Source organism: Cucurbita pepo, chromosome 1 (assembly GCF_057944985.1).
Source record: "Cucurbita pepo subsp. pepo isolate OVF chromosome 1, ASM5794498v1, whole genome shotgun sequence".
Classification (NCBI taxonomy): domain Eukaryota; kingdom Viridiplantae; phylum Streptophyta; class Magnoliopsida; order Cucurbitales; family Cucurbitaceae; genus Cucurbita; species Cucurbita pepo.
This window is the reverse complement of record NC_141798.1, coordinates 13,978,039-14,036,652: the sequence shown is the minus strand read 5'-3', so window position 1 is coordinate 14,036,652 and position 58,614 is coordinate 13,978,039. Positions and strand designations below refer to the sequence as shown.

Genomic DNA, 58,614 nt, shown 5'->3' with positions numbered 1-58,614 from the left:
TACGGCGGCTCGGCTCCGTCAAAACCCGCGGCTCGGCTCCGTCAAAACCCGCAGCTCGGCTCCGTTAAATCCCGCAGCTCAGCTTGGCGGCTTAATTGGTCGGCTCGGCAGCTCGGCTTGGTGAATCGGTATAACTATAATATATCGATTCCAAGGTTTTTGGTCCTTCCAAAGCCGTTTCTGCCCTTAGTTTTACCATCCGAGGTCAGTATGGCTCCTAAACGTTAAAGACAGATTAGGTCGAGGGTTTATTTTGATAAATAGCATGAGGTTTAGCTAGGGTACCTTATGAAAGGTTCTAAATTTTTATGTGGTTATCATAGGACATATTTAACCGCTGGGATTAGCTCGTTGTGAGTGACTTCAATCAAGACCATCGAGGTAAGTGACCTTACTATTGGAGTTAGCTTTCTACGTGTTGTATGATGGTGCGTGCCCTGTGGCCCCTGCATGCACCATATTTTATGTGATATGATTATGTGATGTATAGATTGTGTATGTTATGTGACGTATGAACTTGTGTTGACTGTTGACTGTTTATGTTATGTCATGAATGAGATGTTAGTATTATATGCCATGAATATGTTGTTTGATGCCATAGATACACGTAGAATTATCGAGTCATGTTATGAGATGTTTATGCAACTGGAATGTTATGTAATATGCCATGTAATATAAGTCATGTGAGATGTCATGTGATGTAAGAAACGTAAATGCAATGTTAGCACTGCTTATGTAATGCCATGTTAAATATGTTAAGGGACCTCATGCATATATGTATGTCACGTGCATCGGGATTCTTCCCCTTTATGATACGAAAGAATGAAATACGATATTTATGTTCGCCATGATATCATGCGGGCCCTTTTCTGTTCTGTGGTGTCCGGCTACGTGTAACACGTTGTGCCCGACCAAGTCAGGCCCAGGGGTACGTATAAGAGCCCGCCTGGTGGGTTCATGTACACGTACATGGGCCATGTGTGAAGGAGTACCACACATCCAACCCTACCCGGAATAGAAAAGCGCCCAAGGCTATGAAAAGTTTAAGAAAAGTTAGGTCCCGCTCATATGTTGCATGTGTTTGCATTCCTAACCCCAACAGTGGGGTGACTTACTGAGTATTTCATAAAATACTCAAGCCACGTGCTACCTACATTTTTCAGATAAAGACAAGGCGCCAATGTACGGTTGACGGCGGAGCTGAGGCCACCATGGAAGTTGGAGACGGGATATTTTTAGGAGTTTACTTTTATTAGACTGTTTTAAGTTATAGGATTGAGTATAGTTTTATTTGGATTTATTTTGAATTGAGTATTGAAGGTTTATTTTCGGAGTTTAGGTTTCATTTTGGATTCATGAATTTTTATGAAAGACTATTTCAAGGTTATTTATGATGAGCTTCCGCTTAATGAGATAAGTATGCATGGGTGACGTCACTAATTAGGTTAAAGAAAATTAGGGGCGTTACAAAGACATCCTTATACAAATGACAGTGCACGAAGACCATAGAGCCGGGAAAAGAAGGGCATCACATCAAAACTCAATTTTCTTCACAAGGGAAGAAACAATGGCATGCGAAGTTGGTGGGAAATTCAGGAGTTTCAACACATTGAGATGTTGAATTCGGGTAAACCTCTAGGCACTTTTGGTGACATCCAGTGGTGTCGCATGCATATTCGAACATCTTCACATCACATTGTTTTGCGTGGGTTGCTAGAGGCACCATCCAACCAGCTGCACAAAATTTCAAAGTTATACACCGTCTAACACCCATCCAAGCTTACAACACAAAACTTAAAGGCATCTAAACAACCATATGTACCTGAGAGAACCAGAACAAGAACAAAGAGGGAGCAAGAGAAGTTCGCCATCTCCTAAACTATCAGTGTTATAATATACTAAATTTATGTGTTTGAATGTAGACTTGGTTTGCTCATTTGCCATTGTAGAGCTGGTATTTATATACACATTTTGTTTGACATATATGGTGACTCAATAACTTTTATATCTTCATTGGAAAGTAGGTCAATTACGGTAGCTTCAAATCCCAATGTAATGTAACTAATCTTTTCATGGCATGACCTTAACTACCTCGACCAGAGTAGTATGTATGGTTATATAAATAGCAACTATTAAAGATTGTGACATCCTAGTAACGGAGCAAATGAATGAATGAAGACTATGTCGGATCAAAATAATCTTGATGATAGGATGGTAATGAAAAGCTTAAAAAATTAAATATTACTGTCCATTCCAATGGTAAGTGTGTTTTGCTTGTAACAATTCTATGTTGGGTGATCTCTTCGAATTTTTCTTAGAATGCATGTATGTTAGGATAAAACATGTTAGAATGGCCGGTGTTGGTCTATGGGAATAATCTTCACTCTTACAACCAAGGAATAAGTACTACAACAATTGCTTCATTTATAGCATTTGGTTATAGCATTTTTAAAAAAGAGCTATTAAAAATGTAAGAAAAAAAACGTGCATCACTACTTTTACTTTTCGATTTGCACACCACCGACTCACACTCTCACTCCCACTCCTCTATTTTCTTTTTGTTATTCTCAACAAGCCCCTGGATTGTATCTATCTCAAATCTCCACTATTCTTTCTCATTTCAGTTTCATCTTATCTTATTGACCTAGTATCTTTTCTTATTGTTATAGCCTTCTACAATAGATTTGTGGGTGTTGGTCCGGAAGTGCAAAAGTACCGAAAGCACCAAAAGCCAACCATTATTGAAAGCCATGAGAAATTCAGTAGGCTCCTTCCCTTTTCATGGCTACTAGTCTTTTGTAGCTGATATTAAAGTTTTGTCAGAAACTCATTTGGTCGAATCTTGCACCAGGTTTCCTTCATTCATCACTTCGTTTCTTTTAGAAATTTTCTTCTTTACGATCTCTCTTAGGGTTTCGTTGGATGTTGCTCAATTAGGTTTATTATAACGACCCTAATATTTTACCTATTTAATCTAAGGTCATTACTCTACCTTTAAATGCAGAATAGACATTAAATGGGCTCTATTCATAAATGCGACTTACTCTCGCCTTTTATTACCTCGTGATAGAGAAAACGATTACAAGGAAAAAGAAAAGAACATTATTGAAATAAAGGAAAAGTAACAAAACCAAAATGAATGTTTTATTCTACCCTATGGTTTATTATGCAAATATATTTCAACCTATACTAACCTATACTAATGATGCAACCGAATTCAGACTAGACTACGAAATGGAATAACAAACAACTACCCTATGCATGTGCCACGGTCCCGAGGTGTACAATGCCGCCGTCGTTGTCACATGGGTGCCTTGCCCTTATCTGCAAAAGTAAAGTAGCACGAGGCTTGAGTATTTCTAGAATACTCAGTAAGTGACCCCCTATTGGGGTTATGCGACAATCACATGCAATGCAATGATGGGACCTATCATTTCGTTTCGTCTCTTTTTTCCTACGGTGCAATCCTAACGGGTAATCGTGGACGTTTACCATATACTCTAAACACAGCCCATACGTGCGAGTATGGGCTCACCAGCTAGTTCGCACACTACTGGGCCACTATCCTTATCCGGTGGACATACTCTGGGAGCCCCTTATGCCGGGACCCGTTAAAACTAGAACCGTCACGGCAGCGCTATGCAAAGCATAACGATCGTTGTCCTGCCATTGGATGTACGCGTCCGTACTCTCTTGATGGAATAGGGTATCCCCCCAAATGCATGAACACACAATATGTATGAGGTCCCCACTAGTCCTACAGTTATCATTAATGAACATAACCCCCTGTCACGTTTCATGCTTACATGTCATTCTCATTTTCATTTCTTTACGTATCATACATATTCCTAACGGGGTTTGTTTCCATGCAGTTTACCGTATTTCATGTCATACCAATTCATGCTGTTTACATTCAAATATTTCATACAAACATGCCATAATAATCCAAGGACCACATATCGTCACATGCATAACATATCACATCAAACTAAGCAGCATACATAGCATACATTCACGTTCACATGATTTCGTACTTCAGCACATTAAACTAGCATACAATTTAATGACGCGTAACCTACGACGGGTGAGTCACTTACCTGGTTAGCTTAAGTCGTTGTCACGTATATATCCTTAATGAAAGTTCGATTCCGTCCTTTGAAATCCAAGTCAACATATGTGAGCCCATGACATCAGTTTCAAGTTTGAACTCTATAAAGTTATTTCTCTCATTTACATGTTAAAATTCTGATATTTCCTGTTATACAAAATTTGATGGAGTTTGATGCCCTCTCATATTTATTGTTTTATTTTTTAAATTCTGTTCAACAAATCTTTCCTTCTAAGTCTATGTAATTATTTTCCTTCTGTAAATACATTTTCAATTATGTAAATAAGATATTCCTCTAATTCTATATTTATTTTACTTCTGTAAATAGATATTCTTGTCAATTTTAGTTACGGATTTAGGGATCTGCCAACTACAATTTTTTTTATTCTAACCTTATTTCCTATGACTTCCAATCCAATGCTAACAAAAAAAAATCTAATTAATTAAAGATGGGATCTGATTATTACATTATCTGTTAAAATATAAAAGAAGATTTGATCCTAAATTGATTTCTTATAACCATAATTATAGGAAAAAGGAAATGGTTTTACGGTAATAAAGACCAAAATCTCTCCGGTGTATCTGCATCATATCCTTGTTGAAACACGTTTTTACCTTTTCCCAAATGTGACATTTTTTTTTGTTTATTTTTGGATGAACTGTGATATGGTGGGTTGAGGAAAGAGGATGCCCTGTTGGGACGAGAGGTTAGTGGAGAGAGGTGGGTAATTTTTATTTTTATTTTTATTTTTAAGTAATCCTTTTTAGTTATTTAATTATGAATTATTATTATTATTATTATTATTTTGACGTATATATTTTTTATAATTATTTTTATTTGTTTATTTATTATTTTATTGTTATTATTATTATGGTTATTATTATTATTATTATTATTATTTTGGGCTATTACATTTATCGTATAAAAAATAAACAATTATCGAGCACTAAATCTATTTCTCATTTCTTAAACATTTGGATTGATACGTCTTTCTTTTTATTCTATCATTTAGGGTTTCTCTGTGTTTTGTGTTTTGATGTTTGGCTCTATGTGTTTAGGACATTTGGTTTTAATCTTAGTCCCTTGGAGCTTGCCCCTTGGGTTTCACCGGTTCGTCGTCCTTTCATTAAATGCCTAGAGGTTTCTTACGCCAAGCTAATATGGTTGGTATCTCTCTGTGAAGTGCTACCTCTGCATAGCTACCTGGGACTACATGGTATCTAGCCTAGGGGTGTGCTGAATACCCCTAAGCCCATATAGTCCCCTAGAATGGACAGTAACTTTTAATTTTTTTAAGCTTTTCTTAACATCCTATCTACAAGATTATTTTCATCCGGATATAGTCTCGATTCATTCATTTACTCATTTACTCGGATGTCACAATCTTTAATAGTTGTAATTTATATAACGATACATACGACTCTGCTCGAGGTAGTTAAGGTCATTCCATGAAAAGATTAGTTAATTCCACACGGGTTTGAAGCTACCATAGTTGGCCTACTTTTCAATGAAGATATAAAAGTTATAGTCACCATATTTGTTAAACAAAATGTGTATAAATACAGACTCTACAATGGCAAATGAGCAAACCAACTCTACATTCAAACACATAAATTTAGTAAGCCTGGATGGGTATTAAAGCATGTATAACTTTGAAAATTTGTGCAGCTGGTTGGATGGTGCCTCTAGCAACCCACGCAAAACAGTGTGATGTGAAGATGTTCGAATATGCATGCGACACCACTGGATGTCACCAAAAGTACCTAGAGGTTTACCCAAATTCAACATCTCAATGTGTTGAAACTCCTCAATTTCCCACCAACTTTGCTTGCCATTGTTTCTTCCCTTGTGAAGAAAATTGAGTTTTGATGTGATGCTCTTCTTTTCGTTGTACTAATCCACATATTGTAATGCCCTAAAAGTCCACACGTTTCCTAAATAAAATGGTCGGTGACTTTCCTGTTATTCAATTTGTCATTATGGTTGCTAGTAAATAGTGTGTATAAAATAAGATGAAAACCAACTACCCTAACACCGGCTCCATGGTCTTCATGCCTCACTTCCGTTATCCATAAAAGGATGTCTTGCTTTTATCTGAAACGTAGACATAGCACATGACTTAAGTACTTTAAGAAATACTTAGTGAGCGACTTCACAGTCGTGAAATACAAATATAGGCAACATATTTATTAATTAAAAAAGGTTATTATATTATTATTATTAAATATTTTAAATTATTAAATAACTTTTTTATTGAACGAATTCACATCGTTATCCATATAGTAAATATATAAAATAGCTGTTAATATAACAAATAATGATATTGACATAATAAACTTAATGAATCTCCATCCAAGGCAGAAAAAAAAGTTGTAACTTATCATAATTGGCCTACTTTCCAAATAAAAGACAAATTAACTTAATGTGTTGCCTTATTTGAAACCAAATATTTTTATATAAATCTTAGATTAAAAATGAAAGTATCCTACACATATCAATTTCAGTTTCAGCGTATCATTGCTTTTTATACGAAATGGCAAAGTTTTCTTGCTCCCTATTCTTTATTGGTTTCCTCATTTTCTCAGGTTTGTTTTTTAGATTTAGAAACATCTTATGAAGTTTCAAAAATTCCGTTTTAATAAGTATTTGATTTTTGACAGCGGCATGCATGTTGTCGGTCAATGCAATACAATGTGAAGAGAAGTTGTACGAAGGATGCGTACCTAAAGACTGTAGTGAGAGATGTTTACAAAAGTTTCCCAAATCAACATCTGAATGTGTTCCAATTGGACAAATCCCATTTAACTATATTTGCTATTGTTTCCATGATTGCTAGAAGATGATTAATTCTCGTTTTTATCACGGTCTCTATTAAATAAAACGGTTGAATGTCTCTATGAATTCAACCAATCCCCTGTAACTATTTTATTTTTGCTTTTGTTGTTGCTTCCATGATCGCCAGAAAGTGATCAATTCTAATTTTTACCCGTCTCCATTAAATAAAATGATTTGATGCCTCTATGGATACAACTTTTTTAGCATAATTCTCCATTTCATTCCTTCTCACTTGACCTACTAATATAATGTGTTATAATAAAATAAATCCAGCTACTTTTAGAAAAGTTGCAAGTAGAGAAAGTGAATATGTATATTCGGTCACGATGTTTTTTAACGATTAAACTACTAATTTCGATATAATTTAATTTATAAGCTACCAAATCTTTGTCTTACAAGATTGACGTTTCATAACTTGTAACATCATCAGTAAAATATTAGATGAAATATAGTATTTTTGTTAGAAAGGAACATTATTATGAAATACAATATGTAACGTATGGTTGTTATTGTAAATAATTGACAATTTGATTGAACTCTTTCTCATCGATCTTTATCTTTAATCATAAATGAAATTATTTGTGGATAGGTTGGTGGATTCAATTCCTATATTAACATAAATTAGTTATTAATAGAAATAAATATTTTTTTTATTTACAAAAATAATTGGAGGGAATATACGAGAGTTCTCGAAACAATCCCAAAGTCATTTGGCATAATAATACATTTTTTTTTAATTTAAAAGAACTTTTGATTTAAATAAGACCAGCACTCAAACAAAAAAAAATAAAATTAAATAAGTCTTTTTTATTTTTTTTAATGGATAGGGAGGCTCAAAACTCTATATTTTTTTTTTACTAAATTATAAAAAAAAATTATTTTATTATTAATAGCTATTTTAAATTATTAAATCACTTTTATTATTATTTATTTATTATTTATTTTTGTAGGGAACGAATTCATATATATATATATATATTGATCTAGTAGATAAGTAGTGAATGTAAATTTAATCTTTTGGTGGATAATATGTCTTAATAGTTAAACTATATTTAGGTAAAAAAGGGATGGTTCTACAATGTTACAATTCTTACCTATCTATGGTTAAATTTTTATTAAATATCTATTTTGCCCTTTTGTTGTGTTGATGTCTATTTTGCCCTTGGTTGTGTTGATTTGACACAACTCTTTGAGTTGAGGTGGCATTCGAGAAAATTTATACAATAGAGATGACTCTTTCCGAATATTCCTGCGATATAGTCACGTTACTTATTCCTTGGTTGTAAGGGAGAATATTATTTCCACAGATCAACACGAGTCATTCCAATATGTTCTGTCCTAACTTACATGCATTCTAAGGAAATTCTTAGGAGGTCACCCTACGTACAATTATTACAAGCAAAACACACTAACGTTTGAATAGATAATAACTTTTAATTTTTTTAAGCTTTTTTTAACATCCTATCCTCAAGATTATTTTCATCTAGACATAGTCTCCATTCATTCATTTACTCCTTTATTCAAGTGTCACAATCTTTAATAGTTGTAGTTTATAGGACCATACATACTACTCTGGTCTAGGTAGTTAAGGTCATGCCATGAAAAGATTAGTTACATTCCATAGGAGTTTGAAGCTACCATAATTGCCCTACTTTCCAATGGAGATATAAAAGTTACTGAGTCACCATATTTGTCAAACAAAATGTGTATATAAATACACTCTACAATGACACATGAGCAAACCAACTCTACATTCAAACCATAAACTTTAGTATATTATAACACTGGTATTTTAGGAGATGGCGAACTTCTCTTGCTCCCTCTTCGTTCTTGTCCTGGTTCTCTCAGGTACGTATGGTTGTTTAGATGCCTTTAAGTTTTGTGTTGTAAGCCTGGATGGGTATTAAAGCATGTATAACTTTGAAAATTTGTGTAGCTGGTTGGATGGTGCCTCTAGCAACCCACGCAAAGCAATGTGATGTGAAGATGTTCGAATATGCATGCGACATCACTGGATGTCACCAAAAGTGCCTAGAAGTTTACCCAAATTCAACATCTCAATGTGTTGAAACTCCTGAATTTCCCACCAACTTCGCTTGCCATTGTTTCTTCCCTTGTGAAGAAAAATGAGTTTTGATGTGATGCTCTTCTTTTCCTGGTACTAATCCACGTATTGTAGTGCCCTAAGTCCACACGTTTCCTAAATAAAATGGTCAGGTGACTTTGCTATTATTCAATTTGTCATTATGGTTGCAAGTGAAAATTGTGTATAAAATAAGATGAAAAGCAACTACCCTAACACCAGCTCCACGTTCTTCATGCATCGCCTCTGTTATCTGTATAAGGATGTCTTTCTTTTACCTGAAACGTAAAAATAACACCTGACTTGAATACTTTAAGAAATATTCCTTTAGTGATTCTACTATTAGAGTCTAAATGTATGCAACATATTTATCGAATTCACGTAGTTATCCATATAGTAAAATATATATATATAAATATGTAATAGCCAAAAAAAAAAATAAAAAAAAAAATAAGAAATAAATAAATAAAAATAATTATAAAAAGGTAGTTAAAATAATAATAATAAATAAATAAATAAATAAAAACAACATTTCCCCACTTCTCTCCACTAACCTCTCATCCCTTCCCACAATTATCTCTCATCAACTCATCCTTACGCACCAAAGTAACGTTACTGCAAAAAAGAAACAGAAAAATAGGAGAAAAAAAAAAGAATGAGAATGACCTTTACACAGCTGAGATTCAAAGGAGATTTACGTGAAGATTACACAGCTGAGATTCAACGGAGATTTACGTGAAGATAGATCTGATCAATAAGGTATATATTAAATCTTCATTTTCTTTTATCCTGTTTTTTTTTAGAAATCACAACAAATTATAGTTAGATCTTCATTGAATTATTACAATGGTCTGGCTTTGAGTTAGAAACTAAATGTCAATCATTTGTATGATCCTAGTAAATTAGATCAGATTAGTAATATTAGATTAAATTTTTATCAGTAGCCAAATGAATAGATTAAAGATAGAATGGCCAAGAAAACTTCTGAATAGGAAACTGAGATAAGGAAATAGGAAACACTAAGATAAGGAAAGATTTGGAAATAGAGATCCACTGTAAATTTGGAATAGAACAGAATTATAAGGCAATAGATAAAAAAAAGAGATTAGGGAATTAAAAACCACAAACTAGGGAGGGAAAGGTAAATAGATAATAGTAAAGATCAGAATAACTTAGCTGTATCTACTTTTTATACAACAGTAACCATGAAAAATGAGATTTTTAATATAAATATAATTATAGATATATAAAATTTCAAGACTTCTAACAATGGACAAATGTAAATTAGAGAAATAATGTTGTAGAATTCAAACCCGAAACTAATGTCATGGGCTCATATAGGTTGACCCGGATTTCAAAAGACGGAATCGAACTTTCATTAAAGATATATTCGTGACAACGATTTAAGCTAGCCAGGTAAGTGATCTTACTATCGGCATGATTATATTTGATGTTGACACGTGCCCTGTGGTTCTGCACGTGTCATATATATTGATATGTGAATTGTCTGTGGATCAATATGCTTCTTATATGTTATGTTATGTTATGTTATAATATGTGGATTGTATGATAATAATTATGGTACGATGTGCTCAAGGAGATGTTTGAGATAGGATACGACAAGGATGCACAAAACGAAATGTAATGATAGGAGTAAGATACGTTCATGAAACGTTAAGGTTAGGTTACATACCGGAGTGCTATGGATAGGAGAGATTGATGAAAGAATACGGTTAAGTTATGGGTAGAAAGGGATAGGTTTGTGATAGATTGATAGAACGATAGCGTTAAAGTACGTTACGTAATGATATGTCTGTGATAGGTATAAGAACGTTAAGGCTATGGTAAGTTAGAGACTGATACGACTATGAAGTGTTTACGTTATGACTTGTTTATGATATGATACATTGTATGCTAGATTATTGTGCTTAAGTACGTAGTTAGGTGAACCTGAATGTATGCTATGTATGCTTTTAGTCTGATGTGATGTGTAATGCATGTAACGATATAAGGTCCTTGAATGATTATGGCACGTTTGTATGGAATATGTGAATTAAACTGTATGAATTGTATGACATGAAATACGGTAAATTGCATGAAACATAATCCCGCTAGGAATATGTATGATATGTAACGAAATGAGAATGAGAATGACATGTAAGCATGAAAACGTGACACGGGGTTATGTTCGTTAATGTTAACTGTAGGACTAGTGGGACCTCATGCATATTGTGTATTCATGCATTTGGGGGGATACTCCTATCCCATCACGAGGGTACGGACGCGTACATCCAATGGCAGGACAACGATCGTTATGCCTTGCATAGCGCTGCCGTGACGGTTCTAGTTTTAACGGGTCCCGGTATAAGGGCCTTCCAGAGTATGCCCACCGGCTAGGGACAGTGGCCCAGCGGTGTGCGAACTAGCTGGTGAGCCCATACTCGCACGTATGGGCTGCGTGTAGAGTATATGGTACACATCCACGATTACCTGTTAGGATTGCACCGTAGGGGAAACGAAACGAAATGAAAGATAGGTCCCATCATTTCATTGCATGTGATTGTTGCATTTAACCCCAATAGTGGGGTCACTTGTTGAGTATTTCTTTAAATACTCAAGCCATGTGCTACTACATTTTTCAGGTTAAAGCAAGGCATTCCTGTACGGCTGACGACGGCATCACAACTCGAGATCATGGCACATGCATAGGATAGTGGTATTTATTTCTTAGACTTAGGATAGAATAGTATGTTTTAAACTTAAACGCTTATTTATTTTATTTCATGTCTGTTGTTGTGCCGTTTTAAAGATGTTTTTGAAACACGTAAGTCCATGACTGTGTTTTAAGTTAAAGGTTATGTTTTATGGAATTTAAATGAAGTCTTCCGCATTGAATGTTTATGGTATGTATACAGTAGCGACCTTAAATTAAGTAGAAAATTTTGGGTCGTTACAAAATATATATATATATATATATATATATATATATATATATATATTCTTACTAATGGAGATTTGACCCTGTAGTAATATATTAAGGTGGAAAATGGGTAGATGGTTCTCCAACTATTAAATCTATGTTACAAAATAAGAAGGGCTCCAAAGGGACAATTCTTACCTATCTATTTTGCCGTTAAATTTGTATTAAATTTCTATTTTGTCCTTCACTATGTGTTGATTTGACATAATCCTTTGAGTTGAGGTGTCATTTGAGAGAAGTTATATAATGGAGTTGGTTCATCTAAATTTTGCCTTCAATGACCTCAATATTTGGTGCAATATAGTCACATTAGTTGGAGAGGGAAACTAAGCCTTCCTTATAGGCTTGTGAAAACTTCTCCCTCTTCATAGTAGACACATTTTAAAACTGTGAGGTTGACTATGATACATAACGAGCCAACTGGACAATATCGGCTAGTTGTGGGATTGGACTATTACAAATGATATCAGACCCAAACACTGAACTGTGTGTCAGCCAAGATGTGGAAAACCTTAAGGGGAAGCCGAAAGCACAAAATATCTATTTTATATTTGCGATTAGAATATTAGCTTTGAAAAGCACAAAATATTTAAGATTGAATTACGAAATATTTAATCTCTTCTTCTAAATGTGTTGATTGAGAAGATTAGTATTCTATGGGATGATAATATGTGACGCGATTTTAATCTTGAGTGAGTTATGAACTATTCCTTACGGGAAACTTGTATTTGATTTGTATAGGTGAGAATGACTTTCACAACCGATTCAATATGTCTACCATTTTGTAAACTTGAACAATGAGAGCACACCCTCTTTTTTGCCATACCTATTACTTTCTGGTGTAAGGACGGAATGAAGAGAGATAATTGTGGGAATGGATGAGAGGTTAGTGGAGAGAGGTGGGGAAAGGTTGTTTTAGTACTAAAATTGGATGGGTACTATGATCATTCGGCAATGCTCATGGAAATCTTTTTTTTAGTACTGGGTTTGGGGGAGAATGGATTCCAGCAGCAATAGGACACATCGTTTTAACAAATACCCAGAAGAAGCAAATTGAAGATATAAATTGAAAGATTTGAAAGCAAAGAATTATCTATTTCAAGTATTAGATCGTTCGATCTTGGAGACAACCCTCAACAAGGATACAGCAAAAAAAACATATGGGATTCTATGAAGTAGAAATATCAAGGTTTGACACGGGTAAAGCGTGCACATTTGCAATCTCTTCGGAAGGAGTTTGAAATGCTGCACATGAAGGGAGAATCTGTGAATGAGTATTTTCCTCAGACCCTTGGCATAGCCAACAAGATGAAACTAAATGGTGAGTACAAACAAGATGTTGAAGTAGTCAGAAAGATTCTGACATCTATGACCCCCAAGTTTGATTATATTGTGTGTTCCATTGTGATACAACCATCTTAACCATTAATGAGTTGCAAAGCAGCCTGCTTGAACATGAACAACGCATGAGTTCTCATGTTGAAGAAGACCACGCTTTGAATATCACTCATGGTGAACAATCTAGAAGAAGGGGTCAAGGTTCTGGAAGTTTTAGAGGCAGAGGAAGGGGACGAGCCAGACAAACCTTCAACAGGCCACAGTGGAGTACTATAATTGTCACAAACTAAGACATTTAAAATGTCACCCTTTCTTTTTTCCGCATAGGCTTGAGCGTACGCGGCCACGGTGTTGTTCCATTGCATGGGGCCGACGCCGACCTGGGCTCGAGCGCGGTTGTGAAGCGCGAGGTAGTCACGGGGGGGCGTTTTGAGCGTTGGTTAGGTCGAGGAGGAACATGAAAGTGGCAATGAAAGAAGCCATGATCGGAGAGGTTTGAGTCCACATAATTTCGATGAGAGATGAGATGAAAATTGAGAATAAGGGAAGGATTTATATAGAGATGGAAAACTTAATATGGAATGGGATGGGAAAACAATGAATTATGAATTAATTATGCCATGCTCTGAAATTCAACAATGCATTTGGGCTTCCATGTTTAGTTAGGCTAGATTTTTGTTTGAATTAGGTTCCAATGAATGAAAATTTTCTAAATTTAGCATGAATTTTTTTTAAGATTAATGAAACTTAATCCACATAGAGGTTAATCTTAAAATTTAAGATACATTTTTACTCACCATTTAGGTATGCAGGTATATATTTATTGTTTTATTAACTAAATGTTTAAAAATAAATAAATAATGTTAATATTTTTACTTAAAATTTTGAGTAAATGAAATGAATTAATTTAACCCAAAATTTTTATGATTGATTATAGAACAGAGAATTTTAAGAAGAATAGAAAATCAACTTTCTATTCTAGAGGATTGACTCACTTAGTGGTAGAGTGTGGTAGAGTCGGCTAGTGGCTAACCCAATTGACTCACTTAGTTGCACTACGGTTAGTCTGACTTGATCCATTAACCTTTCCATTCTAACCCATAAATTCATCATTTTTAAAATAGTAGTTGTATAGGTTAAATTTTTATATTAAAAAAGTCAATTTTTTAAAATTTGGAGACTTATTAGACACCTTTAAAATAACAAATTGTTAAACATTTTCTTATCCTACTCTTTTCAAAGTTTAGGAATATGTATGTTTTTTTTTCAAAGTTCAGGTTGCGACAGTGGGCCTTTGTCTCCGATGTGGATCTTATAGTGCAGCGGAGTTAAACGTCGCCGTGCATCTCTCGATTTGGAGGTCAAAAATATCGTGGACTGGTTTTTCGCATCTCTGCCGAGGGCATTTCTTCAGGGTGACTTGGAACAGGAATTGGCTGGTGGCTGGTGTTATCAGTATTGAAGATTGTTCGAAAATGATCATAGATTTATAAGTAAAGAATACATCTTTGGGAGCCCGAAGCAAACCTATAAGATTTTCTCATGTTCAAAGTGGACAAATATCATATACCATTGTAGAGATTCGTGATTCTTAACATGGTTATCAGACCATGAACTTAACTTAGCTATGTTGAACAAAGAAATTGTTAGCCTCAAAATTGTAGTCAAAAGTGTGAACAAAGGGTGTATTTTGTTCAAAGGCTCCAAAGAAAGTAGTCGAGCCTCGATTAAGGGAAGGTTGTTCTAGAAATCTACGGGCTTCAGGGGTGGCTCTGTGATGTACTTAATTAGAGGGGAGACTCTATGATCATGGGGTTTATAAGCGAGGAGGTCAAAACAAAGTCACAAGAGTTAACTCAAGGAGGTTAAAACAAAGTCACAAGAGTTAACTCAAACAAGACAATATAATACTATTATAGACAATACCATAGCTTTATTTCAATTCATAAATTCATCATTCTCTCACAAACTTTATTACAATTCATAAAAATTTTAAAACCAAATCTCTTCAAACCACCAAAGAATCATAAGGCTTTTCCCCAATATAGTTGCCAGGAGGATCGTAATTGCAAACAACAAACTGAGAATTAGCCTTACAGGGCACTCTAGCACATCCAAGTCGGACCGAGCTTCGCCACACCATCTGAGTGTAGTGCCCACATTCACCACCCACGCATTTATTCGACGCATGATCATACAACGGCTTCTCGTTCGCCCACAGCTTCACCGCATCCGCCCCTGTGAACTCAGGGTAGTACCCAGCGGCTATGTTTTCCCCGTACGGCCCAGTTGAGTGAATCATCGCGCAGTCACCCTTTCTTTTTTCTGCATAGGCTTGAGCGTACGCGGCCACGGTATTGCTCCATTGCATGGGGCCGACACCGACCTGGACACGAGCGCGGTTGTGAAGCGCGAGATAGTCACCGGGGGCGTTTTGAGCGTTGGTTAGGGCGAGGAGGAACATGAAGCGGCCTTGATCGGAAGGGTTTGGGTCCACATAATTCCGATGAGAGATGAGATGAAGATTGAAAATAATGGAAGGATTTATATAGAGATGGAAAACGTAATATGGAATGTGATGGGGAAAACGATGAATTATGAACTAATTATGTCATGCATCAGGCTTGTAAATTCAACTGGAATGAATTGGTTCCGACTTTCCATGTATAATTCAGAGATTTTTGTTTGGATTAGGTTCAAATAAATGAAAATTTTCTAGATTTAGCTAGTTTATGAATTTTTTTAAGATTAATAGAACTTAATCTACCCAGATTATGGTTAATTTTAAAAGATATATTTTTACTTGCCATGTCCATATATATTTATTGCTTTATTTAGTTTAATTTTATTTTATTTATTCTTCCACCACTTTTTTAAATATATATTAAAATGTAGTGGTTTAATTAAATATTTGAAAATAAATAAATAAGGTTAATATTCTACTTAAAGTTTTCGGTAAATGAAATGCTACTTAAAGTTAATATTTATGTCGAGAATTTGATGTATTCTAAAATGCAGAAGAGATTGATAAAGATGACGAGAATGACGAGATTGATAAAATGACGAGAATTTCTTTAAGTAGATTTATTGCATCATCTTTCTCCCTATCCTAGGTTAATATTCTACTTAAAGTTAGATTGGGTTTAGTATATGACGAGAATTTCTTAGAAATATTTATGTCTAATTGAGTTATGGAATTCTTTTCTTATTAAAAAAATAAACCTAAATTAAAATATAGATCAGTGGATGAAACAGAATCTCCGACCTAATTTAACATTTTAATTACTATTGAGTTATATTCCGTTTACTATTATTATAAAATAATAATAATAGTAATAACCTTAGAGGAATTAGTTAAAATTTATTTAATTTTATAGCTAATCGAATTCCAACGGTAAATTCCAACCCAATAAAATTTCTCAAATAAAAAAAAATGCTGAAAGGGAGATGATTAAGAACCATGAAGTGAGAAAGAGCAGAATTTGAACTTCTCTCCTCTCAATTATATTTCAAAACATGCTTTTTTTTTTTTTTTTTTGTGGACAAAAAAAATTGATGATTGTTTAACCACTACACAATTTTTACTCGAGAGGAGATTTGAGCTGTGGTAAACCATCCACCATCTTCTTTTGCTCAAGAGTCTTCCATATCTAAAGTGTCAAAGTTGTTCAATATATTTTATGATTGTATTGAAATAAGTGGATGCTACAGGCTGAGATATAGCATGCAGTACGAACATTCGATTCAAAGGCATCCTTGTCTCTATGATTAAGCCTCTCAGGATGAAACACCTCACACGTTCCATTTTGAAACAAAATGGTAAGCCCCTTTGATTGCAATTTCCCAATACTCAACAAATTGTTCTTCAGCTCTGGTACATAGGTATGATTCCATTAACTTGCAGCCGTACATTACTCTTTCCTGTTACAACCATGCTTGAGTTGTTGCCCAACTTCAAGCAATCTTTAAAACTTCCATCAAAATCTGAAAAAATATTCCTTCTTCCCACACATATGATTGCTACATCCCGAGTCAATGAACCACATATTTTCTCTATTGACCTTATTCATATTCACGTAAGCCGTCAACAACATCTCTTCTTGAGTTTCTGCATAGTTTGCCTCTTTCTCCTTGCTTTGAGATTCCCATTGAAAATATTTTAGCTTGTGACAATTATAGCACTCCACTGTGGCCTGTTGAAGGTTTGTCTGCCTCGTCCCCTTCCTCTGCCTCTAAAACTTCCAGAGCCTTGACCCCTTCCTCTAGATTGTTCACCATGAGTGATATTCAAAGCGTGGTCTTCTTCAACATGAGAACTCATGCGTTGTTCATGTTCAAGCAGGCTGCTTTGCAACTCATTAATGGTTAAGATGGTTGTATCCTTGGACGCCTCAATGGAACACACAATATAATCAAACTTGGGGGTCATAGATCTCAGAATCTTTCCGACTACTTCAACATCTTGTTTGTTCTCACCATTTAGTTTCATCTTGTTGGCTATGCCAAGGGTCTGAGGAAAATACTCATTCACAGATTCTCCTACCTTCATGTGCAGCATTTCAAACTCCTTCCGAAGAGATTGCAAATGTGCACGCTTTACCCGTGTCGAACCTTGATATTTCTACTTCATAGAATCCCATATGTTTTTTTTGTTGTATCCTTGTTGAGGGTTGTCTCCAAGATCGAACGATCTAATGCTTGAAATAGATAATTCTTTGCTTTCAAATCTTTCAATTTATGATCTTCAATTTGCTTCTTCTGGGTATCTGTTAAAACGATGTGTCCTATTGCTGCTGGAATCCCATTCTCCCCCAAACCTAGTACTAAAAAAGATTTACATGAGCATTGCCCAATGATCACACTACCCATCCAATTTCAGTACTAAAACAACTTTTCCCCACCTCTCTCCACTAACCTCTCATCCCTTCTCACAATTATCTCTCTTCATTTGGTCCTTACACCATAAAGTAATAGGTACTACAAAAAAGAAATAGAAAAACAATAATTGTGAGATTTACTTGAGGAAAAAAAAATGAGAATGACCTTTACCTAGTTGAGATTCACCGGAGATTTACGTGAAGATAGACCTGATCAATAAGGTATATATTAAATCAAGTATATATTAAATCTTCATTTTCTTTTATCCTATTTTTTTTAGAAATGACCGCCAATTATAGTTAGATCTTCATTGAATTATTACAATGGTTTAGCGTTGAGTTAGAAACTAAATGTCAGTCATTTATACAAATGCTAGTAAATCACATCACATTAATAATATTAGATTAGTAGCCAAATTAATAGATTAAAAATAGAATGACCAAGAAAATTTGTGAACAGGAAACACTGAGATAAGAAAAGGTTTGGAAACACAGCTCCACTAGAAATTTGGAATGCATGAGAACGGAATTAAAAGATAACGGATACAAAAAAAAATAAGGAATTAAAAACTACAAACTGAATAGAGAGAGAAAGGTAAATACATAGGGTAAATCGAGAGAAATACAGAGAGTAGTAGAGACCAGAATAACTTGAAATAGTTCTATCTACTTTTTTTTTTTTTTTTTGTATACAACAGTAACTGGAAAATAAGATTTTTAATAAAAAAATATAATTATAGATATATAACATTTCAAGACTTTTAACCATGGATCAATGTAAATTAGAGAAATAATTTTGTAGAGTTCACACTTGAAACTGATGTCATGGGCTCACATAGGTTGACTCGGATTTCAAACGACGGAATCGAACTTTCATTAAAGATATATTCATGACAATGACTTAAGCTAGCCAGGTAAGTAGCCTTACAATCGACATGGTTATATTTGATGTTGACACGTGTCTGTGGTTCTGCACGAGTCATATATACTGATATGTGTGAATTATCTGTGAATGGGTATGCTTATATTATGTTTATGTTTATATTATAATATGTGAATTGTATGATAATAATTGTGGTACGATGTGTTCAAGGATATGTTTGAGATATGATACGAGAAGGATGCACAAAACAAAATGTAATGATAGTAGTAAGATTTATTCATGAAACGTTAAGGTTAGGTTACATACCAGAGTGCTATGGATAGAAGAGATTGTTGAAAGAATATGGTTAGGATATGGGTAGAAAGGGATAGGTTTGTGATAGATTGATAGAACGATAGCGTTAGGATACGTTCCTGTGATGATATGACTAAGGTACGTTCACGTAATGATATGACTGTGATAGGTATAAGAACGTTAAGGCTATGATAAGTTAGGGAACAATATGACCACGAAGTGTTTACGATACTCAATGTTTATGATACGATATATCCAATGGCAGGACAACGATCGTTATGTTTTGCATAGCGCTGCCGTGACGGTTACTAGTTCTAACGGGTGTCAGGCCTAAGAAGCTCCCAGAGTATGCTCGCCCAACAAGGAAAGTGGACCAGCAGTGTGCGAACTGGCTGGTGAGCCCATACTCGCACGTATGGGCTGTGTGTAGAGTATATGGTACACGTCCAAATTTACCGGTTAGAACAGCACTGTAGGAAGACAGATTGAAAGATAGGTCTCATCATCTCATTTGCATGTGATTGTTGCATTTAAACTCAATAGTGGGGTCACTTACTGAGTATTTCTTTAAATACTCAAGTCATGTGCTACTACTTCTTCAGGTTAAGGCAAGGCATTCCTGTATGGCTGACGACGGCATCGCAACTCGAGACCATGGCACATGCATAGGATAGTGGTATTTATTTTCTTAGACTTAGGCTAGAATAGGATGCTTTAAACTTAAACGCTTATTTATTTTATTTCGGGTCTTTTGTTGTATCGTTTTAAAGATGTTTTCGAAATACATAAGTCCATGGCTGTGCTTTAAGATAAAGGTTATGTTTTATGGAATTTAAATGAAGTCTTTTGCATTCAATATTTATGGTACGTATACAGTAGCGACCTTAAATTAAGCAGAAAATTTCGGGTCGTTACCGTGGTCTTCACAAGAATCTGTTGGATCGGTATGGCAACCCTAGAGGGGGGTGAATAGGGTTTTAACGATAAAAGTGTTTAAACGTGATTAATTTTTCTAATGATGAAACTTTTTACAAATAAGTAGAAGATGATAATTACTATAACAAAGTAATTCAAGTCAAAACAATAATCAAGTAGAACATGCAATAAATCACAATAATAATTTTGAAATTAAATAGAAAAGAGTTAGAGAAAATGACACCGTAGTTTTATAGTGGTTCGGTCAAACTCGACCTACTCCACTCCCCAAGCGCCTCTTGGGAATTTGAATAAAGAACTTTCTTGACTCTTTCCACGGATCTGAGCCAAACCGCTACATCGCTCTTTTTACGAGTTCAAGAGCAAACTCAATCCTTTCCACGGCGCAGAATCAAACCGATACAAGTATTTGAGTTTGATAATAACACACCACAACTCTCTCAAAGAGTAGATTTACAATTTGGGATACTCACAACTATTTCCTCACAATACAATAATAATCCCTCTCAAGAATAAGATGAAAAGAAATAAACTTGTAAGCTTGGAGAGAGCAACAAACAATGGAGACTTTGAACAAATGAGGATTGGAGAATGTATGTAAGTTGTGTATTTTAAAATGTGGGAAAGATGAGTTTATATAGAGGAGAAAAGTGGCAAAATGTAGGATTGAATATTGACCATTGTATTGTGTTAGGAATAATGGAAGGTGGAGATTAAAAGTAAATAAATAAGAAAATTTTCTAAATTCATTTATTTCAAAATTTTAATATAATAGTAATATAATATAATAATAATAAAAAGTTATATGAGTAACGGTCAAATGAAATTCAAAATTTATTATAAATATAATAATATAATAATAATAAAAACGATGTGAGTAACTACCAAAATTTTAAAATATAATAATATAATAATATAATATAGTAATAATAAAAATCGATGTGAGTAACGGTTAGATTCAAATTTATATTTTGTAAAAATAACTTTATTTAAAAATATAATAATAAGAAAAACTCCACAATTTGTTACTCTCCCAAAATCATAAATGTCATACTTTGATATATTTTGATTTGTCCATCATTTTGATTTTGCTGCCACATCATCACGTCGGGTATGTTGTTTCGACTGTAATTTCTTCGTTTTAGCTCTGATTTGAGTAATTGAAAAGTCGTTGAAATTGTTATTCCCGACCTTATACTGTGGACAGTTCAAAATACTGAAAATAGTTAATAATTAAAAAGTAGGTTTGTTATCATCAAAACATCAATTAATTGATTGAAATTAATTAAAGTGAGATGGAGGGCCAAAAAGCCAACACAATCCTCCTTGAAAGTGCAAGAATTAAATGGGATAGGTTAGATATGACAAACTCGCGTAAATCTTAGATTGTAACTTCATGGTTTTTCTTGAGCTCCTTTTTGAGATTTAGAAATTTTCAACACTTGTTTCTTTCACAAGGTTGTGGTTAGTCTTATTTAGAAGATGTAGGAATAAGTTTGAAGGGAAATAATCCAAGGTAACTCTCGAAGTTGGAAGAAATTCAAGAGGAAGAGACCCAAAATCTAAACTTTTATGACTTGTGATTGGAGGTTGGCCAACTCTTGTTTCTTTCTCCAAATGATTCCCTCAAACTTCATAATTTATAGAGGGAGCTTGAGCTAACTTTGAAACATTGAGAACCACTCTGAATTTAAAATCTCCAACTTTCTAGAGTTCTTGTCGGAGATGCTTACACATTTATGGATTGTCGACTTAATCTTCAAATGTTAGCTGTTGAATGTGATGAGTTGTAAATCTTTTAGAGATCATATCTAAATTTGGGACAGAGCTTATGGTTGGTTTTTTAGATTCATTAGATTTTGTAGAGCCAGTATTTATACACATTTTGTTTGACAAATATGGTGACTCAATAAGTTTTATATCTTCATTGGAAAGTAGCCAATTATGGTACGTAACTTCAAACCCCAATTGAATGTAACTAATCTTTTCATGGAATGACCTTAACTACCTCGACTAAAGTAGTATGTATTGTTATATAAATTACAACTTTTAAAGATTCTGACATATTCCTTTATAACAAAAATACTATATTTCATCTTTCACTAATGATGTTACAAGTTATGAAATGCCAATCTTGTAAGACTGACAATTTGGTAGCTTATAAATTAAGTTATATTTAGATTAGCAGTTTAACGGTTAAAAAACATCTAGACGGAATATATATGTTCTCTTTCTCTACTTACAATTTTTCTAATAGGTGTTGGGTTTATTATAACACATTATATTATAGGTCAAGTTAGCGTCCAAAGACAATGAAAGTTTAAATTAAGACGGGCGAGAAAGGAATGAAATGGAGAATTATGCTAAAAAAAAAGTTGAATCCATAGAGGCATCCAACCATTTTATTTAATAGAGACAGGTAAAAACCATAATTGATCACTCTCTAGCAATCATGTAAGCAAAAACAAAAGCAAAAATGAGACATTCAACCGTTTTATTTAATGGAGACTGTGATAGAAACCAGAATTGATTACCCTCTAGCCATCATGAAAACAATAGCAAATATAGTTAAATAGGATTTGTCCAATTGGAACACATTCAGAAGTTGATTGGGGAAACCTCTGTGAACATCTCTTGCTACAATCATTAGGTACGCATCCTTCCTACAACTTCTCTTTACATTGAATTGAATTAACGGACAACATGCATGCAGCTGTCAAAAATCTAATAGTTATTAAACAAAAATGTACGAAATCCTTGAAAGTTTATAAGATGTTTCTAAATCTAAAAAACAAACCTGAGAAAAGGAGGAAACCAATGAAGAATAGGGAGCAAGAAAATTTTTCCATTTCCTATGATAACTTACAATTTTTTTTTGGTTCTTGGATCGACCGTCATTAGGGTTATTATGTCAATATTATTATTTGTCATATTAATAGCTATTTTATATATTTACTATATGGATAACGATGTGAATTGGTTCAATAAAAAAGTTATTTAATAATTTAAAATATTTATTAATAATAATATAATAACTTTTTTAATTAATAAATATGTTGCATATATTTGCATTTCACGACTCTAATAGTGAAATCACTTACTAAGTATTTCTTAAAGTATAAGTCATGTGCTATTTTTATGTTTCAGGTAAAAGCAAGACATCGTTATACAAACGACAGTGCACGAAGACCATAGAGCCGGTGTTAGGGTAGTTGCTTTTCATCTTATTTTATACACAATTTTCACTTGCAACCATAATGACAAGTTGAATAACAACAAAGTCACCTGGCCATTTTATTTAGGAAATGTGGGGAATTAAAGCATTACAATACGTGGATTAGTACAAGGAAAAGAAGGGCATCACGTCAAAACTCAATTTTATTCACAAGGGAAGAAACAATGGCAAGCGAAGTTGGTGGAAAATTTAGGAGTTTCAACACATTGAGATGTTGAATTTGGGTAAACCTCTAGGCACTTTTAGTGACATCCAGTGGTGTCGCATGCATATTCGAACATCTTCAAATCACATTGTTTTGCGTGGGTTGCTAGAGGCACCATCCAACCAGCTGCACAAAATTTCAAAGTTATACACAGTCTAACACCCATCCAAGCTTACAACACAAAACTTAAAGGCATCTAAACAACCATACGTACCTGAGAAAACCAGAACAAGAACAAAGAGGGAGCAAGTGAAGTTCGCCATCTCCTAAACTATCAGTGTTATAATATACTAAATTTATGTGTTTGAATGTAGAGTTGGTTTGCTCATTTGCCATTGTAGAGCCGGTATTTATATACACATTTTGTTTGACATATATGGTGACTCAATAACTTTTATATCTTCATTGGAAAGTAGGTCAATTATGATAGCTTCAAATCCCAATGTAATGTAACTAATCTTTTCATGGCATGACCTTAACTACCTCGACCAGAGTAGTATGTATGGTTATATAAATTACAACTATTAAAGATTGTGACATCCTAGTAACGGAGTAAATGAATGAATCAAGACTATGTCCGGATGAAAATAATCTTGAGGATAGGATGGTAATGAAAAGCTTAAAAAATTAAATGTTACTGTCCATTCCAATGGTAAGTGTGTTTTGCTTGTAACAATTCTATGTTGGGTGATCTCTTCAAATTTTTCTTAGAATGCATGTAAGTTAGGATAAAACATGTTAGAATGGCTGGTGTTGGTCTATGGGAATAATCTTCACTCTTACAACCGAGGAATAAGTACTACAACAATTGCTTCATTTATAGCATTTGGTTATAGCATTTTTAAAAAAGAGCTATTAAAAATGTAAGAAAAAAAACATGCATCACTACTTTTACTTTTCGATTTGCACACCACCGACTCACACTTTCACTCCCACTCCTCTATTTTCTTTTTGTTATTCTCAACAAGCCCCTGGATTGTATCTATCTCAAATCTCCACTATTCTTTCTCATTTCAGTTTCATCTTATCTTATTGACCTAGTATCTTTTCTTATTGTTATAGCCTTCTACAATAGATTTGTGGGTATTGGTCCGGAAGTGCAAAAGTACCGAAAGCACCAAAAGCCAACCATTATTGAAAGCCATGAGAAATTCAGTAGGCTCCTTCCCTTTTCATGGCTACTAGTCTTTTGTTGCTGATATTAAAGTTTTGTCAGAAACTCATTTGGTCGAATCTTGCTCCAGGTTTCCTTCATTCATCACTTCGTTTCTTTTAGAAATTTTCTTCTTTACGATCTCTCTTAGGGTTTCGTTGGATGTTTCTCAACTAGGTTTATTATAACGACCCTAATATTTTACCTATTTAATCTGAGGTCATTACTATACCTTTAAATGTGGAATATACATTAAATGGGCCCTATTCATAAATGCGACTTACTCTCGCCTTTTATTACCTCGTGATAGAGAAAACGATTACAAGGAAAAAGAAAATAACATTATTGAAATAAAGGAAAAGTAACAAAACCAAAATGAATGTTTTATTCTACCCTATAGTTTATTATGCAAATATATTTCAACCTATACTAACCTATACTAATGATGCAAACCGAATTCAGACTAGACTACGAAATGGAATAAACAAACAACTACCCTATGCATGTGCCACGGTCCCGAGGTGTACAATTCCGCCGTCGTTGTCACATGGGTGCCTTGCCCTTATCTGCAAAAGTAAAGTAGCACGAGGCTTGAGTATTTCTAGAATACTCAGTAAGTGACCCCCTATTGGGGTTATGCGACACTCACATGCAATGCAATGATAGGACCTATCATTTCGTTTCGTTTTTCCTACGGTGCAATCCTAACGGGTAATCGTGGACGTTTACCATATACTCTAGATGTAGGGATTCGAATTTTTGTTTTATTTATTTTAGATTTTATGCTAAGATTTTTATTTTTGCTGCCAAAACGAAAAGATATTATGCTGCATTTATTGTCGCTGGAAAAGGTATGATTTCTAGCAAGGAAATTTCTAGTAAAAGTCATAAAACCTTTTATATTCCCATATACAACTCTCCTCCTTCCTTGTAAACAACTTTTGCTCTCCAAACGTTTAGGGTTTTCGAGGGTATCTGAGAGTACGGAAAAATCGAGAGGGTTAGCCAGGAAAAACGTGTGAGGTGGTTCGCTCGATTTTCTTCGGTGAGTGGCCGGAGGGAGAAGCGACCGAGGCTATCGGTGTTGAATATCGTTGCGCGTCGGTCGGAATAGGCGAGGGGTGTCGTCGCATCGTCGGAATCGGGGTTGTGACGTCGTCGTTGGCGGCGCAGCAACGATTAGGGTTTTCGTGAGATTTCGGGTAAGGAAGACGAAAGAAAACGGGTCGGGTTCACGTTCGGCCTCTGGACCAGCCCACGGAACGAACGCGGGCCCTGTGCGTTTCGGCCCAACGCGGACGCGCGCTGCAGCCTTGGTCTCGGCTCCGCACGCGTGCTCTCGGCTCGGCTTGATGTGTACGGCGGCTCGGCTCCGTCAAAACCCGCGGCTCGGCTCCGTCAAAACCCGCAGCTCGGCTCCGTTAAATCCCGCAGCTCAGCTTGGCGGCTTAATTGGTCGGCTCGGCAGCTCGGCTTGGTGAATCGGTATCACTATAATATATCGATTCCAAGGTTTTTGGTCCTTCCAAAGCCGTTTCTGCCCTTAGTTTTACCATCCGAGGTCAGTATGGCTCCTAAACGTTAAAGACAGATTAGGTCGAGGGTTTATTTTGATAAATAGCATGAGGTTTAGCTAGGGTACCTTATGAAAGGTTCTAAATTTTTATGTGGTTATCATAGGACATATTTAACCGCTGGGATTAGCTCGTTGTGAGTGACTTCAACCAAGACCATCGAGGTAAGTGACCTTACTATTGGAGTTAGCTTTCTACGTGTTGTATGATGGTGCGTGCCCTGTGGCCCCTGCATGCACCATATTTTATGTGATATGATTATGTGATGTATAGATTGTGTATGTTATGTGACGTATGAACTTGTGTTGACTGTTGACTGTTTATGTTATGTCATGAATGAGATGTTAGTATTATATGCCATGAATATGTTGTTTGATGCCATAGATACACGTAGAATTATCGAGTCATGTTATGAGATGTTTATGCAACTGGAATGTTATGTAATATGCCATGTAATATAAGTCATGTGAGATGTCATGTGATGTAAGAAACGTAAATGCAATGTTAGCACTGCTTATGTAATGCCATGTTAAATATGTTAAGGGACCTCATGCATATATGTATGTCACGTGCATCGGGATTCTTCCCCTTTATGATACGAAAGAATGAAATACGATATTTATGTTCGCCATGATATCATGCGGGCCCTTTTCTGTTCTGTGGTGTCCGGCTACGTGTAACACGTTGTGCCCGACCAAGTCAGGCCCAGGGGGTACGTATAAGAGCCCGCCTGGTGGGTTCATGTACACGTACATGGGCCATGTGTGAAGGAGTACCACACATCCAACCCTACCCGGAATAGAAAAGCGCCCAAGGCTATGAAAAGTTTATGAAAAGTTAGGTCCCGCTCATATGTTGCATGTGTTTGCATTCCTAACCCCAACAGTGGGGTGACTTACTGAGTATTTCATAAAATACTCAAGCCACGTGCTACCTACATTTTTCAGATAAAGACAAGGCGCCAATGTACGGTTGACGGCGGAGCTGAGGCCACCATGGAAGTTGGAGACGGGATATTTTTAGGAGTTTACTTTTATTAGACTGTTTTAAGTTATAGGATTGAGTATAGTTTTATTTGGATTTATTTTGAATTGAGTATTGAAGGTTTATTTTCGGAGTTTAGGTTTCATTTTGGATTCATGAATTTTTATGAAAGACTATTTCAAGGTTATTTATGATGAGCTTCCGCTTAATGAGATAAGTATGCATGGGTGACGTCACTAATTAGGTTAAAGAAAATTAGGGGCGTTACAAAGACATCCTTATACAAATGACAGTGCACGAAGACCATAGAGCCGGGAAAAGAAGGGCATCACATCAAAACTCAATTTTCTTCACAAGGGAAGAAACAATGGCATGCGAAGTTGGTGGGAAATTCAGGAGTTTCAACACATTGAGATGTTGAATTCGGGTAAACCTCTAGGCACTTTTGGTGACATCCAGTGGTGTCGCATGCATATTCGAACATCTTCACATCACATTGTTTTGCGTGGGTTGCTAGAGGCACCATCCAACCAGCTGCACAAAATTTCAAAGTTATACACCGTCTAACACCCATCCAAGCTTACAACACAAAACTTAAAGGCATCTAAACAACCATATGTACCTGAGAGAACCAGAACAAGAACAAAGAGGGAGCAAGAGAAGTTCGCCATCTCCTAAACTATCAGTGTTATAATATACTAAATTTATGTGTTTGAATGTAGACTTGGTTTGCTCATTTGCCATTGTAGAGCTGGTATTTATATACACATTTTGTTTGACATATATGGTGACTCAATAACTTTTATATCTTCATTGGAAAGTAGGTCAATTACGGTAGCTTCAAATCCCAATGTAATGTAACTAATCTTTTCATGGCATGACCTTAACTACCTCGACCAGAGTAGTATGTATGGTTATATAAATAGCAACTATTAAAGATTGTGACATCCTAGTAACGGAGCAAATGAATGAATGAAGACTATGTCGGATCAAAATAATCTTGATGATAGGATGGTAATGAAAAGCTTAAAAAATTAAATATTACTGTCCATTCCAATGGTAAGTGTGTTTTGCTTGTAACAATTCTATGTTGGGTGATCTCTTCGAATTTTTCTTAGAATGCATGTATGTTAGGATAAAACATGTTAGAATGGCCGGTGTTGGTCTATGGGAATAATCTTCACTCTTACAACCAAGGAATAAGTACTACAACAATTGCTTCATTTATAGCATTTGGTTATAGCATTTTTAAAAAAGAGCTATTAAAAATGTAAGAAAAAAAACGTGCATCACTACTTTTACTTTTCGATTTGCACACCACCGACTCACACTCTCACTCCCACTCCTCTATTTTCTTTTTGTTATTCTCAACAAGCCCCTGGATTGTATCTATCTCAAATCTCCACTATTCTTTCTCATTTCAGTTTCATCTTATCTTATTGACCTAGTATCTTTTCTTATTGTTATAGCCTTCTACAATAGATTTGTGGGTGTTGGTCCGGAAGTGCAAAAGTACCGAAAGCACCAAAAGCCAACCATTATTGAAAGCCATGAGAAATTCAGTAGGCTCCTTCCCTTTTCATGGCTACTAGTCTTTTGTAGCTGATATTAAAGTTTTGTCAGAAACTCATTTGGTCGAATCTTGCACCAGGTTTCCTTCATTCATCACTTCGTTTCTTTTAGAAATTTTCTTCTTTACGATCTCTCTTAGGGTTTCGTTGGATGTTGCTCAATTAGGTTTATTATAACGACCCTAATATTTTACCTATTTAATCTAAGGTCATTACTCTACCTTTAAATGCAGAATAGACATTAAATGGGCTCTATTCATAAATGCGACTTACTCTCGCCTTTTATTACCTCGTGATAGAGAAAACGATTACAAGGAAAAAGAAAAGAACATTATTGAAATAAAGGAAAAGTAACAAAACCAAAATGAATGTTTTATTCTACCCTATGGTTTATTATGCAAATATATTTCAACCTATACTAACCTATACTAATGATGCAACCGAATTCAGACTAGACTACGAAATGGAATAACAAACAACTACCCTATGCATGTGCCACGGTCCCGAGGTGTACAATGCCGCCGTCGTTGTCACATGGGTGCCTTGCCCTTATCTGCAAAAGTAAAGTAGCACGAGGCTTGAGTATTTCTAGAATACTCAGTAAGTGACCCCCTATTGGGGTTATGCGACAATCACATGCAATGCAATGATGGGACCTATCATTTCGTTTCGTCTCTTTTTTCCTACGGTGCAATCCTAACGGGTAATCGTGGACGTTTACCATATACTCTAAACACAGCCCATACGTGCGAGTATGGGCTCACCAGCTAGTTCGCACACTACTGGGCCACTATCCTTATCCGGTGGACATACTCTGGGAGCCCCTTATGCCGGGACCCGTTAAAACTAGAACCGTCACGGCAGCGCTATGCAAAGCATAACGATCGTTGTCCTGCCATTGGATGTACGCGTCCGTACTCTCTTGATGGAATAGGGTATCCCCCCAAATGCATGAACACACAATATGTATGAGGTCCCCACTAGTCCTACAGTTATCATTAATGAACATAACCCCCTGTCACGTTTCATGCTTACATGTCATTCTCATTTTCATTTCTTTACGTATCATACATATTCCTAACGGGGTTTGTTTCCATGCAGTTTACCGTATTTCATGTCATACCAATTCATGCTGTTTACATTCAAATATTTCATACAAACATGCCATAATAATCCAAGGACCACATATCGTCACATGCATAACATATCACATCAAACTAAGCAGCATACATAGCATACATTCACGTTCACATGATTTCGTACTTCAGCACATTAAACTAGCATACAATTTAATGACGCGTAACCTACGACGGGTGAGTCACTTACCTGGTTAGCTTAAGTCGTTGTCACGTATATATCCTTAATGAAAGTTCGATTCCGTCCTTTGAAATCCAAGTCAACATATGTGAGCCCATGACATCAGTTTCAAGTTTGAACTCTATAAAGTTATTTCTCTCATTTACATGTTAAAATTCTGATATTTCCTGTTATACAAAATTTGATGGAGTTTGATGCCCTCTCATATTTATTGTTTTATTTTTTAAATTCTGTTCAACAAATCTTTCCTTCTAGGTCTATGTAATTATTTTCCTTCTGTAAATACATTTTCAATTATGTAAATAAGATATTCCTCTAATTCTATATTTATTTTACTTCTGTAAATAGATATTCTTGTCAATTTTAGTTACGGATTTAGGGATCTGCCAACTACAATTTTTTTTATTCTAACCTTATTTCCTATGACTTCCAATCCAATGCTAACAAAAAAAAATCTAATTAATTAAAGATGGGATCTGATTATTACATTATCTGTTAAAATATAAAAGAAGATTTGATCCTAAATTGATTTCTTATAACCATAATTATAGGAAAAAGGAAATGGTTTTACGGTAATAAAGACCAAAATCTCTCCGGTGTATCTGCATCATATCCTTGTTGAAACACGTTTTTACCTTTTCCCAAATGTGACATTTTTTTTTGTTTATTTTTGGATGAACTGTGATATGGTGGGTTGAGGAAAGAGGATGCCGTGTTGGGACGAGAGGTTAGTGGAGAGAGGTGGGTAATTTTTATTTTTATTTTTATTTTTAAGTAATCCTTTTTAGTTATTTAATTATGAATTATTATTATTATTATTATTATTTTGACGTATATATTTTTTATAATTATTTTTATTTGTTTATTTATTATTTTATTGTTATTATTATTATGGTTATTATTATTATTATTATTATTATTTTGGGCTATTACATTTATCGTATAAAAAATAAACAATTATCGAGCACTAAATCTATTTCTCATTTCTTAAACATTTGGATTGATACGTCTTTCTTTTTATTCTATCATTTAGGGTTTCTCTGTGTTTTGTGTTTTGATGTTTGGCTCTATGTGTTTAGGACATTTGGTTTTAATCTTAGTCCCTTGGAGCTTGCCCCTTGGGTTTCACCGGTTCGTCGTCCTTTCATTAAATGCCTAGAGGTTTCTTACGCCAAGCTAATATGGTTGGTATCTCTCTATGAAGTGCTACCTCTGCATAGCTACCTGGGACTACATGGTATCTAGCCTAGGGGTGTGCTGAATACCCCTAAGCCCATATAGTCCCCTAGAATGGACAGTAACTTTTAATTTTTTTAAGCTTTTCTTAACATCCTATCTACAAGATTATTTTCATCCGGATATAGTCTCGATTCATTCATTTACTCATTTACTCGGATGTCACAATCTTTAATAGTTGTAATTTATATAACGATACATACGACTCTGCTCGAGGTAGTTAAGGTCATTCCATGAAAAGATTAGTTAATTCCACACGGGTTTGAAGCTACCATAGTTGGCCTACTTTTCAATGAAGATATAAAAGTTATAGTCACCATATTTGTTAAACAAAATGTGTATATAAATACAGACTCTACAATGGCAAATGAGCAAACCAACTCTACATTCAAACACATAAATTTAGTAAGCCTGGATGGGTATTAAAGCATGTATAACTTTGAAAATTTGTGCAGCTGGTTGGATGGTGCCTCTAGCAACCCACGCAAAACAGTGTGATGTGAAGATGTTCGAATATGCATGCGACACCACTGGATGTCACCAAAAGTACCTAGAGGTTTACCCAAATTCAACATCTCAATGTGTTGAAACTCCTCAATTTCCCACCAACTTTGCTTGCCATTGTTTCTTCCCTTGTGAAGAAAATTGAGTTTTGATGTGATGCTCTTCTTTTCGTTGTACTAATCCACATATTGTAATGCCCTAAAAGTCCACACGTTTCCTAAATAAAATGGTCGGTGACTTTCCTGTTATTCAATTTGTCATTATGGTTGCTAGTAAATAGTGTGTATAAAATAAGATGAAAACCAACTACCCTAACACCGGCTCCATGGTCTTCATGCCTCACTTCCGTTATCCGTAAAAGGATGTCTTGCTTTTATCTGAAACGTAGACATAGCACATGACTTAAGTACTTTAAGAAATACTTAGTGAGCGACTTCACAGTCGTGAAATACAAATATAGGCAACATATTTATTAATTAAAAAAGGTTATTATAATATTATTATTAAATATTTTAAATTATTAAATAACTTTTTTATTGAACGAATTCACATCGTTATCCATATAGTAAATATATAAAATAGCTGTTAATATAACAAATAATGATATTGACATAATAAACTTAATGAATCTCCATCCAAGGCAGAAAAAAAAGTTGTAACTTATCATAATTGGCCTACTTTCCAAATAAAAGACAAATTAACTTAATGTGTTGCCTTATTTGAAACCAAATATTTTTATATAAATCTTAGATTAAAAATGAAAGTATCCTACACATATCAATTTCAGTTTCAGCGTATCATTGCTTTTTATACGAAATGGCAAAGTTTTCTTGCTCCCTATTCTTTATTGGTTTCCTCATTTTCTCAGGTTTGTTTTTTAGATTTAGAAAAATCTTATGAAGTTTCAAAAATTCCGTTTTAATAAGTATTTGATTTTTGACAGCGGCATGCATGTTGTCGGTCAATGCAATACAATGTGAAGAGAAGTCGTACGAAGGATGCGTACCTAAAGACTGTAGTGAGAGATGTTTACAAAAGTTTCCCAAATCAACATCTGAATGTGTTCCAATTGGACAAATCCCATTTAACTATATTTGCTATTGTTTCCATGATTGCTAGAAGATGATTAATTCTCGTTTTTATCACGGTCTCTATTAAATAAAACGGTTGAATGTCTCTATGAATTCAACCAATCCCCTGTAACTATTTTATTTTTGCTTTTGTTGTTGCTTCCATGATATCTAGAAAGTGATCAATTCTGATTTTTACCCGTCTCCATTAAATAAAATGATTTGATGCCTCTATGGATACAACTTTTTTAGCATAATTCTCCATTTCATTCCTTCTAACTTGACCTACTAATATAATGTGTTATAATAAAATAAATCCAGCTACTTTTAGAAAAGTTGCAAGTAGAGAAAGTGAATATGTATATTCGGTCACGATGTTTTTTAACGATTAAACTACTAATTTCGATATAATTTAATTTATAAGCTACCAAATCTTTGTCTTACAAGATTGACGTTTCATAACTTGTAACATCATCAGTAAAATATTAGATGAAATATAGTATTTTTGTTAGAAAGGAACATTATTATGAAATACAATATGTAACGTATGGTTATTATTGTAAATAATTGACAATTTGATTGAACTCTTCCTATCAATCTTTATCTTTAATCATAAATGAAATTATTTGTGGATAGGTTGGTGGATTCAATTCCTATAGTAACATAAATTAGTTATTAATAGAAATAAATATTTTTTTTATTTACAAAAATAATTGGAGGGAATATACGAGAGTTCTCGAAACAATCCCAAGGTCATTTGGCATAATAATACATTTTTTTTAATTTAAAAGAACTTTTGATTTAAATAAGACCAGCACTCAAACAAAAAAAATAAAATTAAATAAGTCTTTTTTATTTTTTTTAATGGATAGGGAGGCTCAAAACTCTATTTTTTTTTTTTACTAAATTATAAAAAAAATTATTTTATTATTAATAGCTATTTTAAATTATTAAATCACTTTTATTATTATTTATTTATTATTTATTTTTGTAGGGAACGAATTCATATATATATATACTGATCTAGTAGATAAGTAGTGAATGTAAATTTAATCTTTTGGTGGATAATATGTCTTAATAGTTAAACTATATTTAGGTAAAAAAGGGATGGTTCTACAATGTTACAATTCTTACCTATCTATGGTTAAATTTTTATTAAATATCTATTTTGCTCTTTTGTTGTGTTGATGTCTATTTTGCCCTTGGTTGTGTTGATTTGACACAACTCTTTGAGTTGAGGTGGCATTCGAGAAAATTTATACAATAGAGATGACTCTTTCCGAATATTCCTGCGATATAGTCACGTTACTTATTCCTTGGTTGTAAGGGAGAATATTATTTCCACAGATCAACACGAGTCATTCCAATATGTTCTGTCCTAACTTACATGCATTCTAAGGAAATTCTTAGGAGGTCACCCTACGTACAATTATTACAAGCAAAACACACTAACCTTTGAATAGATAATAACTTTTAATTTTTTTAAGCTTTTTTTAACATCCTATCCTCAAGATTATTTTCATCTAGACATAGTCTCCATTCATTCATTTACTCCTTTATTCAAGTGTCACAATCTTTAATAGTTGTAGTTTATAGGACCATACATACTACTCAGGTCTAGGTAGTTAAGGTCATGCCATGAAAAGATTAGTTACATTCCATAGGAGTTTGAAGCTACCATAATTGCCCTACTTTCCAATGGAGATATAAAAGTTACTGAGTCACCATATTTGTCAAACAAAATGTGTATATAAATACTTTCCAATGGAGATATAAAAGTTACTGAGTCACCATATTTGTCAAACAAAATGTGTATATAAATACACTCTACAATGACACATGAGCAAACCAACTCTACATTCAAACCATAAACTTTAGTATATTATAACACTGGTATTTTAGGAGATGGCGAACTTCTCTTGCTCCCTCTTCGTTCTTGTCCTGGTTCTCTCAGGTACGTATGGTTGTTTAGATGCCTTTAAGTTTTGTGTTGTAAGCCTGGATGGGTATTAAAGCATGTATAACTTTGAAAATTTGTGTAGCTGGTTGAATGGTGCCTCTAGCAACCCACGCAAAGCAATGTGATGTGAAGATGTTCGAATATGCATGCGACATCACTGGATGTCACCAAAAGTGCCTAGAAGTTTACCCAAATTCAACATCTCAATGTGTTGAAACTCCTGAATTTCCCACCAACTTCGCTTGCCATTGTTTCTTCCCTTGTGAAGAAAAATGAGTTTTGATGTGATGCTCTTCTTTTCCTGGTACTAATCCACGTATTGTAGTGCCCTAAGTCCACACGTTTCCTAAATAAAATGGTCAGGTGACTTTGCTATTATTCAATTTGTCATTATGGTTGCAAGTGAAAATTGTGTATAAAATAAGATGAAAAGCAACTACCCTAACACCAGCTCCACGGTCTTGATGCATCGCCTCTGTTATCTGTATAAGGATGTCTTTCTTTTACCTGAAACGTAAAAATAACACCTGACTTGAGTACTTTAAGAAATATTCCTTTAGTGACTCTACTATTAGAGTCTAAATGTATGCAACATATTTATCGAATTCACGTAGTTATCCATATAGTAAAATATATATATATATATATATATATAAATATGTAATAGCAAAAAAAAAATAAAAAAATAAGAAATAAATAAATAAAAATAGTTATAAAAAGGTAGTTAAAATAATAATAATAAATAAATAAATAAATAAAAACAACATTTCCCCACTTCTCTCCACTAACCTCTCATCCCTTCCCACAATTATCTCTCATCAACTCATCCTTACGCACGAAAGTAACGTTACTGCAAAAAAGAAACAGAAAAATAGGAGAAAAAAAAAAAGAATGAGAATGACCTTTACACAGCTGAGATTCAACGGAGATTTACGTGAAGATTACACAGCTGAGATTCAACGGAGATTTACGTGAAGATAGATCTGATCAATAAGGTATATATTAAATCTTCATTTTCTTTTATCCTGTTTTTTTTAGAAATCACAACAACAAATTATAGTTAGATCTTCATTGAATTATTACAATGGTCTGGCTTTGAGTTAGAAACTAAATGTCAATCATTTGTACGATCCTAGTAAATTAGATCAGATTAGTAATATTAGATTAAATTTTTATCAGTAGCCAAATGAATAGATTAAAGATAGAATGGCCAAGAAAACTTCTGAATAGGAAACTGAGATAAGGAAATAAGAAACACTGGAAAGATTTGGAAATAGAGATCCACCGTAAATTTGGAATAGAACAGAATTAAAAGGCAACAGATAAAAAAAAGAGATTAGGGAATTAAAAACCACAAACTAAGGAGGGAAAGGTAAATAGATAATAGTAAAGCTTAGAATAACTTAGCTGTATCTACTTTTTATACAAACAGTAACCATGAAAAATGAGATTTTTAATATAAATATAATTATAGATATATAAAATTTCAAGACTTCTAACAATGGACAAATGTAAATTAGAGAAATAATGTTGTAGAATTCAAACCCGAAACTAATGTCATGGGCTCATATAGGTTGACCCGGATTTCAAAAGACGGAATCGAACTTTCATTAAAGATATATTCGTGACAACGATTTAAGCTAGCCAGGTAAGTGATCTTACTATCGGCATGATTATATTTGATGTTGACACGTGCCCTGTGGTTCTACACGTGTCATATATATTGATATGTGTGAATTGTCTGTGGATCAATATGCTTCTTATATGTTATGTTATGTTATAATATGTGGATTGTATGATAATAATTATGGTACGATGTGCTCAAGGAGATGTTTGAGATAGGATACGACAAGGATGCACAAAACGAAATGTAACGATAGGAGTAAGATACGTTCATGAAACGTTAAGGTTAGGTTACATACCGGAGTGCTATGGATAGGAGAGATTGATGAAAGAATACGGTTAGGTTATGGGTAGAAAGGGATAGGTTTGTGATAGATTGATAGAACGATAGCGTTAAAGTACGTTACGTAATGATATGTCTGTGATAGGTATAAGAACGTTAAGGCTATGGTAAGTTAGAGAACGATACGACTATGAAGTGTTTACGTTATGACTTGTTTATGATATGATACATTGTATGCTAGATTATTGTGCTTAAGTACGTAGTTAGGTGAACCTGAATGTATGCATGTATGCTTTTAGTCTGATGTGATGTGTAATGCATGTAACGATATAAGGTCCTTGAATGATTATGGCACGTTTGTATGGAATATGTGAATTAAACTGTATGAATTGTATGACATGAAATACGGTAAATTGCATGAAACATAATCCCGCTAGGAATATGTATGATATGTAACGAAATGAGAATGAGAATGACATGTAAGCATGAAAACGTGACACGGGGTAATGTTCGTTAATGTTAACTGTAGGACTAGTGGGACCTCATGCATATTGGGTGTTCATGCATTTGGGGGGATACTCCTATCCCATCACGAGGGTACGGACGCGTACATCCAATGGCAGGACAACGATCGTTATGCCTTGCATAGCGCTGCCGTGACGGTTCTAGTTTTAACGGGTCTCGGTATAAGGGCCTCCCAGAGTATGCCCACCGGCTAGGGACAGTGGCCCAGCGGTGTGCGAACTAGCTGGTGAGCCCATACTCGCACGTATGGGCTGCGTGTAGAGTATATGGTACACATCCACGATTACCTGTTAGGATTGCACCGTAGGGGAAACGAAACGAAACGAAAGATAGGTCCCATCATTTCATTGCATGTGATTGTTGCATTTAACCCCAATAGTGGGGTCACTTGTTGAGTATTTCTTTAAATACTCAAGCCATGTGCTACTACATTTTTCAGGTTAAAGCAAGGCATTCCTGTACGGTTGACGACGGCATCACAACTCGAGATCATGGCACATGCATAGGATAGTGGTATTTATTTCTTAGACTTAGGATAGAATAATATGTTTTAAACTTAAACGCTTATTTATTTTATTTTGGGTCTGTTGTTGTGCCGTTTTAAAGATGTTTTTGAAACACGTAAGTCCATGACTGTGTTTTAAGTTAAAGGTTATGTTTTATGGAATTTAAATGAAGTCTTCCGCATTGAATGTTTATGGTATGTATACAGTAGCGACCTTAAATTAAGTAGAAAATTTTGGGTCGTTACAATATATATATATATATATATATATTCTTACTAATGGAGATTTGACCGTGTAGTAATATATTAAGGTGGAAAATGGGTAGATGGTTCTCCAACTATTAAATCTATGTTACAAAATAAGAGGGGCTCCAAAGGGACAATTCTTACCTATCTATTTTGCGGTTAAATTTGTATTAAATTTCTATTTTGTCCTTCACTATGTGTTGATTTGACATAATTCTTTGAGTTGAGGTGTCATTTGAGAGAAGTTATATAATGGAGTTGGTTCATCTAAATTTTGCCTTCAATGACCTCAATATTTGGTGCAATATAGTCACATTAGTTGGAGAGGGAAACTAAGCCTTCCTTATAGGCATGTGAAAACTTCTCCCTCTTCATAGTAGACACATTTTAAAACTGTGAGGTTGACTATGATACATAACGAGCCAACTGGACAATATCGGCTAGTTGTGGGATTGGACTATTACAAATGATATCAGACCCAAACACTGAACCGTGTGTTAGCCAAGATGTGGAAAACCTTAAGGGGAAGCCGAAAGCACAAAATATCTATTTTATATTTGCGATTAGAATATTAGCTTTGAAAAGCACAAAATATTTAAGATTGAATTACGAAATATTTAATCTCTACTTCTAAATGTGTTGATTGAGAAGATTAGTATTCTATGGGATGATAATATGTGACGCGATTTTAATCTTGAGTGAGTTATGAACTATTCCTTACGGGAAACTTGTATTTGATTTGTATAGGTGAGAATGACTTTCACAACCGATTCAATATGTCTACCATTTTGTAAACTTGAACAATGAGAGCACACCCTCTTTTTTGCCGTACCTATTACTTTCTGGTGTAAGGACGGAATGAAGAGAGATAATTGTGGGAAGGGATGAGAGGTTAGAGGAGAGAGGTGGGGAAAGGTTGTTTTAGTAGTGAAATTGGATGGGTACTATGATCATTCGGCAATGCTCATGGAAATCTTTTTTAGTACTGGGTTTGGGGGAGAATGGATTCCCGCAGCAATAGGACACATCGTTTTAACAAATACCCAGAAGAAGCAAATTGAAGATCATAAATTGAAAGATTTGAAAGCAAAGAATTATCTATTTCAAGTATTAGATCGTTCGATCTTGGAGACAACCCTCAACAAGGATACAGCAAAAAAAACATATGGGATTCTATGAAGTAGAAATATCAAGGTTCGACACGGGTAAAGCGTGCACATTTGCAATCTCTTCGGAAGGAGTTTGAAATGCTGCACATGAAGGGAGAATCTGTGAATGAGTATTTTCCTCAGACCCTTGGCATAGCCAACAAGATGAAACTAAATGGTGAGTACAAACAAGATGTTGAAGTAGTCAGAAAGATTCTGACATCTATGACCCCCAAGTTTGATTATATTGTGTGTTCCATTGAGGCGTCCAAGGATACAACCATCTTAACCATTAATGAGTTGCAAAGCAGCCTGCTTGAACATGAACAACGCATGAGTTCTCATGTTGAAGAAGACCACGCTTTGAATATCACTCATGGTGAACAATCTAGAGGAAGGGGTCAAGGTTCTGGAAGTTTTAGAGGCAGAGGAAGGGGACGAGGCAGACAAACCTTCAACAGGCCACAGTGGAGTGCTATAATTGTCACAAGCTAAGACATTTAAAATGTCACCCTTTCTTTTTTCCGCATAGGCTTGAGCGTACGCGGCCACGGTGTTGCTCCATTGCATGGGGCCGACGCCGACCTGGGCTCGAGCGCGGTTGTGAAGCGCGAGGTAGTCACGGGGGGGCGTTTTGAGCATTGGTTAGGGCAAGGAGGAACATGAAAGTGGCAATGAAAGAAGCCATGATCGGAGGGGTTTGAGTCCACATAATTTCGATGAGAGATGAGATGAAAATTGAGAATAAGGGAAGGATTTATATAGAGATGGAAAACTTAATATGGAATGGGATGGGAAAACAATGAATTATGAATTAATTATGCCATGCTCTGAAATTCAACAATGCATTTGGGCTTCCATGCTTAGGCTAGATTTTTGTTTGAATTAGGTTCCAATGAATGAAAATTTTCTAAATTTAGCATAAATTTTTTTTAAGATTAATGAAACTTAATCCACATAGAGGTTAATCTTAAAATTTAAGATACATTTTTACTCACCATTTAGGTATGCAGGTATATATTTATTGTTTTATTAACTAAATGTTTAAAAATAAATAAATAATGTTAATATTTTACTTAAAATTTTGAGTAAATGAAATGAATTAATTTAACCCAAAATTGTTATGATTGATTATAGAACAGAGAATTTTAAGAAGAATAGAAAATCAACTTTCTATTCTAGAGGATTGACTCACTTAGTGGTAGAGTGTGGTAGAGTCGGCTAGTGGCTAACCCAATTGACTCACTTAGTTGCACTATGGTTAGTCTGACTTGATCCATTAAACTTTCCATTCTAACCCATAAATTCATCATTTTTAAAATAGTAGTTGAATAGGTTAAATTTTTATATTAAAAAAGTTAATTTTTTAAAATTTGGAGACTTATTAGACACCTTTAAAATAACAAATTGTTAAACATTTTCTTATCCTACTCTTTTCAAAGTTTAGGAATATGTATGTTTTTTTTTCAAAGTTCAGGTTGCGACAGTGGGCCTTTGTCTCCGGTGTGGGTCTTATAGTGCAGCGGAGTTAAACGTCGCCGTGCATCTCTCGATTTGGAGGTCAAAAATATCGTGGACTGGTTTTTCGCATCTCTGCCGAGGGCATTTCTTCAGGGTGACTTGGAACAGGAATTGGCTGGTGGCTGGTGTTCTCAGTATTGAAGATTGTTCGAAAATGATCGTAGATTTATAAGTAAAGAATACATCTTTGGGAGCCCGAAGCAAACCTATAAGATTTTCTCATGTTCAAAGTGGACAAATATCATATACCATTGTAGAGATTCGTGATTCTTAACATGGTTATCAGACCATGAACTTAACTTAGCTATGTTGAACAAAGAAATTGTTAGCCTCAAAATTGTAGTCAAAAGTGTGAACAAAGGGTGTATTTTGTTCAAAGGCTCCAAAGAAAGTAGTCGAGCCTCGATTAAGGGAAGGTTGTTCTAGAAATCTACGGGCTTCAGGGGTGGCTCTGTGGTGTACTTAATTAGAGGGGAGACTCTATGATCATGGGGTTTATAAGCGAGGAGGTCAAAACAAAGTCACAAGAGTTAACTCAAGGAGGTTAAAACAAAGTCACAAGAGTTAACTCAAACAAGACAATATAATATACTATTATAGACAATACCATAGCTTTATTGCAATTCATAAATTCATCATTCTCTCACAAACTTTATTACAATTCATAAAAATTTTAAAACCAAATCTCTTCAAACCACCAAAGAATCATAAGGCTTTTCCCCAATATAGTTGCCAGGAGGATCGTAATTGCAAACAACAAACTGAGAATTAGCCTTACAGGGCACTCTAGCACATCCAAGTCGGACCGAGCTTCGCCACACCATCTGAGTGTAGTGCCCACATTCACCACCCACGCATTTATTCGACGCATGATCATACAACGGCTTCTCGTTCGCCCACAGCTTCACCGCATCCGCCCCGGTGAACTCAGGGTAGTACCCAGCGGCTATGTTTTCCCCGTACGGCCCAATTGAGTGAATCATCGCGCAGTCACCCTTTCTTTTTTCTGCATAGGCTTGAGCGTACGCGGCCACGGTATTGCTCCATTGCATGGGGCCGACGCCGACCTGGACACGAGCACGGTTGTGAAGCGCGAGATAGTCACCGGGGGCGTTTTGAGCGTTGGTTAGGGCGAGGAGGAACATGAAAGCGGCCATGATCGGAAGGGTTTGGGTCCACATAATTCCGATGAGAGATGAGATGAAGATTGAAAATAAGGGAAGGATTTATATAGAGATGGAAAACGTAATATGGAATGTGATGGGGAAAACGATGAATTATGAACTAATTATGTCATGCATCAGGCTTGTAAATTCAACTGGAATGAATTTGTTCCGGCTTTCCATGTATAATTGAGAGATTTTTGTTTGGATTAGGTTCAAATAAATGAAAATTTTCTAGATTTAGCTAGTTTATAAATTTTTTTAGGATTAATAGAACTTAATCTACCCAGATTATGGTTAATTTTAAAAGATATATTTTTACTTGCCATGTCCATATATATTTATTGCTTTATTTAGTTTAATTTTATTTTATTTATTCTTCCACCACTTTTTTAAATATATATTAAAATGTAGTGGTTTAATTAAATATTTGAAAATAAATAAATAAGGTTAATATTCTACTTAAAGTTTTCGGTAAATGAAATGCTACTTAAAGTTAATATTTATGTCGAGAATTTGATGTATTCTAAAATGCAGAAGAGATTGATAAAGATGACGAGAATGACGAGATTGATAAAATGACGAGAATTTCTTTAAGTAGATTTATTGCATCATCTTTCTCCCTATCCTAGGTTAATATTCTACTTAAAGTTAGATTGGGTTTAGTATATGACGAGAATTTCTTAGAAATATTTATGTCTAATTGAGTTATGGAATTCTTTTCTTATTAAAAAAATAAACCTAAATTAAAATATAGATCAGTGGATGAAACAGAATCTCCGACCTAATTTAACATTTTAATTACTATTGAGTTATATTCCGTTTACTATTATTATAAAATAATAATAATAGTAATAACCTTAGAGGAATTAGTTAAAATTTATTTAATTTTATAGCTAATCGAATTCCAACGGTAAATTCCAACCCAATAAAATTTCTCAAATAAAAAAAAATGCTGAAAGGGAGATGATTAAGAACCATGAAGTGAGAAAGAGCAGAATTTGAACTTCTCTCCTCTCAATTATATTTCAAAACATGCTTTTTTTTTTTTTTTTTTTGTGGACAAAAAAAATTGATGATTGTTTAACCACTACACAATTTTTACTCGAGAGGAGATTTGAGCTGTGGTAAACCATCCACCATCTTCTTTTGCTCAAGAGTCTTCCATATCTAAAGTGTCAAAGTTGTTCAATATATTTTATGATTGTATTGAAATAAGTGGATGCTACAGGCTGAGATATAGCATGCAGTACGAACATTCGATTCAAAGGCATCCTTGTCTCTATGATTAAGCCTCTCAGGATGAAACACCTCACACGTTCCATTTTGAAACAAAATGGTAAGCCCCTTTGATTGCAATTTCCCAATACTCAACAAATTGTTCTTCACCTCTGGTACATAGGTATGATTCCATTAACTTGCAGCCGTACATTACTCTTTCCTGTTACAACCATGCTTGAGTTGTTGCCCAACTTCAAGCAATCTTTAAACTTCCATCAAAATCTGAAAAAATATTCCTTCTTCCCACACATATGATTGCTACATCCCGAGTCAATGAACCGCATATTTTCTCTATTGACCTTATTCATATTCACGTAAGCCGTCAACAACATCTCTTCTTGAGTTTCTGCATAGTTTGCCTCTTTCTCCTTGCTTTGAGATTCCCATTGAAAATATCTTAGCTTGTGACAATTATAGCACTCCACTGTGGCCTGTTGAAGGTTTATCTGCCTCGTCCCCTTCCTCTGCCTCTAAAACTTCCAGAGCCTTGACCCCTTCCTCTAGATTGTTCACCATGAGTGATATTCAAAGCGTGGTCTTCTTCAACATGAGAACTCATGCGTTGTTCATGTTCAAGCAGGCTGCTTTGCAACTCATTAATGGTTAAGATGGTTGTATCCTTGGACGCCTCAATGGAACACACAATATAATCAAACTTGGGGGTCATAGATCTCAGAATCTTTCCGACTACTTCAACATCTTGTTTGTTCTCACCATTTAGTTTCATCTTGTTGGCTATGCCAAGGGTCCGAGGAAAATACTCATTCACAGATTCTCCTACCTTCATGTGTAGCATTTCAAACTCCTTCCGAAGAGATTGCAAATGTGCACGCTTTACCCGTGTCGAACCTTGATATTTCTACTTCATAGAATCCCATATGTTTTTTTTTGTTGTATCCTTGTTGAGGGTTGTCTCCAAGATCGAACGATCTAATGCTTGAAATAGATAATTCTTTGCTTTCAAATCTTTCAATTTATGATCTTCAATTTGCTTCTTCTGGGTTTCTGTTAAAACGATGTGTCCTATTGCTGCCGGAATCCCATTCTCCCCCAAATCCAGTACTAAAAAAGATTTACATGAGCATTGCCCAATGATCATAGTACCCATCCAATTTCAGTACTAAAACAACCTTTCCCCACCTCTCTCCACTAACCTCTCATCCCTTCCCACAATTATCTCTCTTCATTTGGTCCTTACACCATAAAGTAATAGGTACTACAAAAAAGAAATAGAAAAACAATAATTGTGAGATTTACTTGAGGAAAAAAAAATGAGAATGACCTTTACCTAGTTGAGATTCACCGGAGATTTACGTGAAGATAGATATGATCAATAAGGTATATATTAAATCAAGTATATATTAAATCTTCATTTTCTTTTATCCTATTTTTTTTAGAAATGACCGCCAATTATAGTTAGATCTTCATTGAATTATTACAATGGTTTAGCTTTGAGTTAAAAACTAAATGTCAGTCATTTATACAAATGCTAGTAAATCACATCACATTAATAATATTAGATTAGTAGCCAAATTAATAGATTAAAAATAGAATGACCAAGAAAATTTGTGAACAGGAAACACTGAGATAAGAAAAGGTTTGGAAACACAGCTCCACTAGAAATTTGGAATGCATGAGAACGGAATTAAAAGATAACGGATACAAAAAAAAATAAGGAATTAAAAACTACAAACTGAATAGAGAGAGAAAGGTAAATACATAGGGTAAATCGAGAGAAATACAGAGAGTAGTAGAGACCAGAATAACTTGAAATAGTTCTATCTACTTTTTTTTTTTTTTTGTATACAACAGTAACCATGGAAAATAAGATTTTTAATAAAAAAATATAATTATAGATATATAACATTTCAAGACTTTTAACCATGGATCAATGTAAATTAGAGAAATAATTTTGTAGAGTTCAAACTTGAAACTGATGTCATGGGCTCACATAGGTTGACTCGGATTTCAAAGGACGGAATCGAACTGTCATTAAAGATATATTCATGACAATGACTTAAGCTAGCCAGGTAAGTAGCCTTACAATCGACATGGTTATATTTGATGTTGACACGTGTCTGTGGTTCTGCACGAGTCATATATACTGATATGTGTGAATTATCTGTGAATGGGTATGCTTATATTATGTTTATGCTTATATTATAATATGTGAATTGTATGATAATAATTGTGGTACGATGTGTTCAAGGATTTGTTTGAGATATGATACGAGAAGGATGCACAAAACAAAATGTAATGATAGTAGTAAGATTTATTCATGAAACGTTAAGGTTAGGTTACATACCGGAGTGCTATGGATAGAAGAGATTGTTGAAAGAATATGGTTAGGATATGGGTAGAAAGGGATAGGTTTGTGATAGATTGATAGAACGATAGCGTTAGGATACGTTCCTATGATGATATGACTAAGGTACGTTCACGTAATGATATGACTGTGATAGGTATAAGAACGTTAAGGCTATGATAAGTTAGGGAACAATATGACCACGAAGTGTTTACGATACTCAATGTTTATGATACGATATATCCAATGGTAGGACAACGATCGTTATGTTTTGCATAGCGCTGCCGTGACGGTTACTAGTTCTAACGGGTGTCAGGCCTAAGAAGCTCCCAGAGTATGCTCGCCCGACAAGGAAAGTGGACCAGCAGTGTGCGAACTGGCTGGTGAGCCCATACTCGCACGTATGGGCTGTGTGTAGAGTATATGGTACACGTCCAAATTTACTGGTTAGAACAGCACTGTAGGAAGACAGATTGAAAGATTGGTCTCATCATCTCATTTGCATGTGATTGTTGCATTTAAACTCAATAGTGGGGTCACTTACTGAGTATTTCTTTAAATACTCAAGTCATGTGCTACTACTTCTTCAGGTTAAGGCAAGGCATTCCTGTATGGCTGACGACGGCATCGCAACTCGAGACCATGGCACATGCATAGGATAGTGGTATTTATTTTCTTAGACTTAGGCTAGAATAGGATGCTTTAAACTTAAACGCTTATTTATTTTATTTCGGGTCTTTTGTTGTATCGTTTTAAAGATGTTTTCGAAATACATAAGTCCATGGCTGTGCTTTAAGATAAAGGTTATGTTTTATGGAATTTAAATGAAGTCTTTCGCATTCAATATTTATGGTACGTATACAGTAGCGACCTTAAATTAAGCAGAAAATTTCGGGTCGTTACCGTGGTCTTCACAAGAATCTGTTGGATCGGTATGGCGACCCTAGAGGGGGGTGAATAGGGTTTTAACGATAAAAGTGTTTAAACGTGATTAATTTTTCTAATGATGAAACTTTTTACAAATAAGTAGAAGATGATAATTACTATAACAAAGTAATTCAAGTCAAAACAATAATCAAGTAGAACATGCAATAAATCACAATAATAATTTTGAAATTAAATAGAAAAGAGTTAGAGAAAATGACACCGTAGTTTTATAGTGGTTCGGTCAAACTCGACCTACTCCACTCCCCAAGCGCCTCTTGGGAATTTGAATAAAGAACTTTCTTGACTCTTTCCACAGATCTGAGCCAAACCGCTACACCGCTCTTTTTACGAGTTCAAGAGCAAACTCAATCCTTTCCACGGCGCAGGATCAAACCGATACAAGTATTTGAGTTTGATAATAACACACCACTACTCTCTCAAAGAGTAGATTTACAATTTGGGATACTCACAACTATTTCCTCACAATACAATAATAATCCCTCTCAAGAATAAGATGAAAAGAAATAAACTTGTAAGCTTGGAGAGAGCAACAAACAATGGAGACTTTGAACAAATGAGGATTGGAGAATGTATGTAAGTTGTGTATTTTAAAATGTGGGAAAGATGAGTTTATATAGAGGAGAAAAGTGGCAAAATGTAGGATTGAATATTGACCATTGTATTGTGTTAGGAATAATGGAAGGTGGAGATTAAAAGTAAATAAATAAGAAAATTTTCTAAATTCATTTATTTCAAAATTTTAATATAATAGTAATATAATATAATAATAATAAAAAGTTATATGAGTAACGGTCAAATGAAATTCAAAATTTATTATAAATATAATAATATAATAATAATAAAAACGATGTGAGTAACTACCAAAATTTTAAAATATAATAATATAATAATATAATAATATGATATAGTAGTAATAAAAATCGATGTGAGTAACGGTTAGATTCTAATTTATATTTTGTAAAAATAACTTTATTTAAAAATATAATAATAAGAAAAACTCCACCATTTGTTACTCTCCCAAAATCATAAATGTCATATTTTGATATATTTTGATTTGTCCATCATTTTGATTTTGCTGCCACATCATCACGTCGGGTATGTTGTTTTGACTGTAATTTCTTCGTTTTAGCTCTGATTTGAGTAATTGAAAAGTCGTTGAAATTGTTATTCCCGACCTTATACTGTGGACAGTTCAAAATACTGAAAATAGTTAATAATTAAAAAGTAGGTTTGTTATCATCAAAACATCAATTAATTGATTGAAATTAATTAAAGTGAGATGGAGGGCCAAAAAGCCAACACAATCCTCCTTGAAAGTGCAAGAATTAAATGGGATAGGTTAGATATGACAAACTCGCGTAAATCTTAGATTGTAACTTCATGGTTTTTCTTGAGCTCCTTTTTGAGATTTAGAAATTTTCAACACTTGTTTCTTTCACAAGGTTGTGGTTAGTCTTATTTAGAAGATGTAGGAATAAGTTTGAAGGGAAATAATCCAATGTAACTCTCGAAGTTGGAAGAAATTCAAGAGGAAGAGACCCAAAATCTAAACTTTTATGACTTGTGATTGGAGGTTGGCCAACTCTTGTTTCTTTCTCCAAATGATTCCCTCAAACTTCATAATTTATAGAGGGAGCTTGAGCTAACTTTGAAACATTGAGAACCACTCTGAATTTAAAATCTCCAACTTTCTAGAGTTCTTGTCGGAGATGCTTACACATTTATGGATTGTCGACTTAATCTTCAAATGTTAGCTGTTGAATGTGATGAGTTGTAAATCTTTTAGAGATCATATCTAAATTTGGGACGGAGCTTATGGTTGGTTTTTTAGATTCATTAGATTTTGTAGAGCCAGTATTTATACACATTTTATTTGACAAATATGGTGACTCAATAAGTTTTATATCTTCATTGGAAAGTAGCCAATTATGGTACGTAACTTCAAACCCCAATTGAATGTAACTAATCTTTTCATGGAATGACCTTAACTACCTCGACTAAAGTAGTATGTATTGTTATATAAATTACAACTTTTAAAGATTCTGACATATTCCTTTATAACAAAAATACTATATTTCATCTTTCACTAATGATGTTACAAGTTATGAAATGCCAATCTTGTAAGACTGACAATTTGGTAGCTTATAAATTAAGTTATATTTAGATTAGCAGTTTAACGGTTAAAAAACATCTAGACGGAATATATATGTTCTCTTTCTCTACTTACAATTTTTCTAATAGGTGTTGGGTTTATTATAACACATTATATTATAGGTCAAGTTAGCGTCCAAAGACAATGAAAGTTTAAATTAAGACGGGCGAGAAAGGAATGAAATGGAGAATTATGCTAAAAAAAAAGTTGAATCCATAGAGGCATCCAACCATTTTATTTAATAGAGACGGGTAAAAACCATAATTGATCACTCTCTAGCAATCATGTAAGCAAAAACAAAAGCAAAAATGAGACATTCAACCGTTTTATTTAATGGAGACTGTGATAGAAACCAGAATTGATTACCCTCTAGCCATCATGAAAACAATAGCAAATATAGTTAAATAGGATTTGTCCAATTGGAACACATTCAGAAGTTGATTGGGGAAACCTCTGTGAACATCTCTTGCTACAATCATTAGGTACGCATCCTTCCTACAACTTCTCTTTACATTGAATTGAATTAACGGACAACATGCATGCAGCTGTCAAAAATCTAATAGTTATTAAACAAAAATGTACGAAATCCTTGAAAGTTTATAAGATGTTTCTAAATCTAAAAAACAAACCTGAGAAAAGGAGGAAACCAATGAAGAATAGGGAGCAAGAAAATTTTTCCATTTCCTATGATAACTTACAATTTTTTTTTGGTTCTTGGATCGACCGTCATTAGGGTTATTATGTCAATATCATTATTTGTCATATTAATAGCTATTTTATATATTTACTATATGGATAACGATGTGAATTGGTTCAATAAAAAAGTTATTTAATAATTTAAAATATTTATTAATAATAATATAATAACTTTTTTAATTAATAAATATGTTGCATATATTTGCATTTCACGACTCTAATAGTGAAATAACTTACTAAGTATTTCTTAAAGTATAAGTCATGTGCTATTTTTATGTTTCAGGTAAAAGCAAGACATCATTATACAAACGACAGTGCACGAAGACCATAGAGCCGGTGTTAGGGTAGTTGCTTTTCATCTTATTTTATACACAATTTTCACTTGCAACCATAATGACAAGTTGAATAACAGCAAAGTCACCTGGCCATTTTATTTAGGAAATGTGGGGAATTAAAGCATTACAATACGTGGATTAGTACAAGGAAAAGAAGGGCATCACGTCAAAACTCAATTTTATTCACAAGGGAAGAAACAATGGCAAGCGAAGTTGGTGGAAAATTTAGGAGTTTCAACACATTGAGATGTTGAATTTGGGTAAACCTCTAGGCACTTTTAGTGACATCCAGTGGTGTCGCATGCATATTCGAACATCTTCACATCACATTGTTTTGCGTGGGTTGCTAGAGGCACCATCCAACCAGCTGCACAAAATTTCAAAGTTATACACAGTCTAACACCCATCCAAGCTTACAACACAAAACATAAAAAGGCATCTAAACAACCATACGTACCTGAGAGAACCAGAACAAGAACAAAGAGGGAGCAAGTGAAGTTCGCCATCTCCTAAACTATCAGTGTTATAATATACTAAATTTATGTGTTTGAATGTAGAGTTGGTTTGCTCATTTGCCATTGTAGAGCCGGTATTTATATACACATTTTGTTTGACATATATGGTGACTCAATAACTTTTATATCTTCATTGGAAAGTAGGTCAATTATGATAGCTTCAAATCCCAATGTAATGTAACTAATCTTTTCATGGCATGACCTTAACTACCTCGACCAGAGTAGTATGTATGGTTATATAAATTACAACTATTAAAGATTGTGACATCCTAGTAACAGAGTAAATGAATGAATCAAGACTATGTCCGGATGAAAATAATCTTGAGGATAGGATGGTAATGAAAAGCTTAAAAAATTAAATGTTACTGTCCATTCCAATGGTAAGTGTGTTTTGCTTGTAACAATTCTATGTTGGGTGATCTCTTCAAATTTTTCTTAGAATGCATGTAAGTTAGGATAAAACATGTTAGAATGGCTGGTGTTGGTCTATGGGAATAATCTTCACTCTTACAACCGAGGAATAAGTACTACAACAATTGCTTCATTTATAGCATTTGGTTATAGCATTTTTAAAAAAGAGCTATTAAAAATTAAGAAAAAAAACATGCATCACTACTTTTACTTTTCGATTTGCACACAACCCACTCACACTCTCACTCCCACTCCTCTGTTTTCTTTTTGTTATTCTCAACAAGCCCCTGGATTGTATCTATCTCAAATCTCCACTATTCTTTCTCATTTCAGTTTCATCTTATCTTATTGACCTAGTATCTTTTCTTATTGTTATAGCCTTCTACAATAGATTTGTGGGTATTGGTCCGGAAGTGCAAAAGTACCGAAAGCACCAAAAGCCAACCATTATTGAAAGCCATGAGAAATTCAGTAGGCTCCTTCCCTTTTCATGGCTACTAGTCTTTTGTTGCTGATATTAAAGTTTTGTCAGAAACTCATTTGGTCGAATCTTGCTCCAGGTTTCCTTCATTCATCACTTCGTTTCTTTTAGAAATTTTCTTCTTTACGATCTCTCTTAGGGTTTCGTTGGATGTTTCTCAACTAGGTTTATTATAACGACCCTAATATTTTACCTATTTAATCTAAGGTCATTACTATACCTTTAAATGTGGAATATACATTAAATGGGCCCTATTCATAAATGCGACTTACTCTCGCCTTTTATTACCTCGTGATAGAGAAAACGATTACAAGGAAAAAGAAAAGAACATTATTGAAATAAAGGAAAAGTAACAAAACCAAAATGAATGTTTTATTCTACCCTATAGTTTATTATGCAAATATATTTCAACCTATACTAACCTATACTAATGATGCAAACCGAATTCAGACTAGACTACGAAATGGAATAAACAAACAACTACCCTATGCATGTGCCACGGTCCCGAGGTGTACAATTCCGCCGTCGTTGTCACATGGGTGCCTTGCCCTTATCTGCAAAAGTAAAGTAGCACGAGGCTTGAGTATTTCTAGAATACTCAGTAAGTGACCCCCTATTGGGGTTATGCGACAATCACACGCAATGCAATGATAGGACCTATCATTTCGTTTCGTTTTTCCTACGGTGCAATCCTAACGGGTAATCGTGGACGTTTACCATATACTCTAAATGTAAGGATTCGAATTTTTGTTTTATTTATTTTAGATTTTATGCTAAGATTTTTATTTTTGCTGCCAAAACGAAAAGATATTATGCTGCATTTATTGTCGCTGGAAAAGGTATGATTTCTAGCAAGGAAATTTCTACCTTAATGGAAAAGTCAAAGACCTTTTATATTCCCATATACAACTCTCCTCCTTCCTTGGAAACAACTTTTGCTCTCCAAACCTTTAGGGTTTTCGAGGGTATCTGAGAGTACGGAAAAATCGAGAGGGTTAGCCAGGAAAAACGTGTGAGGTGGTTCGCTGGATTTTCTTCGGTGAGTGGCCGGAGGGAGAAGCGACCGAGGCTATCGGTGTTGAATATCGTTGCGCGTCGGTCAGAATAGGCGAGGGGTGTCGTCGCATCGTCGGAATCGGGGTTGTACGTCGTCGTTGGCGGCGCAGCAACGATTAGGGTTTTCGTGAGATTTCGGGTAAGGAAGACGAAGGAAAACGGGTCGGGTTCACGTTCGGCCTCTGGACCAGCCCACGGAACGAACGCGGGCCCTGTGCGTTTCGGCCCAACGCGGACGCGCGCTGCAGCCTTGGTCTCGGCTCCGCACGCGTGCTCTCGGCTCGGCTTGACGTGTACGGCGGCTCGGCTCCGTCAAAACCCGCGGCTCGGCTCCATCAAAACCCGCAGCTCGGCTCCGTCAAATCCCGCAGCTCAGCTTGGCGGCTTAATTGGTCGGCTCGGCAGCTCGGCTTGGTGAATCGGTATCACTATAATATATCGATTCTAAGGTTTTTGGTCCTTCCGAAGCCGTTTCTGCCCTTAGTTTTACCATCCGAGGTCGGTATGGCTCCTAAACGTTAAAGACAGATTAGGTCGAGGGTTTATTTTGATAAATAGCATGAGGTTTAGCTAGGGTACCTTATGAAAGGTTCTAAATTTTTATGTGGTTATCATAGGACATATTTAACCGCTGGGATTAGCTCGTTGTGAGTGACTTCAACCAAGACCATCGAGGTAAGTGACCTTACTATTGGAGTTAGCTTTCTACGTGTTGTATGATGGTGCGTGCCCTGTGGCCCCTGCATGCACCATATTTTATGTGATATGATTATGTGATGTATAGATTGTGTATGTTATGTGACGTATGAACTTGTGTTGACTGTTGACTGTTTATGTTATGTCATGAATGAGATGTAAGTATTATATGCCATGAATATGTTGTTTGATGCCATAGATACACGTAGAATTATCGAGTCATGTTATGAGATGTTTATACAACTGGAATGTTATGTAATATGCCATGTAATATAAGTCATGTGAGATGTCATGTGATGTAAGAAACGTAAATGCAATGTTAGCACTGCTTATGTAATGCCATGTTAAATATGTTAAGGGACCTCATGCATATATGTATGTCACGTGCATCGGGATTCTTCCCCTTTATGATACGAAAGAATGAAATACGATATTTATGTTCGCCATGATATCATGCGGGCCCTTTTCTGTTCTGTGGTGTCCGGCTACGTGTAACACGTTGTGCCCGACCAAGTCAGGCCCAGGGGGTACGTATAAGAGCCCGCCTGGTGGGTTCATGTACACGTACATGGGCCATGTGTGAAGGAGTACCACACATCCAACCCTACCCGGAATAGAAAAGCGACCAAGGCTATGAAAAGTTTATGAAAAGTTAGGTCCCGCTCATATGTTGCATGTGTTTGCATTCCTAACCCCAACAGTTGGGTGACTTACTGAGTATTTCATAAAATACTCAAGCCACGTGCTACCTACATTTTTCAGATAAAGGCAAGGCGCCAATGTATGGTTGACGGCGGAGCTGAGGCCACCATGGAAGTTGGAGACGGGATATTTTTAGGAGTTTACTTTTATTAGACTGTTTTAAGTTATAGGATTGAGTATCGTTTTATTTGGATTTATTTTGAATTCAGTATTGAAGGTTTATTTTCGGAGTTTAGGTTTTGTTTTGGATTCATGAATTTTTATGAAAGACTATTTCAAGGTTATTTATGATGAGCTTCCGCCTAATGAGATAAGTATGCATGGGTGACGTCACTATTTAGGTTAAAGAAAATTAGGGGCGTTACACTAAACACAGCCCATACGTGCAAGTATGGGCTCACCAGCTAGTTCGCACACTGCTGGGCCACTATCCTTATCCGGTGGACATACTCTGGGAGCCCCTTATGCCGGGACCCGTTAAAACTAGAACCGTCACAGCAGCGCTATGCAAAGCATAACGATCGTTGTCCTGCCATTGGATGTACGCATCCGTACCCTCGTGATGGAATAGGGGTATCCCCCCAAATGCATGAACACACAATATGCATGAGGTCCCCACTAGTCCTACTGTTATCATTAATGAACATAACCCCCGTCACGTTTCATGCTTACATGTCATTCTCATTTTCATTTCTTTACGTATCATACATATTCCTAACGGGGTTATGTTTCCATGCAGTTTACCGTATTTCATGTCATACAATTCATGCTGTTTACATTCAAATATTTCATACAAACATGCCATAATAATTCAAGGACCACATATCGTCACATGCATAACATATCACATCAAACTAAGCAGCATACATAGCATACATTCACGTTCACATGATTTCGTACTTCAGCACCTTAACTAGCATACAATTTAATGACGCGTAACCTACGACGGGTGAGCCACTTACCTGGTTAGCTTAAGTCGTTGTCACGTATATATCCTTAATGAAAGTTTGATTCCGTCCTTTGAAATCCAATCAACCTATGTGAGTCCATGACATCAGTTTCAAGTTTGAACTCTGTAAAGTTATTCCTCTAATTGACATGTTAAAATTCTGATATTTTCTGTTATACAAAATTTGATGGAGTTTCATGCCCTCTCATATTTATTGTTTTATTTTTAAATTCTGTTGAACAAATCTTCACTTCTAACTCTTTGTAATTATTTTCGATCTGTAAATACATTTTCAGTAAACATTTTCAATTCTGTAAATAAGATATTTCTCTAATTCTATATTTATTTTCCTTTTGTAAACATATATTGTTGGCCAATTTTAATTACGGATTTAGGGATCTGCCAACTACAATTTTTTTTATTCTAACCTCATTTCCTATAACTTCCAATCCAATGCTAACAAAAAAAATCTAATTAATTGAAGATGGGATCTGATTATTACATTATCTGTTAAAATATAAAAGAAGATTTGATCCTAAATTGATTTCTTATAACCATAATTAGAGGAAAAAGGAAATATGAGATAGGTTTTATGGTAATAAAGACCAAAATCTCTCCCGGTGTATCTGCATCATATCCTTGTTGAAACATGTTTTTACCTTTTCCCAAATCTGACATTTTTTTTTGTTTATTTTTGAATGAACTGTGATATGGTGGGGTTGAGGAAAGAGGATGCCGTGTTGGGACGAGAGGTTAATGGAGAGAGGTGGGTAATTTTTATTTTTATTTTTATTTTTAATTTTAAGTAATCCTTTCTAGTTATTTAATTATGAATTATTATTATTTTATTATTTTGACGTATATATTTTTTTATAATTATTTTTATTTGTTTATTTATTATTTTATTGTTATTATTATTATGGTTATTATTATTATTATTATTATTATTATTATTATTATTATTATTATTATTATTATTATTATTCTGGGCTATTACATTTATCGTATAAAAAATAAACAATTATCGAGCACTAAATCTATTTCTCATTTCTTAAACATTTGGATTGATACGTCTTTCTTTTTATTCTAGCATTTAGGGTTTCTCTGTGTTTTGTGTTTTGTGTTTTGATGTTTGGCTCTATGTGTTTAGGACATTTGGTTCTAATCTTAGTCCCTTGGAGCTTGCCCCTTGGGTTTCACCGGTTCGTCGTCCTTTCATTAAACGCCTAGAGGTTCCTTACGCCAAGCTAATATGGTTGGTATCTCTCTATGAGGTGCTACCTCTGCATGGCTACCTGGAACTACATGGTATCTAGCCTAGGGGTGTGCTGAATACCCCTAAGCCCATATAGTCCCCCTAGAATGGACAGTAACTTTTAATTTTTTTATGCTTTTCTTAACATCCTATCTACAAGATTATTTTCATCTGGACATAGTCTCGATTCATTCATTTACTCATTTACTCGGATGTCACAATCTTTAATAGTTGTAATTTATATAACGATACATACGACTCTGGTCGAGGTAGTTAAAGTCATTCCATGAAAAGATTAGTTAATTCCACAGGGGTTTGAAGCTACCATAGTTGGCCTACTTTTCAATGAAGATATAAAAGTTATAGAGTCACCATATTTGTTAAACAAAATGTGTATATAAATACAGACTCTACAATGGCAAATGAGCAAACCAACTCTACATTCAAACACATAAATTTAGTATATTATAACACTGATATTTTAGGAGATGGCGAACTTCTCTTGCTCCCTCTTTGTTCTTATCCTGGTTCTCTCAGGTACGTATGGTTTTTTAGATGTCTTTAAGTTTTGTGTTGTAAGCCTGGATGGGTATTAAAGCATGTATAACTTTGAAAATTTGTGCAGCTGGTTGGATGGTGCCTCTAGCAACCCATGCAAAACAATGTGATGTGAAGATATTCGAATATGCATGCGACACCACTGGATGTCACCAAAAGTGCCTAGAGGTTTACCCAAATTCAACATCTCAATGTGTTGAAACTCCTGAATTTCCCACCAACTTTGCTTGCATTATTTCTTCCCTTTTGAAGAAAATTGAGTTTTGATGTGATGCTCTTCTTTTCCTTGTACTAATCCACATAGTGTAATGCCCTAAAAGTCCACACGTTTCCTAAATAAAATTGTCGGTGACTTTCCTGTTATTCAATTTTTCATTATGGTTGCTAGTAAACAGTGTGTATAAAATAAGATGAAAACCAACTACCCTAACACCAGCTCCATGGTCTTCATGCGTCACTTCCGTTATCCGTAGAAGGATGTCTTGCTTTTATCTGAAACGTAGACATAGCACATACTTAAGTACTTTAAGAAATACTTAGTGAGTGACTTCACTATTAGAGTCGTGAAATACAAATATATGCAACATATTTATTAATTAAAAAAAAGTTATTATATTATTATTATTAAATATTTTAAATTATTAAATAACTTTTTTATTGAACGAATTCACATCCTTATCCTTATCCATATAGTAAACATATAAAATAGCTGTTAATATAACAAATAATGATATTGACATAATAACCTTAATGACTCTCCATCCAAGACAGAAAAAAAGTTGTAATTTATCATAATTGACCTACTTTCCAAATAAAAGACAAATTAACTTAATGTGTTGCTTTATTTGAAACCAAATATTTTTATATAAATCTTAGATTAAATGAAAGTATCCTACCACTTTCAATCACAGATCAATTTCAGTGTATCATTGCTTTTTATACGAAATGGCAAAGTTTTCTTGCTCCCTATTTTTGATTGGTTTCCTCTTTTTCTCACGTTTGTTTTCCTATGGCAAAGTTTTCTTGCTCCCTATTCTTTATTGGTTTACTCCTTTTCTCACGTTTGTTTTTTAGATTTAGAAACATCTTATGAACTTTCAAGAATTCCGTTTTAATAAATATTTGATTTTTGACAGCTGCATGCATGTTGTCGGTCAATGCAATACAATGTGAAGAGAAGTTGTACGAAGGATGCGTACCTAAAGACGGTAGCGAGAGATGTTTACAAAAGTTTCCCAAATCAACATCTGAATGTTTCCAATTGGACAAATCCCATTTAACTATATTTGCTATTGTTTCCATGATTGCTAGAAGATGATTAATTATCGTTCTTATCACGGTCTCTATTAAATAAAACCGTTGAATGTCTCTATGAATTCAATCAATCCCCTGTAACTATTTTATTTTTGCTTTTGTTGTTGCTTCCATGATTGCTAGAAAGTGATCAATTCTGGTTTTTACCCGTCTCCATTAAATAAAATGGTTTGGTGCCTCTATGGATACAACTTTTTTAGCATAATTCTCCATTTCATTCCTTTTCACCTATCTTAATTTGAACGGCTAACTTGACCTACTAATATAATGTGTTATAATAAAATAAATCCAGCTACTTTTAGAAAAGTTGCAAGTAGAGAAAGTGAATATGTATATTCGGTCACGATGTTTTTTAACGATTAAACTACTAATTTCGATATAATTTAATTTATAAGCTACCAAATCATCGTCTTACAAGATTGACGTTTCATAACTTGTAACATCATCAATAAAATATTAGATGAAATATAGTATTTTTGTTAGAAAGGAATATTATTATGAAATACAATATGTAACATATGGTTGTTATAGTAAATAATTGACAATTTGATTCAACTCTTTCTCATCGATCTTTTGATGGTGTTAATATAACACATGCCGAAGCAATTTGGATCTTAGGCACTTTTAGAACATCAATTATAGTAAATAACTAGCATGTTCATAAGTATTAAAACTTAATGAGTTTGAATACTAACTTTTTGTAGTTCAAACTTCTTTTTCCTCACGAACCGGTTTCGAACCACCACTAGTGTCTTCTCCACTACCCTCCGACCTTAGAACGGGATTGTGGAATCCGGTGAGT

At 34.7% G+C, this 58,614-nt stretch overlaps 2 protein-coding genes and 1 long non-coding RNA gene across 3 annotated transcripts; 1 reads left to right on the top strand and 2 right to left on the bottom strand.

The window, feature by feature from the left end:
* Positions 1 to 15,353: 15,353 nt before the first annotated feature.
* LOC147794823 (basic form of pathogenesis-related protein 1-like) lies at positions 15,354 to 15,809 on the bottom strand. Its single transcript, XM_087125420.1, has one exon. The coding sequence runs from the start codon at positions 15,807 to 15,809 to the stop codon at positions 15,354 to 15,356; it is 456 nt and encodes a 151-aa protein (XP_086981546.1).
* A 10,041-nt stretch (positions 15,810 to 25,850) lies between these two features.
* LOC147794822 (uncharacterized) lies at positions 25,851 to 27,673 on the top strand. Its single transcript, XR_015411906.1, has 2 exons — positions 25,851 to 26,489; positions 26,609 to 27,673. It is a non-coding gene; the product is annotated as an uncharacterized LOC147794822 (long non-coding RNA).
* A 14,011-nt stretch (positions 27,674 to 41,684) lies between these two features.
* On the bottom strand, positions 41,685 to 42,176 carry LOC147794821 (basic form of pathogenesis-related protein 1-like). Its single transcript, XM_087125378.1, has one exon. The coding sequence runs from the start codon at positions 42,174 to 42,176 to the stop codon at positions 41,685 to 41,687; it is 492 nt and encodes a 163-aa protein (XP_086981504.1).
* Between the last annotated feature and the right edge of the window lie 16,438 nt (positions 42,177 to 58,614).

Excerpts from the sequence above, each read along its gene's own strand:
- LOC147794823 (XM_087125420.1), bottom strand. The coding sequence starts at position 15,809 with ATGTTCCTCCTCGCCCTAACCAACGCTCAAAACGCCCCCGGTGACTAT.
- LOC147794821 (XM_087125378.1), bottom strand. The coding sequence starts at position 42,176 with ATGTGGACCCAAACCCTTCCGATCATGGCCGCTTTCATGTTCCTCCTC.